Source organism: Impatiens glandulifera, chromosome 2 (assembly GCF_907164915.1).
Source record: "Impatiens glandulifera chromosome 2, dImpGla2.1, whole genome shotgun sequence".
Classification (NCBI taxonomy): Eukaryota; Viridiplantae; Streptophyta; class Magnoliopsida; order Ericales; family Balsaminaceae; genus Impatiens; species Impatiens glandulifera.
In genome coordinates this window covers 1,881,531-1,939,207 of record NC_061863.1, presented here as the reverse complement: position 1 = coordinate 1,939,207, position 57,677 = coordinate 1,881,531, and the positions used below count along the sequence as shown (strand labels likewise).

General features: G+C 34.7%; 4 protein-coding genes across 5 annotated transcripts; 1 reads left to right on the top strand and 3 right to left on the bottom strand.

The window, feature by feature from the left end:
* Positions 1-4,037: 4,037 nt before the first annotated feature.
* LOC124928024 lies at positions 4,038-4,981 on the bottom strand. The gene is made up of 4 exons (XM_047468548.1): positions 4,889-4,981; positions 4,751-4,805; positions 4,504-4,645; positions 4,038-4,431 (listed from the first exon to the last, which is right to left on the bottom strand). Exons 1-4 carry the CDS (start codon positions 4,953-4,955, stop codon positions 4,354-4,356), a joined length of 342 nt encoding a protein of 113 aa, XP_047324504.1. The 5' UTR covers positions 4,956-4,981; the 3' UTR covers positions 4,038-4,353.
* A 19,781-nt stretch (positions 4,982-24,762) lies between these two features.
* LOC124927017 (two-on-two hemoglobin-3) lies at positions 24,763-25,902 on the bottom strand. Its single transcript, XM_047467352.1, has 4 exons — positions 25,698-25,902; positions 25,439-25,569; positions 25,083-25,227; positions 24,763-24,992 (listed from the first exon to the last, which is right to left on the bottom strand). Exons 1-4 carry the CDS (start codon positions 25,832-25,834, stop codon positions 24,890-24,892), a joined length of 516 nt encoding a protein of 171 aa, XP_047323308.1. The 5' UTR covers positions 25,835-25,902; the 3' UTR covers positions 24,763-24,889.
* A 4,784-nt stretch (positions 25,903-30,686) lies between these two features.
* Positions 30,687-52,475, top strand: LOC124923866 (protein TIC236, chloroplastic). The gene is made up of 24 exons (XM_047463845.1): positions 30,687-31,034; positions 31,279-33,492; positions 35,491-35,689; positions 35,771-35,830; positions 37,234-37,338; positions 38,519-38,659; positions 39,292-39,354; positions 39,996-40,226; positions 40,318-40,401; positions 40,673-40,830; positions 41,003-41,531; positions 43,431-43,598; positions 43,701-43,760; positions 44,118-44,240; positions 44,653-44,928; positions 45,385-45,450; positions 46,660-46,791; positions 47,082-47,906; positions 48,009-48,289; positions 48,941-49,197; positions 50,235-50,473; positions 50,545-50,736; positions 50,805-51,077; positions 52,173-52,475. Exons 2-24 carry the CDS (start codon positions 31,541-31,543, stop codon positions 52,317-52,319), a joined length of 6,561 nt encoding a protein of 2,186 aa, XP_047319801.1. The 5' UTR covers positions 30,687-31,034; positions 31,279-31,540; the 3' UTR covers positions 52,320-52,475.
* A 1,778-nt stretch (positions 52,476-54,253) lies between these two features.
* LOC124926709 (photosynthetic NDH subunit of subcomplex B 3, chloroplastic) lies at positions 54,254-57,378 on the bottom strand. Of its 2 annotated transcripts, none has more exons than XM_047466990.1 (6): positions 57,111-57,378; positions 56,930-57,037; positions 56,803-56,856; positions 55,610-55,672; positions 55,129-55,191; positions 54,254-54,429 (listed from the first exon to the last, which is right to left on the bottom strand). In XM_047466990.1, the coding sequence occupies exons 1-6, from the start codon at positions 57,312-57,314 to the stop codon at positions 54,394-54,396; spliced, it is 528 nt and encodes a 175-aa protein (XP_047322946.1). In that variant the 5' UTR covers positions 57,315-57,378; the 3' UTR covers positions 54,254-54,393. The 2 variants fall into 2 exon arrangements, with proteins under 2 accessions (XP_047322946.1, XP_047322945.1); XM_047466989.1 differs by having other exon boundaries at positions 56,930-57,043; positions 57,111-57,376.
* Positions 57,379-57,677: the final 299 nt, after the last annotated feature.

The window sequence follows — 57,677 nt, the reverse complement described above, 5'->3', positions numbered from 1 at the left end:
TTTATTATTATTTTCTAATTTGTAATTATATTTTATGTTTTATTAAATAAATATAATAAATTTTAACAAAAGTAAAATAATTTAATTGGTTAAATATTTTATTAACAAGATTTAGGAATAAAATATTTTAGGTTTTATTTTTCTTATTTTTGGGTGCCAAACATCATTATATAAAGGCCAACAAAATAGGTTTTGTTTGACAATACTCTTACAATTTAGTAAATAATTATTTTAAGATTAAATTAATTAATTATTTAGATTAAATTAAGTTAAAAAAAATTAAACAAAAAAGTCTAGCACAATTACAAATTATGAAAGAAAATAAAAAATATATATAAATTAACTCAGACAAATTATGAATGCAAAGAAAAAGGTAATAATTATTTTATTTCTCCATTTTTCATGAATAGCTAGTTTTACTTCCCCAGTATTTATTAGACTAATTTTTTGTTTTTAAACTTTTAAAAATGAGTTAAATTATATTCCGCCCTTTAATTATTTTGTTAACTGCCATGAATAGGTTTCTGACTGAACCTAAGGTCACATGTTTTATGTTTTATAAGTGGGTTTTATATGTATTTGATTTAAATTTGAAAATATCAAATTCAAGTCAGTTTTTGTATTATATTGCATATTATATATTATATTATATATATATCACGCTTTCTTTTCTAAAACTTAATTATATATATTTTTAAAATATCATACTTACTTTTTAAAACCTAATCTTCTGAATCTTTACTTAATTTATTTTTACACGTATAAAGTATAAGTCTCTTTTCGATCTTCAACTTCTAACCTTATTATTTTGATTAAAAGAGAAAATGTAAATTAAAATAATTGTGATTGCGAATTAGAATTATTTTGAGATATGGTTTGATATTATTCGAACCAAGGTTCGAAAAATTCGAATCGAGTTCGAACTTTACTTTGAATTGGAAACAAATTTGATTAGCGTTCATATTTTCGAACTCGATTCAAATTTTTTCACACCCATAGCCACAATATGTCTGATATGAGTTTTCTTTCTTAAGTTGTTAATTAAGAATATGTAAAATTGTATATAGATGACTAAAATCTTAAAAAAAAATTAAGTAACTAACAAAAACATTGAAGTCCACGAGACCTATTACATTTTAGTGGAGAGTTAAAATTAATATATTTTTAATTCCCTAATTTTTCAAACAATAAACTAATTATATACTTATAATTTTTAGTATTTCTAACACACTTTTTAAATTTATTTAAAAACAAATTTGAATCAAAATAAGAAATCTATCAATAAATTTATGAATATATATGTTAGTTAAGGTAACTCAAATAGAAATAAATTTTATTTTATTTTTGTTTAGATTCCTAAAATTTTAAAGAATAAAGTGACAATAAGATATATATTTAAAATATAATAAGTTTAAGATTTATGCCATTATAGTAATAAAGATAAAATATGGAACTTTTTCTTTAGAATGATTATTTGTTAGATTATCATAATATATATATAATATTTCATAGGGATTGGATTCCTAATTTGTATTTAAAAGATCTCTTGATTTATTTTTTTATTTTGATTCAACCTTCAATCTAGAATGGGTATTATCATCATCATGGGTTTGCAAAAATCTCCAAGTCTAAGCCACCGGCTTGATCGACAAAATAAGCACCACGGAGACGCCGCCGTCGCCGGCGGCGGCGGCTGGCTGAAGTTCTTGAAGAAGAAGATCAAGAGAGGGAGGATGTGGATCAGAACCACCGGCTGTTCGCCGGATTCTCAAGACTTTGAGACGCCGACGACAGCGGCGGCGGCGGCGCAGCATTTGTTTGCCTACGATTATGATTCTTATTTACAGAATTTTGATGAAGGGTCGGGATTGGCGGAGCCGGATAATCTTCGCCGGTCGTTTTCGGCTAGGTTCGCCGGACCTGTACGGGATCTTTAGTCGGCATAATTAAGGTTATATATATAAATCAAGTGATTTTGTTTTCTTCTCCTTCTTCTTTAGTAGAATATTTTGATTCTAAACCTATGTTTGATTTCCCAAAAAATTGAGACTTTTGGAAAACCTGCCTATATTTTTATTATTATTTGTAGATATCTTATATTTATAAAAAAAAAAAAATATGTACGCGTTTTTTCGATCTTTCTCCTAATTAGAAAACACCTCGTCTTTAAGGGCGGATTGTGCGATCCAAAAGTTACCTTCCACACGTGCTCCCGCTGTTGGGAGACGAGAGATTTTTATGACAGGTACGACCTGTACACTGTATTTTTTAGAGAAAACGTTTTTCGTGTGTTAAGGCGAGCTATATTAAAGAACTCATTGACTTACCTTTGCATCCTGTAAAAAATTGGAAAGGATGAGTAACCGAAAATAGAGTTATTTAGCATAGCCTCTTGAATTGGCCCGTACATGTTTTAAATAGATACACTTGAGTATGTATCGATTTAATTGACTTTAGAGTCGTTATTTTAATTTATTTCCCAAATAAACTAAAGAAAATAAAATCAGAAATTCATTTTAAGAGTTCGGTGTTTGGTTACGTATTAAGAAAGAGCCTACGACGCTATGTCAGTTAATTATTGAAGGATTGTTACGTTTTCGTTATAAGTTTATAACTCTTTTGTTTGTGTGAGAAATATTAGTCTATTTTTCAAGGGGCTAATCCTATTCATGAGGTGATTAATGAGAATAAAACATTAAAAATTATAGAGCATAATTCTCAAGGAAAGAAAGAATCATGATTCCTGAGGGAGGACCAACGAGTGCAAATGACAAGGATAAAGATTTGAATTGAAGATCGGAAGTTTTATTCTCTTTGAACCAAGGAGAGAAGAGAATGAATCACCCCAATGTGTTTCCCTCTTTTAAAATTTTTAGAGTTAAGGAAACTCCGAGTAGAACACGTTAAATTGAGTCATTTTTAAAAATAATTCTCAAAATTCCCAAAACATCATACGATGATAAAAAATATTATTAGAGGCTCAAATTAATCGAGTTTGGAATTTTCGAAATTATAAAACTCCCAATATGACACTACGAAGATAGACATTTTTCAAAACGAGTCCCAAAAATTCTGAAAATTTTTGTGAGCATTAAAAACCTTTTTAAGAAGCTGCATTTTTAATTTCATGATTTTTAGACTCATGAAATTAAGTTATAGCTTCTCAAAATTTAAGACTTTGTCAAACGCGCATTAAAAGTTCCATGAAAAATTATGTTTAAAGAAAATAATATTTGTAAATTTTGGGGAATATTTGAGAGTGGTTTGATGCTTGAATCCTCGTTATCAAAATAATTCACTTTTATTTTTATGTAGAAAAAAAAAGACTTTCAAACAAATTATAACCAAAGATCAAATAAGGCCTTTTTTTTCACTTATTATATAAATTTAAGAGAACCCATCACTTTAAAGTATATATATGTATATATTTTATCATTTAATATATATGTTCATATTTTTTCACTTAGTATATAAGCTATTATGTTTTGCTACATGAGCATGATGAGAGATGCAATGCTCTACTTTATATCACAAATCCTACCCCTTTCAATCATTTTATTTCACAACAAATTTGGCTGGGTTTGTCTTTGAATAGTCAAAATTCTTAATTTACAGTTATTTAAAACCTGTTCTTGCTGAATTTAACACCAATGAATTTATTGGACATTGTCTCTGTTTATGCATAAGAGCTTATTTTTAACGACGTTTGAAACCGTTAATGCATCGTTTTATATAATTTTAACAATAAGAAACTCCAAATTGTGAGATTTAAATGAAAATATCCAAAATGTGGCATACATGCTTCTTAAGATAAATTAGTGTTTTTCAGATCTTATACACAACATTTACCAAACTACTGGATATTTTACTTTTATAAAAGTAGATCAAATAATCCAAACTGTATAAGAAATCTTTCTCAGAAAGGAATGGTAATTTCCCAGTAAGACAAAGATACACCATTGGCATAATGTACTACTTACTGAGTTACAACCCATTATTTGTTCAGCAAAAGAAAGCAGATTCTTCATCAGAATAACCCAGGAAATGAACTTGATTCAAGAGAAAAATGTACCCAATTCATAAATGCTTAGATGAACAAAAGTTACAATACAATGATTCAATATAACTCAGGTTTGTAAGTAGACTAATTTACATTTTTGAAGTCACTCAAAATCACTCTTTTATAGGCTGAAATCGTGCTGCTATCCTAAGATATTCCTGTCTCTATACAATATGATCAAAGTTACATTGCTTGTTATGTTTTGGGCAAATGGCTATCTTTTTCAAACAAGGAATTATGTCAGATTGATGGAGGGTGGTAATATGACACTAGCTTATCAGATGATAGATAGCTCATCGACAAGTATATGTCGCCGCTGCACATAAAGCCTTCCAAACCGGCACCAAAATTCCCACTGGGGGTCGTAGGTCCTAGATAATGTGAATGGAAAACATGAGAATTAAAGAAGAAGGTTCGTTAGAAATAACATATCATCAGTTTACCTTAAAAACCAGAATAAGCTCTTCCTCCCTACCATGCATAAGCAGAGACAATGTCCAATAACATGTCATTGGTGTTAAACATTCAGCAAGAACAGGTTTTAGAATCTTGTGCATGGGAATGAATCGACGGATAGTTCTTCCCCTACCCAGAGAATTAGATCACAAGTTTTTTAAAGAATCTCGAAACTGTAAATGAACAAAAGTATTCATTTTTAGTATTAGTTGAATATGATATGATATGATATACCTGGTGTAATGGGTTTCATGTTGGATTCCAAAAGCTGGCATTATCACAACAGATTCTATAGGCATTGATTGACAAAATGAATCAAACAAGTAAAGCTACTGGTTTTGTTCTTCTTACTTACTTACCGCATATGTTTACCTTTAACAACCTTAGGACGAACCCATTTAAGAATGAAAATAGCAGTAAATAGGAAGACCCAGTACATAGGTTGAGGAATCAATCTCTCATTTACCTGTGAAATCAGAATGAATACAAAATCTAGTAAAGGGAAGTAAAAATCCAGAAAGTGATTAAAGCATTTACCAGTGTAGGAAGGTGGAAGGCAAAAGAAGATGCTGCAGCGAGAAATACTGCAGCATTGAAGAATCTTCCATTACTACTCTTACAAACTTCGACGCGGTGGATGTCTATGGCATCAGAGTATGGATCGTCTACTACATACCGGAATCGCGCATCCATTTTCAAGGGGATTATTGATCTCGACCCATCTCTCGATCTATCTACGAACAACTTTATTTAGCCTTTTTGATAATTTGGAATCGATTTTTCTTCTATGGATTGAGGGAAAGATGGGGACTTTGTCGGGATCAAATCCAGAGGCGATGGGAGACGGAAGTGGGAAGACGGAGGCGGAAAGGGTTTTTAGTTCTTTCCCAGGCCACCGATGGATGATGTTCAGCTTCATTGTCTTATTTCATATGCAAGATGATAATCATTCTTAGAATCGGAGATGATGATCAAGTGACAGATAGATAGAAAGGGAAATTTGATAATATGACCCTAAAAACCTAACTATTTTGTTTTTTAACCTCAATAAATTTGGTTTTGTTTTTTAACCTTTTTTTATAATTTTTTCCAATTATACCCCTGATAACCTTTTCATTTTTTAATTTTTTTTTTTTTTTTCTTTCTTTTTCTTTCTTTCTTTTCTTTTCTTTTCCCTCTCTCCTCTCATTCACTCCCCGTAGGTCCCCCACCACCCCCCATCCCCCACATGTCCCCCATTTCCCAAACATTCCCTTCTTCCCCCAATCACCTTTCTTCTTCCTTTCCACCGCGACCCCACCACCCTCCCTTCCCCCAACTGCCAGCCACCGTAGTCAACTGCCGCCACGCCAACGACACAGCTTCGCGACGCCTGAGACCCAACTAAGACCCCGCGACGACGAGACCATCTAAATGGGTACGTTCATTTCTATCAATCTCATTTCATTCAAGTTATGGTTGAATGTCTGTCAATGTTATGGTTGAAATGCTGGGAAATGCTGGGAAATGATACGTAAACGAAATGCTGTCAAAGTCGGTCCACGCCCCGCCCTACCCTCACGCCCCACGCCCTACTCCCACGCCCCACGCCCTACCCTCACGCCCCACGCCCAACTCCCAACCCCCACGCCCACGCCCCAACCCCCACGCCCAAGCCCCACGCCCCACGCCCAACCCCCACGCCCCACGCCCACTCCCCACGCCCCACGCCAAAGACCCACGCCCCACGCCCAACCCCCACGCCCCACGCCCACACCCCACGCCAAAGACCCACGCCCCACGCCCAACCCCCACGCCCCACGCCCAACCCCCACGCCCCACGCCCAACCCCCACGCCCCACGCCCACTCCTCACGCCCCACGCCAAAGACCCACGCCCCACGCCCAACCCCCACGCCCCACGCCCACACCCCACGCCAAAGACCCACGCCCAACCCCCACGCCCCACGCCCAACCCCCACGCCCCACGCCCACTCCCCACGCCCCACGCCCACTCCCCACGCCCCACGCCAAATACCCACGCCCCACGCCCATCCCCCACGCCCCACACCCACTCCCCACGCCCCACCCCCACGCCCAAGTCTCACGCCCCACCCCCACGCCCACACCCCACGCCCAAGTCTCACACCCCTCGCCTAAGACCCACGCCCCACGCCCCAGGCCCCACGCTCAACCCCCACGCCCCACGCCCAAGCCCAACGATCCATTTATGGTAGGTTTTCTTTTGTACACTAACATTTAAATTTCTATCAATTGCAGATTCCAATTTATATGTTAGCTGTTTTGTCCTATATGATGGTGAGTGGCTGAAAGATGATGAAGGTGTTAGTTCTTTTGAAGCAAATTCTTTAGTAGGTGTGCATCTATCCCGAAATACTACATATGAAGAATTAACTGAAATCGTCTATGATGCTATTCGCGTGGACAAAGTGAGATATGATTTAGTGTTGAAAGTGAAGTATAATTGTCTTTTTAAAAGAGCTCCTCCTGCTGTTATCCGATGTGATAAAGATGTGATGTTCTATGTGCAACATATTTCGACTTCACACCAAGAGCAAAACACTCCTCTTTGTGTATCTTTACTAGAGAAGTCACAACCTTCACACCCAACGGATGAAATCCAAAGAGAGGAGGTTTCTGAATTTGAGCATGAAGATCCACTCCCCCAAAATGACATACACGATGCAGTAAATGAAGAACAACAAGTCCCATTTCTTCATCCGAGTGAATTGGTTGCTAGTACCCCCCCTTTTGAACCCAGGCCAGCCACTTCCCCTATGAGGAAAACATCCATTAATGTTGAGGAACCAATCCCGGTTGAAACACATGCTCAATTAACCCTTGAAAACGGATTGGAAGTGGGTACGTTTTATGAGAACAAAAAAGAACTTCAATTGAGGGTGCATAGATATGCGATGGCTAATCATTTTGAATTCAAAATCGAAAAGTCAACAAAAGTTCTTTGGTTTGTGAAATGTGTGAATGAGAATTGCAAGTGGAGGTTGCGTGCCGTGAAAGGGAAATTTCAAGAGATGTTTGAGATTCGAAAATTACTAAATGTACACACATGCTCAATTTTGACGAGGCAAGAGAATGTGAGGCAAGCACCATCATGGGTAATTGCGGAGTGCATCAAACGTAAGTATATGGACCATCACCATGACCACATGCCTAAGAAAATAATGGAAGACATGCAGACAAATTATGGGTTTAAGCTGAAATATAATAAGGCTTGGAAGTCTAGGGAACAAGCATTAATGGCAGTGCGAGGAACAGTGGAGGAATCATATGGAAAATTGCCATCATATTTGTTCATGTTGGCGAAGAGTAACCCAGGTACCATAACTGACATTCAGACGGATGAGCATGGTCAATTCAGATATATGTTCATGTCTCTAGGTTGCTCAATCAGAGGTTTCAAGTATTGTCGTCCAGTATTGTCCGTCGATGCCAGTTTTCTTAAACACAAGATTGGAGGTCAATTATTGATTGCGATTGCATTGGATGCGAATGAACAACTATTTCCCCTTGCTTTTGGCGTTGTTGATTCGGAGAATAATAACTCTTGGACATATTTTATGCAACAATTAAAAGTGGCAATTGGATTAGTCCCGGATCTCGTCTTCGTATCTGATAGACACCCAAGTATTGCCAATGCTTTGTCCACTGTTTTTCCAGAAGCACATCACGCGGCATGCACATACCACATCAAAATGAATATTATGGCCAAATTCAAAACCGATAACTGCCATGATGAGTTTGATATGGCTTCACGCGCATATACAGTTCCAAAGTTTCAACTCCATTTTGACAAGATCAAGACCAAGGACCCTCGTATTGCTGTCTATCTGGAAGAGATAGGATTGGAGAGATGGAGTCGTGCATTTTTTCCTGGTTTTCGATACAATCAAATGACAAGCAATTACGCTGAGAGCTTTAATAGTCAGTGCAGAAATGCTAGGAAATATCCCATATCAACATTGGCTGAGTATTTACGAATCACACTACAAGAATGGTTTCATGATAGAAGAGAAAAAGCTTCTAACCACACAGAACATTTATCTCAATATTATGAAAAGTACTTACGTGAACAAGCCGAGAAGGCCAGATTCTACACTGTTAATCCGCTTAACAGATTCGAGTTTCATGTGAATGACGGTGAACATGATTTTCAAGTTGATCTCCAAACTCGAACTTGTACTTGTAGGGTATTTGATCTATCTGGTCTTCCTTGTAAACATGCCCTTGCTGCTGCCCGTTCTCGGAAAAGTATTCCTTATGAGTACTGCTCAAGGTTAGAGAATTATTGCATTGTTTAATTCTAAGATTGAATTTATATAACTTAAATGTTTTTTTTCAGGTTTTTCACAACTGAAGCGTGGTGTATGGCATATGTAGATACATGTTATCCAGTTTGCGATGAAGGTTCTTGGGATATTCCAGAAAATATCAAGGAACGAGTTTGTCTAAAACCCCCCATCAAGGTTAAGAAGGGTAGGCCAACAACAAAGCGTAGGCCATCACAAGGTGAGCCTCGTAAGCCACAGAGACGGTGCAACTCATGTGGCGGTCGAGGCCATAACAGGGCAACATGCAAAGCAGTGATGCCTGCACCATCTACTTCAAGACAACAAGTGGCACAACCTTCACAACCTTCACAACCGTCACAATTGGCACAACCTTCACAATCTTCATCTTTGCCACATTCTCTAGACAATATTTCTTTTGGTTAAATTGTATCTTTTTGTTAAATTGTAAATTTTTGCACCAACTGAATTAGTGACTATTCCATATGATGTTTTATATATATATGTAGGTGGTAGTTTTGTCCAGGTGGTATATGTGCAGGTGACTTTTTTTCTATTGTAACATATCTGATGTGCAGGTGCCCAAAGGCAATAAGTGGGGCTTGGGCGTGGGGTGTGAGCCTTTGGGCGTAGGGCGTGGGCCTTTGGGCGTAGGGCGTGGGCCTTTGGGCGTGGGGCGTGGGCCTTTGGGCGTGGGGCGTGGGCCATTGGGCGTGGGGCGTGGGCCTTTGGGCGTGGGGGTGTGGGCGTGGGGCGTAGGGCGTGGGTCTATGGCGTGGGGCGTAGGGGCTTGGGCGTGGGGGGGCTGTGGGCGTGGGGGTAGGGCGTGGGGCGTGGGGCTTAGGCGTGGGGGTAAGGCGTTGGGCGTGGGGGTTGGGCGTGGGGTTGGGCGTGGGGCGTGGGGGTTGGGTCTTTGGCGTGGGGTGTGAGACTTGGGCGTGGGGTGTGGGGGTTGGGCGTGGGGTTGGGCGTGGGGCGTGGGGAGTGGGCGTGGGGCGTGGGGAGTGGGCGTGGGGCGTGGGCTTGGGCGTGGGCGTGGGGCGTGGGGAGTGGGTCTTTGGCGTGGGGCGTGGGGAGTGGGCGTGGGGCGTGGGGAGTGGGCGTGGGAGCTTTACATATTATTACTTGAATTAATTTAAGGTTTTGTTATACATATTACTGGAAAATCTCATTCATTTGAATCTAACAAAGACAACCATAATTAACTAATAATCTTAGAATGAAATTTGAAGCAAACAAAATAACTATTTATATTGAATTTAGATCAAGGGTCTACAATTTGATGGAATAACCTTACTGCCCATTTGTTTCTCCAAAAATTCATATTTTCAGTGACCACATTTGATATATCCAATGAGGCAGTAAGGTATTCCAAATGCATAATAGTAAAAACCCCACAGTCCCCACTTTTGGTTGTCTTTGGGACTATTGGGTGTGGTATTATGGAATATGGCATCGCATCCAATTTGATCTGTGGAAACCTTTGTTTATCGCTCGTGCTGAACCCCTGTTCAAGCAAGTACGGCACCATTACACACATTGGTTCCAAGAATGTGTCATATTCATCCTTTGGGAACATATTCTGTTCGCAGTCATATACATATATGCACCAATCTTGTAGATGAATCTTGCACAGGACCCAGTGCTTCTGCTTTATGTTCAAGGGTACATATATCATATCAACAATATTCCAAGGATTACTTCCTTCACCAATTACGTATTCCATGAGATCGTCGAATTTGTAGCCTGCAGGATTCGGGGTGAACACTTCATAGCGATTATTCATCTTCTGAGATAAATTGGAGTCAGCAATTGAGAAATTTCTTGGATATGTCTTAGGGAACTCCTCAACCCTTCGTTTCAGTAGATGACAGATTTCATCTATCTCCTGCGGAAAAAATTATAGATTAAGCAAAATTATTAGGTGTAGAGGTTGGGCGTGGGGGTTGGGCGTGGGGCGTGGAGGTTGGGCGTGGGGCGTGGAGGTTGGGCGTGGGGCGTGGAGGTTGGGCGTGGGGCGTGGAGGTTGGGCGTGGGGGTTGGGCGTGGAGGTTAGGCGTTGGGCGTGGGGGTTGGGCGTGGGGCGTGGAGGTTGGGCGTGGGGCGTGGAGGTTGGGCGTGGGGGTTGGGCGTTGGGCGTGGGGCGTGGAGGTTGGGCGTGGGGGTTGGGCGTGGGGGTTGGGCGTGGGGCGTGGAGGTTGGGCGTGGGGGTTGGGCGTTGGGCGTGGGGTGAGAGGCTTGGGCGTGGGGGTTGGGCGTTGGGCGTGGGGGTAGGGCGTGGGGGTTGGGGGTAGGGCGTGGGGTTTAAAAAATAGAGAACAGAAATACTTACCGTATTGTGTAACCATTGTTGAGGCTTGAGCAATCTGTTGAATAAAGAACGATCTGCAGAGCAAGTCGTCAACTCCTTGAAATCCTTTGCATCACTCTTTAACCATTTCTTCAACTCCTTCATCTTTTCCTCGTCAATTCGTAACAAAGGATTAACCTTAACCGGATCATTTAGTTTAAACCCTTTCCCACCAGGGTCGGTGTATTCCCCCAATTGTTTCGACTTCTTCTTTCTCCGAAAACTTTTACCAACAAATTGTGAGGGAGTCAATTGTTTCACCTCATTCTCCTTCTCCTTCTGCTTATTCTTCTCCTTCTTCTTCTTCTCCTCCTCAGTCTCCACAATCACCTCCTTCACAATCTCTTTTTCCACCTCCTCTTTCTTCTCCTTTGGAACATGGGGCAAATCTTCTTCCTGCACAATCAAAAAATTAGATTAATATACATAGTGGAATTGGAATGTATGGCGTGGTGCAATACCTTGTCATTCTTCTCAGCTTCCTTCTCAACCTCCTTCTCCTTCTCCACCTCCGCCTCCTTTTCCTTGTCTTTGTTCTCCTCCACCTCCTTATTCATCTCTACCTCCTTATTCTCCCCCTCCTCCTTGTTCTCCTCCACCTCCTTATTCCCCTCTACCTCCACCTCCTCCTCCTTATTCTCCTCTACCTCCTTATTCTCCCCCTCCTCCTTGTTCTCCTCCACCTCCTTATTCTCCTTGTTCTCCTTATTCTCATGCACATCATCATTCTTCTCCTCTGAGCCATCAAAAACCAATTTGCGAGAGGTTTTTGGCGTGGGGGGCGAATCATCATTCTGCACAATGAAAAATAAGATTAATATATATACATTGTGGAACGTGGGGATTCGCACGTTCTATACCATACCTTGTCATCCTCCTCAGTCTTCTCGTCATTCTCGTCATTCTCCTTAGTCTCCTCGTCCTCCTCCTCAGTCTCCTCGTCCTCCTCCTCAGTCTCCTCGTCCTTCTCCAAAGTCTCCTCCTCCTCAGTCTCCTCGTCCTCGTACTCGTCCTCCTCCTCCTCATCGTTCTGCAAAATCAAAAATGAAATGAGATTAATATACATTTTGAGGTCTTGGGTGTGGGCGTGGGCGTGGGGCGTGGGGGTAGGGCGTGGGGGTAGGGCGTGGGGGTTGGGGGTTGGGCGTTGGGCGTGAGGCTTGGGCGTGGGGTTGGGGTTGGGCGTGGGGCGTGGGGTTGGGCGTTGGGCGTGGGCGTGGGCGTGGGGTTGGGCGTTGGGCGTGGGGTTGGGCGTGGGGGCTTGGGTGTTGGGCGTGGGGTTGGGCGTGGGGCGTGGGGTTGGGCGTGGGGTTGGGCGTTGGGCGTGGGCGTGGGGTTGGGCGTTGGGCGTGGGGTTGGGCGTGGGGGCTTGGGTGTTGGGCGTGGGGTTGGGCGTGGGGCGTGGGGTTGGGCGTGGGGGTTAGGCGTTGGGCGTGGGGGTTGGGCGTGGGCGTGGGGGTTAGGCGTGGGGGTTGGGCGTTGGGAGTGGGGGTTGGGCGTAGGGCGTAGGGATTAGGCGTGGGGCGTGGGTAGTGGGCGTGGGGCGTGGGTAGTGGGCGTGGGGAGTGGGTAGTGGGCGTGGGGCATGAGACTTAGGCGTGTGGGTTTAGGGTGTGTACCTTTTTCGATTTCCTCTTCTCAGCCTTCCTCTTCTTGGCCAACTTCTCAGCATTCCTCTTCTTGGCCAACTCATCATCAATCTTCTTCTTTGACAAAATCGCCAGCCTCTCTCGCCTCTCCTTCCTCTCATTCCTCTTTCTTGTAATCTCATCATCATCCTCAGTCTTCTTCATCTTATCGTCATTCTTCTTCCTCTTAGAGTTCATCAACTCATCATTCTTCCTCTTCGTCCTATTCTCATTATCAACATCATCATTCTTCCTCTTCGTTCTATTCTCAACAAGTGTAAGATTATTATTCTTTCTCTTTGTCGTCCTCTTCTGAGTATCAATTGCAGCTGTACCTGCCTCTTCTTTTTCTTCTCCTCCACCATTCTTTTGTTCATTTCTTTGCCCCAATAATGTGATTATAAGTTGTTGATTGTCCTTCATGAGCTTGATTTCACTTTTAATGTCATTGACATCCTTTTTAATCTCATTCACAACATTTGTCAGCACATCAAGTTTGGCAGTTAAGTCTTGAGACACTCGATTTGGTGCACAAGATGTAGACACATTTGGAATAGGAGTCGTCGCAGAAGGGATTGAATGAGAGGAGCTTTCTTGGCTAGTTTCACCACTAACTTCAGGGACCTTGGGACTAATATGTCTACTCTTCTTGGTCGGCGGTTTGGGAGTCCTTTCAAGTTTTTCTTCTTCTTCAAAAACCTCAATCTTTCTCTTCCTCGTATCACATTCAAAGAATTCATCATAAATGTTGTTTGTCATATCTTCAAAGTCGTCCCCAGAGTACATCCGCTTCTCCTCCGCAGACTCATGAATTCTTCTTCGAACAGTGCACTCCTGGATGGCTGTAGATACCTCAGGTCCGGTATAACTCCTAAAAGATTTATAGAGCACTATCCTTGGGCTTGTAAGATCATCTTCCGGTGTCTTTTCAGCAAAATTGGGGACGAATGTATCGATAAGCTCATAGGTCCACACTTGGAATGCTAGTGCGAACCCATGTATAGTATAAGCGACATCACATACGCCTTTCTTGTTCCAGTTTTTCTTCTTCGAGAGATATAATCCACGGAGGTATTTGATATCTTTGTCAATACCCTGCAGGGTAGCTCTGAAGGACACCTTTCCCCATGGAAATTGGAGGAACATCTCCATGTCTTCCACCATGTGAAAGATTCTTAAACTTATCTTCCTCCTGTTATCAGATGCGAACAGATACTGGTAAATGAGAAATATGAGCCCCATCTTCCATGAATCCTCCTTATCAGAGCATCCGACGAAAAGGTCTTCAAGCTCTTTCAGTTTAACATCCTTTTTACCCTTAAAATATTTGAGGACAAGGGGTGGACATTCTTCAACCTCCTCCACCAACGGAAATCTGCCAAAGTTGAGGCCTGTCACCAATGCATAATCCTTCATGCCCCAGCAGACCTCCTTACCTTTGACCATGAACCTTATCTCCTTCGAATTTGAACTGACTTTTCTGATAAGCATCTGATGGAGTATGGTTCCTGAAAATAATAATGTCGGGGCTTGGAATATAGACTTGAATTGGGTCTGCAAAGCCCTATCCAAAAGATCATGGTGAGTAAACCTCTCCTTTATCTTTGCCAAGCTAGGACCGGTGGATTTCCATGAAACACGGCCATTAAAATCATTGACAATGGTTTCCTTTGGTGCCATCTGCAAAAACAGTCATTAAAATCATAAACACAATGTTTGGTTGATCAAAAACAATAAAATCATATTAATAATTGAAGCCCCACGCCCCACACCTAACCCCCACGCCCCACGCCCACTACCCACGCCCAACGCCTAATCCCTACGCCCAACTCCCAACCCCCACGCCCAACGCCCACGCCCCACGCCCACTACCCACGCCCAACGCCTAATCCCTACGCCCAACTCCCAACCCCCACGCCCAACGCCCACGCCCCACGCCCACTACCCACGCCCAACGCCTAATCCCTACGCCCAACTCCCAACCCCCACGCCCAACTCCCAACCCCCACGCCCAACGCCCACGCCCCACGCCCACTACCCACGCCCAACGCCTAATCCCTACGCCCAACTCCCAACCCCCACGCCCAACGCCCACGCCCCACGCCCACTACCCACGCCCAACGCCCAAGCCCCCACGCCTAACCCCCACGCCTACCCCCCACGCCCAACGCCCACGCCCAACGCCCACGCCCAACGCCCACTCCCCACGCCCAACGCCCAAGCCCCCACGCCCAACGCCCAAGCCCCAACGCCCACTTCCCACGCCCAACGCCCAAGACCCCACGCCCACTCCCCACGCCCCACGCCTAAGCCCTACGCCCCACGCCCAAGACCCACGCCCAAACCCACTCCCCACGCCCAACTTCCACGCCTAACGCCCAAGCCCCACGCCTAATCCCTACGCCCCACGCCCAACCCCCACGCCCCACGCCCACTTCCCACGCCAAACCCTAAACCTAAACTAAAACCCTAAAACCCTGATGTTCACCACCCTAAAACCCTATACCAGCTAAGCAAAACATTCACAAACATTCATATTCATAATAAGCAAAACATGCAAAGCAAATCGTCCGAATACCTAAACTATAAACCTAACTATTACAAGAAAGCATATACGAATACCTAAACTATAAACCTAACTATTACAAACCGAACGAAGCAATAAACCTAAACTATAAACCTAAACTAACCTCAAATCGTCCGTTGGCTAGAAGTTCGGCTTGGCGATCGACGAATGGTTGGGCTTCTTGGCGAAGCTTGGCGTCGGCGGAGCTTGGCGTCGGCGGAGAAACGGAAACGGAAGAAGGCTGGGGAGGGAGGTGACGGAGAAGAAGAACGGAAGGGAAGATGAAGAAGAAATCGGGGGAGAAGGGAGTGCAACGGTCGGGGGGTCAGGGAAGGAAAGGGAGAAAGAGGAAAGCGGGGGAAAAGAAGAAAAGAAAAGAAAAGAAAAGAAAGAAAGAAAGAAAAAGAAAAAGAAAAAAAAAAAAAAAAAAAAAAAATGAAAAGGTTATGCAGGGGTATAATTGGAAAAAATTATAAAAAAAGGTTAAAAAACAAAACCAAAATTAAAGAGGTTAAAAAACAAAATAGTTCACTTTTTAGGGTCATATTATCAAATTTCCCGATAGAAAGAAGTAAAGGGTATTAATATATAATAATAATAATTTAAAATATATAATATTTTGATAAATAAATGGAGTAATATGATGGGAAGAAGGGATGTGAAATAATGTTTAATTATATTTAGAATATATTTTTTTTTTTATTATTGATAACTGTTTTTCAAAAGAAATAGAATTCAAAGAAATATATTTTTTTTAAAATTAAAAGATTTAATTTACACAAAAAGATGAAAGTGGGAGTGGGAGGTATAAAGTCACATTTTCAAAATAGTTATTGGAGACTTATCTCTTATATACTTATTGATCTTAAAGAAGACTGGTTTTTGGATGAGCAGATGGTCGTGTAGTCTGATTAGTGGACGGACACCTCATGCGTTTAAGTCTGGTGAGGCTATGCGTTGTATTGTAAATGTTATTGGTGGTAGATAGAGGACTCTAGAAATGGGTCAGTTCTCGACTAGACTCCGTTTCCACAATCAAAGGAGGGAGATGTCTCTAATTGGCACACAACTTAGTCAACAATATCGACCTATAGTAGTGCAATTGTAATCTTGTACTACCAAAGCTCAAACATTTGTAGTAGTGGTAGGATTCGATACAGACTATCTGGGTAGACTAGACGAAGGAGGATCATGTTAGGCATAAATCTTTTGAATTTCAAATGTTAGAGGCGCGCCCTAAAGTTGTAGCTATCTCAGAAATAAAGAACGGACAAAGAGGAGCGATATAAGGTGGACTTAATTCAATTAAAGTTATGTCGGACACTTCAAACGTCGGCTTGGAACCGAGGGTGTCTTGAGCCCAAACTTAATGTGGGTGTGTTTTGGTATGGCTTTAATTCTGGAGTAGATATGTTGCTCTATAGAATATATTTAAAAAAACATTAGATCATGCGATGAAGGAAAACAACATTTATCATGTGAATCAATAAATGTATTAGATCGTCAGTGGATGAAAGAATCTGACGACTCGTTAATGGTTGACCGATTAATATTAAGAATCAACAGATTATTGCACCCGAACACATCATAAGACCCCACGTATATAGGGAGGGGAGGGTATATGGATTCGATTGTTTGGAATGTCAACGATTACGTGGAATCATGATCTTCTTAGTCGGTCCAGTAATGATTTTGGGGTATTTATTGAGCTCAATGAGAACACCCAATTATTGTAGGAGACCGATTGAGTTAGAATGAGGGTGCATCACTTTAATATACATATTCGTTACCCGAAATCCATCTATATTGATAACGAAACACATATGTATAAGATGATGGTATGGCTTGAACATCCTATTTTCATGTCTCCTTCACCGGGAATAAACACATCAAATCCACATATGTTGGAGTCATCGACTTTGTTTAGGCAAACGAGAGTGTCTGTGATAACCCGATTTGGTAGTGATCGAATCAGTATGGCTAGCCTTGCGGATGTTGAAGAGATTAAATGAGCCAACAAGTTTTCGTGAGGATGAGATCGAGTATTTGTCTTCACAATCCTCATATTACAATGTCGCCCCAAATATAAAAAAAAGAGTGTTGTTAGAATTATCCTAATTTAATGTGTGAAAAACTAAAACTGAATGCAGCGAAAGCATACCTTAATTTGATGAATCATGAATCTTCTCTTTCTTAGACTTTGCATGGATGAAATGATTCTTTAATCTTCTATTTCCTTAGACTTTCCTAATATGGAATGGTTTTCCATCTGATGAGTAAGTCAATAGATTTCTCTCTCTGTTGATTGGGACGCAAAGGAGAATTTGTCGTACTTCAAATGGGGACCATTACCGTTACATATAACTAACATTAAGTTAGTTATTATAGTTAGGTTATTTCTAATTCAGCCCCTTCATAAAATTAGAAATGTCACTTAAGTATCCTCACTTTATATTCATGACAAATACACCCATAAGCTATAAACTTAATCACATTAGATCACATTATTTTGGCTTATATTAAATATTACAATTGCACAATTATTTATTATACTAGTGATCCTAAAAATTCCAACAATCTCCTACTGGGTCACGTATGTACAAAAATAAATGTATCAACCATAATGCGCCTGAAGTTTTATGTCATCTCAATCATATGTTGTATAAACAATTTTATCAATATAGGACCAAAGAGCTCGCTGTTGTATTTAAGCACAACTAGACCCAACAATGATCACATAAATCAATACAATTAATTGACAAATCATATCATGAATGCGAGGAATGAAAATTCCATACAAAGTGATCTTTTCATGTCAATTTTCAACTGATCCTATTTAATTTTAGTGAGATCATACTTTAAACATAATTATACAAAGTGTAAGAAACTAAAAAATACTTAATTTCTGATCAGAATAAAAACTTTATAAATATCTATAAAATAATTAAACTGGAAGATGTCAAAATTACAAACTCCCACTGAAGTTAGAGATCGTTGATCTCTACGACACTCATACGAGCAATATCCTCATGAAAGACAGTAGATGATAAACCTATTGCCAAGAGGTTCATAACCATTGAGTTTGTACATATATATTTTATAAAAATCTATCCACTTTGTATCATTTTTTTCATAAAATAAACTTGATGTCAAAATCACTTAATTTGATGCCTAGTAACATGTCATAAATTTCGCTGCAATAGTGGATGACGCCATAAGTGTTTGTTTGGCACTTCTTCAAGAAATGACAAAACCAGCTACCAAAAAATATAACCCGAAGTGGATTTTATACTGTTTTGGCATCACGTAAGATCAAACTCAGAATACTCAATGATCTCAAAACTTCTCGACTTTCTATATGTGAGCATTTAATTCTGAGTTCTTTTCAAATATCTCGTAAGTATTGGCTACTTAATGTCAAGTAAAATTTGTGACAAACAAAATGTCACCCATATATAAAACCATAAATAGACGTTTACTCTCACTTAACTTGTGATACACAAATAATCAATTAAGTTCACCTCAAAACCAAAAGAGAGAATTGTTATTTTGTGAAATTTATGGTATCACTAATGAGACGCTTCTTTAATTCTATAGATGAATTTCTTTAATTTGCAAACCATATTAATTTGGTCTTTCGATACAAAGTTTTCTCATTGCAACAAATTAATTTGGTCTTTCGACACATGTCTCTATTGAAAAACCATTAACATCTATTTTGGTGAAGCTCCATATCAAAATATGCAACGAGTACCATAAATTGTCCTTAAAGAGTAATTCAATGAAACTGAATTGTCATAAAGACACTTGATTTTGAGGTTGTTGAGTTTGTACTTAATGAATTTGATCAATATTGTCTTGTTACTCTTGATTTTTAAACATTATCATCAATATTAATAAATTCCTTATTAATGTCAAAAACACTTGAGATATAAATCAAATCTCCCACAATATGAATTATTGATCTAAATCATTTTTAAAGACAAAATCATTTTCCCCCTCAAACTCTATATCCTCAAAAAAATATTACAGTCTCGTCTAAAAAAAAATTATCTTTAACTTGACATAATAAAAATTATAGCCCTTAATCACTTAGAATAATCAATAAAATAGTTGCTCACATTTATAAATTTAAGTAACAACTAAATTCAAATAATGATTTATCTCATCTTAAAATACTTAATGCAACATTAATATCAAGTCTTTGGACAATAATATTAATTGCTAATAGTATTTTTGATGTAATGATCAAACATTAATAATAAGACATGTCAAATAATCAATCTCGTACACTTTCTATCCAAGACCCTCTTCATCGAACGTCTACCAACGTTGTCAACTGAAAAAACTAAATGATCTACCACAGAATTATATACAAGAGTAAAAGCGTGTCTCAAAGTCAAGAAAGCGTTATTCTGATTAGATTTAATCAATGATTGAAAATATTATTATTTGAAAGGTTATGGGATCAATATTGTGTGAAAAAATACATTATTAAGTCACTATTATGAACTCTTAGTTATGACATATATATTGTTTTAGTGAGACTACAATTTGAAAGATGGATTAGTGGATTGTAAAAGATCTATATAATTGGCGGTTGTGTGGTTGGAAGTCTTTTGATTCTATAGGGGCGTCTTGTAGATTCTTGTGTTTTTATGGAGAAAAACTGAATTATGGTAAGTTGTTGTCGTATGTGTTATAAGGAGGTGGAATTGGTGACTCACTTACTTCTGCATTATCAAGGGTGACAAATATATGGAGTCTTTTGTGGAGTGTGATTGTGACTGTGATTCATTAGGTGATGCCCGAGTTTTGGATAGTTATTGTGTTGTTTGAATTGAGGCGACTAATATGATAAGAATACATATTGAGTTACCATTCCGATTATTTTATAGTAGAATATTTAGTTTGAGAAAAATCATCAAATTTTCAATGACCGTAGTCGTTCGATGCGTATCATTCATAGTGACATTATTATTACGTTTTATGATATTCGTTCTAGAAGTAGTTGGAATAGGTTAGAGAATTATTCGTTCTTTTTAATAATCAAATAGATAATGTGTTTGTATTTTTTTTTTCTTATTATAATTTAATTGTCAAGATTTCTCGTTTTGTTGAACTTATTTATATAATGAATGAAAAGGTAAATAAAATAAAATTGGATTAAGTTGAGATTATTTAAATAATTTAAAAATAATATACTATATCTTATTTTTGATGATATTCTTCCAACAAAAAAAACCATGAATAGTTAAATCCAATGTGAACCAAACTTCTAATTAAGATCCCAAATCACTGGTCAAAGTGTTGGTGAATCCTAGGAGATTACAACAAACTTAGAGATTACAACCAAAATTAGAGAAGGACAATTAAACTATGGAATCAAACTAAAATGAGTGGTTTTAAACACTCTAGCTTAAACTATACTCTAGCTTAAACTATTTATTTATTTATTTATATATATATATATATATATATATATATATATATATATATATATATATATATATATAATCTAATTAAAATTAAACCTATCACAAATAGAATAATTAAAGTGAAGATTAATCACCTTCCAAATTTAAACTACTTTAACATCTTTCAGATATGTAATAAAAATATTAGAATAGGTGACAATTTTTTTTTTTGTAAATTTAATATCATTTTTAGATTAATCAATTGTTTAAAGAATATTTTAAAGAAAAAGTTTTGAACAAATTAGTAAACATTTGATCCACAAATAATGGGATAAGAGGGACAATACATATGAGGATTGTGGTGCCTTAACACGAACAAATAAATTTATTATTATTTTTTAATTTGTAATTATATATAATAAGTTTGTATTATTTTTAACAAAATTTAAATAATTTAGTTGGTTAAATATTTTGTTAACAAAATTTAAGAATCAAATATTTTAGGTCCTTTTTTTCTTCTTATTTTGAATGTCAAACGTCATTATATAAAGACCAAAATGTCATATGTTTGATTTTATTTGAAAGATCTTTGAGTTTAAACATGAGATCACCTCTATATCTCACCTCTATTGGGTGTAATACTAGTTCTATTTTAATTAAAAAAAACAATTAAATAATTTTAATATAAAATTATTTAAATTAAATACAAATTAAGTTAACAAAATTTAAAAAAAAAAAGACTAGGATAATTACAAATAAAAAATAAAACTTAACTCCACAAATTATGAATGAAAAAAAAAGTAATAATATAGTAAGAAAAAAAAAGTTATTATTATTTCTTCATCTTCCATGAATAGCTAGTTTTACTTACCAAATAATCATTAGACTAATTTTTTTTTTTTGTAACTTTTTAAAACGAGTTAAAAGGAGTGTGTAATTGAACCTACTAAGCTCACGAGTTTTATAGGTTGTTTCTATATATATTTGATTTAAGTTTAAAATTATTGAATTCGAGTCAAATTCAAATATATTTGATAATATTTTGAGTCGAACTCGAAATCAAAATATTTTGTTTAATTATTCAAACTTATATTACGTGTTTATATATATATATATCACACTTTTTCTCTAAACCTAATTATATATATATTTAAATATCATACTTACTTTTTAAAACCTAATTAATATTTGGAATAGTTGCTTAATTTATTTGTGGGCGGTCTCCCATGAATCATGATAACTTCATTTCTCAGGAGAATATAATATTCAAATAATCTTTAATTTTTAACCTTATTTTTTCCAATCTTTGAATTAGAATAAATGCAATAGTGAGTTAGAATTAATTTGAGCTATGATTTGATATTATTCGAATAAGGTTCAAACAATTTGAATCGAGCTCTCGAGTTTGAACTTTACTTCCAATTAGAATAGAATTTGATTACGGTTAATTATATTTTTAATTTTTTTATTCGATATTTTATACCGTAGCCACAATATATGATTTTTTTTTTCTTAGGTTGTCATTAAGAATATGTAAAATTGTACATAGATGATTAAAAACTTAAGTAACTAACAAAAACATTAAAGTCCACGAGCTTATTGAATCTTAGTGGGGGCAAAACAAAGTTTTTGATTAAGTTTAAAGATAAAATAGTTAAAATAATATTTTATCATTCTCCTAATTTTCAAACAATAAACTAATTATATACTTATAATTTTAAATTTTATCTAACACTTTTTTAGTTTAATTACAAATAAATTCAAATCAAAATAAGAAATCTCAATAAATTTATGAATATATGTGTAACTCAAATAAAAATAAAAATTATTTTATTTTTACTAGATTCCTAATATTTTAAAGAAAAAAAAGTGACAATATATATATTTAAAATATAATAAGTTTAGGATTTATGCCAATATAGTAATAAAGATAAACTATGAACTTTTTCTTTAGAATGATTTATTTGTTAGATTATCATAATATACATAGAATATTTCATAGAGATTGGATTCCTAATTCGTATTTAAATGATCTGTAGAATTATTTTTATTTTGATTCAACCTTCAATCTAGAATGGGTATTATCATCATCATGGGTTTGCAAAGATCTCGAAGTCTAAGCCACCGGCTTGATCGACAAAATAAGCACCACGGCAACAACGACGGAGACGCCGCCGTCGCCGGCGGCGGCTGGCTGAAGTTCTTGAAGAAGAAGATCAAGAGAGGGAGGATGTGGATCAGAACCATCGGCTGTTCGCCGGATTCTCAATACTTTGAGACGCCGACGACAGCGGCGGCGGCGGCGGCGCAGCATTTGTTTGCCTACGATTATGATTCTTATTTACAGAATTTTGATGAAGGGTCTGGATTGGTGGAGCCGGATAATCTTCGCCGGTCTTTTTCGGCTAGGTTCGCCGGACCGGTACGGGATCTTTAGTCGGCATAATTAAGGTTATATATATAAATCAAGTGATTTTGTTTTCTTCTTCTTCTTCTTTAGTAGAATATTTTGATTCTAATCCTATGTTTGATTTCCCAAAAAATTGAGACTTTTAGAAAACCTGCCTATATTTTTATTATTATTTGTAGATATATTATATTTATAAAAAAATAATAATATGTACGCGTTTTTTGGATCGTTTACGTCTTTCTCCTAATTAGAAAACACCTCGTCTTTAAGGGCGGATTGTGCGATCCAGAAGTTACCTTCCACACGTGCTCCCGCTGTTGGGAGACGAGAGATTTTTATGGCAAGTACGACCCGTACACTGTATTTTTTAGAGAAAACGTTTTTCGTGTGTTAAGGCGAGCTATGTTAAAGAACTCATTGACTTACCTTCCTCTACATCCCGTAAAAAATTAGAAAGGATGAGTAACCGAAAATAGAGTTATTTAGCATAGGCCTCTTGAATTGACCCGTACATGTTTTAAATCGATACACTTGAGTATGTATCGATTTAATTGACTTTAGAATCGTCATTTTAATTTACTTCCTAAATAAACTAAAGAAAATAAAATCAGAGATTCATTTTAAGAGTTCAGTGTTTGGTTATATATTAAGAAAAAGCCTACGACGCTATGTTCTATACGCATGTCTTTACAAATAGTCTCTACTCCTGAGTAATTAGTCAATTAATTATTGAAGGATCGTTATGTTTTCGTTATGAGATTATAACTCTTTTGCTTGTGTGAGAAATATTAGTCTATTTTTCAAAGCCGATACACCGATACACCGATACACCGATACACCGATACACCGATACACCGATACACCGATACACCGATACACCGATACACCGATACACCGATACACCGATACACCGATACACCGATACACCGATACACCGATACACCGATACACCGATACACCGATACACCGATACACCGATACACCGATACACCGATACACCGATACACCGATACACCGATACACCGATACACCGATACACCGATACACCGATACACCGATACACCGATACACCGATACACCGATACACCGATACACCGATACACCGATACACCGATACACCGATACACCGATACACCGATACACCGATACACCGATACACCGATACACCGATACACCGATACACCGATACACCGATACACCGATACACCGATACACCGATACACCGATACACCGATACACCGATACACCGATACACCGATACACCGATACACCGATACACCGATACACCGATACACCGATACACCGATACACCGATACACCGATACACCGATACACCGATACACCGATACACCGATACACCGATACACCGATACACCGATACACCGATACACCGATACACCGATACACCGATACACCGATACACCGATACACCGATACACCGATACACCGATTTTTACTTGAACTACCCAAATAACCAATAAGCTAGGTATTAAATGAATGATCTCAATGACTATACAAACAAAATGACTATACAAACAAACTGAAAACAAACTGACAGAAGAAACAAGATTAACTAACTGATAATATGACAATAATAGTGCTGATAATCAACAGATTGTTCAATGTTAAATAAACTTAGTAACTAATTTAGATTCATTCAATCATGAATTTGCAATTTTGCAATGAAAGTTCACAGTTAGTTAGTAGATGTTTTGCTAGTTGCATGCTTACATGGTGGAGGAACTCCTTGGTTTGGATTTTTCATCTCATTTCCAGCCACAAGAAAGAATGCAGTATGCCTGTGGGAAACAACCAAATCAGTAATAATGATGGATTATTTGAAAATAAACCAAAATCATTCAAGATATCTAACAATTTCAAACAAGTACCTGAAGAAGTTCATCATTTTGGTTTTGGAATCCGAATCTATATCTGCAGTGCTGTCTAATGCTTGTTGCATGTGTTGAAGCCACCTCTCTGCAGCTTCATGAGTTACTGGAAAAGGACGGTGACGACCGATGAGAGCAGGATGACCTGCATCAGAAACAGAAAGAAACAACAATATCATCTTCAATTCAACTCTTTCATGTCATGTCATGTCATGTCATGGAGATTTTGGAGAAGTAGTATCTGTTTATAGAAACATATTAATGAAATCTAGGTCATATTCTCGAACCTAATCATCTTTTGGAACAACAGATCTACGATTACAGCAAAAATGATCTTAGTTTTCATTAACTAATACCTTTTCTCTCGGAATACAGAGGCGGTCCTCCCATTCTCTGGATGAAGAACTCATACTGATTTTGAATCGCGTCTTCTTTACTCGAATTCGCAAAAATAGATCGGAACCACTCTTGTTCGTCATCATAAACCCTAATTCGCAAGCCGATACAATAATAACAACTTCATTAACCAATTCAGAGTGTGTATAGTCATTATATGAAATGAATTAATGTTTACAGTCAATAAGCTTGGAGAAATCGCATTATTCGAAAGGAAACCTGTTGTAGAAATGAGTTGAGAGATTGATGAAAGTTTGCTTGCCGAGCTTCTCGAATAGATTGATCTCGTCAATGGCGAACGCATCTGTCTGGTCAACTCCGCTCCATTCCGACGCCTTCTGCTGAAGAGATTGCATCGTTACGTTCTGTCTTCTCTCCTATTCGAACTCTCTAGATTCCTTCCTTTAACATTTGCAGATAGCAATGGAGATTTGAGACGCCATATAGATATATTGGGACTCGTGGTATTCGCGTGGAGGCAACGCTTCTCACGAATGTAGGCGGCGCCAATAGTTTTGTACTCAATAGAATAATAGTTTTTTATTTATTTATAAAGAAATGAGTATTTTATTTATTTAAAAATGATTATTTTTTTATGTTTATTTATTTGAGTGAATAATTTTCTTTTGGTCCAATTTGAGCTACATACAATGGTATGAGTTTGTTTTTTATTATAACAAATTAGTACATTCGATGAAAATAGACCACTAACAATTGTAACTTCAAGGTAATTTTGTTTTTTAAATTGATATGTTATCATAATTATAATAATTAGGTTAAAATTGGCTTAAATAATGTACAAACTTGTTTTAAATTCTGTTAAATTAAATTTTAAAATATAATAAAATAAATATTAAAAAATTATACATATATTAGTATTAACTTTTATTAATAAGAAAATAAAATTTAAATGAATATTAATTTTATAAATTATTAATATTAATATTAAAATTTAAATATTATATCAATAATATAATATATTATAAATTTATTTTAATTAATATAATTAATTAAAAAAAATTTAAATAGAATAGTTTCAGTTTTCTATAATTATAATTTAAATGTCATTTAATTTAATTTTTTAAATTACATTATAATATTTTTATTTTATTAAATTGAAAAAAATATTAACTTAAATTAATTAATATATTTATTTAGAATGTTTATTTAGAATTAATTTATATATATATAAATAGAATAATTTTTTTCATAAATATTTAATTTATATGAGTTATATTTACAAATTAATTAATATTTGTTATTCAAATATATTAACCGTATTTTTTAATATAATTATTTATTTATTTGAATTATTTAAAATTTAATATGGTATGTTATAATTGAATTTATATTGTGTTTTAATTTTTATTTGAGATAATTAATAAAAATATTTAAAATGAAATAATTTTATAATTTAATTTATATTAAAATAAAATAAAATAAATATTATAAATTTATATATTAAAATGAAATTTTATTAATATAAAATAAAACATTTAAGTAGAGTGTTATATGGATAAAATTATTAATTAGATGTGTGATGAGATATATGAATTTTGGGATAAAAGTTTTATCTTAATATGACTTAAATCAAATACAAGTCATTAGAACCGAAAGTAATGCCAAGTTTGAGTAAAAAGCGCATGTTATTTCATTGCCATTATATATTGACAGTTAACAATATTCTTTTTTTTGTTATTTTATTGTTATAATAAAGTTATTTAAATATTGACCACAATTTAAAAAAAAAATTAATAAAATATTCAAATAGACTAAAAAAATATATTTTGAACTTTATTTTTTTTTAGGCATTCTAAAAGATTAAAATTCAGTTCGGTGATAAAAAAAAAAAAGAGGAGGTTCATGTTCAAACTTTTGATAAAAAAACAAAAAATATTTTTCTTAAAATTTAATATAAATATTATGTTATTTAAATAACTAATTTTAATATTAAACTAATATAATAATTAAACCTGTACATTTTACAAACAATAATCTATTAATAAGTTTAAATAATAAAATAAGTAAATAATATATATATTTTTTAAAAATATTCATATATATTAAAAAAAAATCGTTTAAACATAACAATAAATCATGACATGAAAATAATAATAATAAAAAAAGGTACTCAATAATTATCGAGTTCGAAAATTATCGAGAAGAACGATTAACTCTCCAACAAATTCTATTAGCTTTCCCGAACTAATATTAGAAAACTTTATAATAATAGTATTATAAATGATATGCATCGGACGACTACGATCATTTAAAGTTCGACGCTTTCTCTCTAACCAAATAATCCATCAAAAAATATTTGAAATGATAATCCAAATATGTATATCTATCATATTAGCCGCATCAATCCAAATTTCTCAGCAATTACTCAAAGACTCGGGCATCACCCAATTAATACTAGAAAATACTCAAATACTATTAATGGTGGAATACTAGTCACATTCGACAATACAAAAGTAAGTGAGTTGTTGATTCAACCTCTTTGTGACACATACGACAACGACTAACCATAATACAATATTTTTTCATTCACATATCATCTTTTAGAACTTCATCATTAATAACGCTCCATCAAAAGAATGATATCTTAGATGGAATATTTGACTCCCAATAATTTTCTCAACAAAAAAATATATGGAATAATCTTAGGGAACTATTTATAACAATGCCTCACATATAAACTATCCATTATTGTCAACACATAACTTCTTGTCCTGAACTATGACATTTCTGCATATAACAAAAGTTTTCCCAACAAAAATTATATGGAATAATCTTAGCAAACAACTTGTAACAATGTTCAAATATAAACTATCCATATATTGTCAACACATAATTTTTTGTCCTTAACTATGACATTTCTGCATATAACAAAAGTTTCCCAATAAAAATTATATGGATAATCTTAGCGAGCAACTTGTAACAATGCCTCACATGAAAACTATATATATTTGTTCAACGCATAACGACTTGTTTAAACGGTGACACTTGTTTGCGTTCTACCAAAAGTAAACTATATTATGTGACAAAGTCTCCATAATGTTTAATATATTTTTATATCCAATTCGGCTAGCAAATTAACCCACTAGACCAGTGATCAAACATGTCCTTAACTATTACATTTTTACATATAGCAATGGAAGCAAGCTTATGATACGTCTTAACTAAACTTTTGACACTACACTAAAAAATTTAATCAAAGAACCATCCCTTACAATGAATCTAGACTGATCATAAAAACTTTTCCACATAAAATAATTTTTCCTTTAAAATGTTACACCCCGTTAGATAATTAGACATTTTAGTGAACCAACCAGATCAATCATTTTTATACTTAAATTTGATTATCGATGCACAAAGACTATTCAGCTCAATTGTAAATTTACTACACCATTTTAATAAAAGAGCATTATTAAAATAAACTAGCAAAGTTTTCGTACATTTGTACGGTTAAAAATAAAATAACAATTTTATCCTCACCTACTTACAGACTCATTTTCGTTAATTAAGCAATATATTCTTTATTAGTCAACTATCTATTCGTTATCGAGCTTTATCAACTCACTTTGGTCAATCAACAATCTTATTTTCACCCACTTACAAACTCACTTTCGTTAGCCAACATATTATATATTACTCAACCATATTCTCTTTACCGAGCTTTATCAATTCATTTCGGACAAACAACAATATTATTTTCACCCACTTACCAACTAACTTCCGTCAACTAACTAACATATTCCTTAATCCCCCTTTATAATTATTACAAATTTGCACCGGGTAAAATTCGAATTTTCGATCTTTGTTATTTATATTGAACACTTAACCATTTCACCATTGAAGATTGTTGATTTCTTTTTATAAATTTATGTATGAATATATAATTGATACGACTACCAATTATATATATATATATAATGTGCTTATATTCGGAAATCCGGACACTTTGAAAATTAAACATCATTATATATATAGATTAGTTAGTTAAAAAGTTGAACTTATTGTTAAAGCATCCCGCATTCATCAAATTTGGTGTTGAATTTAAAATATAAAATTTTATTAGTCTAGTTGGTTAAAGAGTTGTACTTGTTTTTGTTAAGTTGCGAGTTCAAAATATACATATAACATTTTTAATTGTATTCTTAACCGTTTATATGTGGGTGAATTCACAATCCGACCCAAGTATCCATTATTTTAACATATATATTCAAATTAACCACAACTTTCGACCCGACAATCCAAACAATTTAAAAATTAAACATCATATTATATATATATATATATATATAATATGTATATATATAAGATCTTATATATATATATATATATATATATATATATATATATATATATATATGATCTCGAATATCTAAACCTCATTAATCTTTAAAATATTTAATCTTATCTCAACTAACTAGATGACAAAATGATGAGTAAAAGATTCTCATAAAAATTTACACATTATTATCTACATTTTCACTGCTACACTCTTAGATAGAATGAATAACGACATCATATGTGAGCATATAAATGACAACACTCTTAATGAGGATTAACCGACTCCTTTTCAGATTTTTTTTTTATCTAGACAGTTTACATTTAATTTTAGTGATAATCGGGTCCCAAGAGATATTGGATCGTAATTTATCACCTAATGATGTATCAAAATAAGTTGACTAAAGAATTCTAATTATGAATCCAACACATTTGTCAACCTCATCATTCTTTTATTCGAAATAAAATTTAAAAAAAGATGTTTGACTTTTTAAAATTAACTCGAAGACCGAAGCATTCACTAAATAAACATAAAATATCTCAAAGTTGTTTACCAGTTACCTAAACTATGTAGTGTCATCAACAAAATAAAATGTATGTCACTATATAATAATTAATTTAATTTAAATAAAACAAAAATATTTAGGTATACATAATTTTTCAAATTTGCATTATTTTATCACTATTATTGATCTTCTATCTGGATTTTTTATTTTATATATATAATATATATTTTTTATTTTATAAAATATATAATAATTTTTTAGTTAATAAATTAAAAAGTAATGCTATTTATAATAAGAAAAAAAAATGATTTATTGAAAAAAATCTAAATTATTCTAAGCTTAGGACATCAATTATCGAAATTACGGAAAACCCGGTTGGATTTGCCACTTAGGCTTAGGGCATTCAAACCTGAATTCTCTCTCTCTCACACATTTTGGATATTACTTCGAATTTCTCACAATTTCCAGGCTAAAGGATCAAGCTGAAACCCTAATTAAGAACAATAATCATCTCAATTCACATATTCTTTCTGAATCCGCTTGCGCGCCACTAGAATTCGAGTTCGGGTGATGGTTTCTGTCCGTTCGCAAGTTGTTGAGTGATTTGCAGTCGAAGAAATCGCGTAATTTGGATATATTGAGAAAAAAAGTTGATACAGCTTCCTCCCAGCTCGGTCTCTAGCTACGTTAAGTACTCCGTCTCCGGCGAAGCAACGTTATAACCTATTCCGGCTAGGAAATTCGAATTTCAAAGCAGGTATTATCTGTCTCATTCTCCTTAATAAACAGTTCCGTTGTCTCCTATTTTCCCCTCAATTCGTGTCAGTGCATGCACTGAAAAGTATATATAGATGTGCTGCATGTGTTGCAGTCTGAGATATAAAAATGCATACTATTTGAATCGTGTATGCTATATATACACGATTCAAATATGCTTACATCTCCTAGAATTTGATCCTCTTTTCCTTTGTTATATTTTCTAATCGTTTTCCTTTTGGTAGAGCCTGTTTGAGGGAAGGTTCTGAGATTACCGGTCTGCATATAACATAAAGGAGCGTAATAAAAGGGTCTATACTGTTCTCTGCACATAGCAATATCCAGAGTGCTCTTAATGATTGTCATCAGTACTGAAGGAATGCAGCTACACTAATAAGTCTCTCTCTCAGCCCTAATTTATAAGATGAACACTTGTGGGGACTGAGAGCAATGTTCTTGGTCCCCAGGAAATGAGTGGGACTCTGAGTCATTTTATAAGCAGGGACAATGAGCTGCAGCAACCTCCATACTGTATTTCTGGGATTTCCGCCTCATCACTTTCAGGACAGAAGAAGGAATAGAAATTTAGTCAATGTGGACAAGCTGGAAAGAAAGAGAAGAAGGGATTTTCGACATTGTGCTTGTGCTAGAAATAATCACTGGCTTACCAATGGGATCAGATTCTCACAATTTTCTGAGCAGAATATAGAGCCATTGTGGAAGAATATAAGATTTAGAAGCGGTGCCATTCTGAACTGCGTTAAAGGAAGTTTTTCTGGCAGTAAAGCTCTTGTTAGATCGTTGAATCCATTGTTGGAAGAAGGGTTGTTTCTAATCAGATGCTCTGTTTTCTTTGCTGTAATATCTGGAGTTTGTCTCTTAGTATGGTATGGGAAAGCAAAAGCCAAGAGTTTTATTGAAACCAAGCTCTTACCATCTGTTTGTTCAGTAATAAGTGAACAGATTCAGCGTGAGGTTGATTTTGGCAAGGTTAAACGGGTTTCTCTTCTAAGCATAACTTTAGAGTCTTGTTCAATTGGTCCTCATGTTGAGGAATTCTCATGCGGTGAAGTCCCGACTGTAAAGCTCCGCATTCTTCCCTTTGCTAGTCTGAAGAGGGGGAAAATTGTGCTTGATGCAGTTCTCTATAATCCCAGTTTGTTGGTTGCACAACAAAGGAATTACACCTGGCTAGGAATCCCATTTATTGAAGGTTCTCTGCAGAGACATGTCTCAACAGAAGAAGGTATTGACCATCGCACAAAAATAAGGAGGATTGCCAGAGAAGAAGTAGCTACTGGTTATGATCAAGAGAGGGACAATGCAGCTATTGAAGCTGCAAAGGCGGGTTACACGATTCCTGAGACATATCCTACTACATCCGAGCTTAATCTTTTAAAAGAAAATGTTAATCGTTTTACAGGCCTTCCAGCTGTAGAATCATTTTTTTGTATGAATGAACAAATGCATTGGCGAGATCATCACTCTATGGATGCAGGTGTTGAATATGATTTGAAGCATGCAGATTTAGAGAAATCCTTTGGTGTAAAGGCTCCTGGTGGTTCAGTGTTCAAATTCTGGTCAAAGCTTGTACCGGTATCTGTAAGGAAAAAGTTCAAGAGGGGAGCTAATGGAAAAGATTTGTCTGTAGCTGGTATCACATCCAAAAGAAGATTATTGGAACGAAGTGCATCTAAAGCAAGTTTATATTTCTCGGCAAAATCCAAACAAGGATCTGATGATTTCAAAATGTCTAGCATGGAGACAACAATTGAAAATGAGGGTAAAAAGTTTCATACAGAGCATATGACAGCTCATATTGAAGGGGAGAAGAGTGCTGAAAGTGTTGACAATATTGGTAGAGGAAACAAAAGAGATATCTCAGTATATGGAGATTCTGTTAACACCACCAATCTTTTACTACACCCCTTCATTGATTCTATAAATAAACTAAATGCAGTTAGAAGTTTCAACGAAAGATACCCAGCTGTAATAGAAGTAATGGAAGCTGGAAGACCCGTTGATATTGGTCTAGGTGATAAAGAATCTGCAGATGATAGTAGAAATGTGGATGGTAAGGATAATACCCAAAGTTTGGGAGATCAGGCGGCGAAGTCTGCTGTTGACATGTCACGGAGTCAAGAAGATACATCGATCACAAATCCTGAGTCTATCTCAAATCATAATTCTATCACCATTGGGCCATTTAGCATTAACCTTGGATTTGCTTATCTTTCTAAAAACTTGAGGGAGGTATGGTCTTATTATCTGGCTGATCCTATTATGAGACTGAAGTCAGAGATGGCTCCAAAAGTTGAAGATATTGTTGCAGAACTTACTGAAGGGGTAGATCAGGAGCAGGCTTTAGGCATTGATAAGATGCTTCCTGTTACTCTCGATTCTGTTTATTTCAAAGACGGGACACTTATGCTTCTTGCATATGGTGACAAAGAAGCCAGGTATAAGGTCTTTGACCTTCCTTTTCCTCCCTCTCTCTCTCTCTCTCTCTCTCTTTCTCTCTTTCTATATATATTATATTTATTTCATCTGCTTAAATATCTAAAAACATATTCCATAGGGCATAGACTACTGTTCTTTAGATGCAAATCTCTTTGAAAGGAAATTGTTCCTTGCCTGAAAGAACCCTAATCATTTAGCATAAAAAATATTTAGAAAACAATTTAAAGTTATGATAGGACACATGAAACAGTTGTAAGATAAAGCTAAGATTACTGGTATTAAAGCAGCTATAGATGAGTATCCAAACAAATTTTGTCTTCAAGCTAATTTATAGATTGAGGGGCTAGATAATGGTTTCTTAAATTTGATTCACAAGTTCCTTGGTCTTAGAAGAATTATAATTATAATTCATGCCAGCAGAAAGTGGCTGAATGTCCATTAATGACTTGTGCAAAGGTAGCTGGTATACCTTAGTCAAGTTGCAACAAATATATATATGTATGTATAACTCTCTCTCTCTTTCTATATATATGTATGTATATCTCTTTTGTAACTTTTGAACACATAATGCTCTTTTTTTAATAAAGGTTTACCTTTTAAAATAATAATATATATAAAGAGGAAAGAATTAAATGTTTTCTTTTTTGCCATTTTTCATTTGTGAATTGTTAATGAACCCACTTTATTCGCCGATTCTATGTGATCCAAAATTTTTATCAAGCATGAGTACTCTTCTAGGGTATCCATTTTTTTTTTTGATTTCCTGGTTAGTCCTTGAGTCTAGAAATAAAAAAGAACTAGAATAAAAATCCACTAAAGAAATAAACGAAAAATAAATAATAAAAACATAATATTTCCGGATATATATAGATAGATATCTCACTCGCAGGCTTGTTGAAGTCGTTCAACACATTGTTGGTTTTGTAATGAAAAGTATAGGGTTTTGTGACCTCTCCAATTATCTCTCCATTAGGTAGGATTTTATTGTCCTAAGCACTTATTTGTTGACGAGAAACTGATCCAATTCGGAGTGAAATTTATGAAAACTGACCTGCTACTTGTTATTCTGTAACATCCTGTCTAATTCACCAATTCATGGGAAGATGCTGAACTTTTATATTTGAAAAAAATTTCACGAGGAATCTCTGAAGTTGAAGTAGATGGCGATTGATTAAGTATATATATATAATTTTCCCGATACCTCCCAAGGAAAATCCTGAATCGGATCCCAAATTGACGGGTTAGTGTGAGCTTATCCATGCGGTTATGCACTCTTCGAATAGGAATCCATTTTCTGAAAGATCCTGGCTTTCGTGCTTTGGTGGGTCTCCGAGATCCTTTCGATGACCTATGTTGTGTTGAAGGGATATCTACCTGATCTGATATGATTTATATATATTATATTGCCAAGGTATAAACCCATGTTAAAATAAAAGAATAGCCCAACGGCACTTGCAAAAACTATGCACCAAACAACAAAAGTGGTGCTGAAACCCAAAAACAACTAACAAAAAAAGTTGTACAGAATAATACTGCTAAACCAAAATGCGCCACAAATCAAAAGAACCAATTTTTTTCCCAATGATAGTTTTCAACAACTCAATTGCAATACAAACCAAGCACTACACCAAAATCATCATCTTCAGGAGGACTTTCATCCCAAACCCACTAAAAGAAGGCAGCCACAAAAAGTCTCCACCCTCCCCACTAGGTGACAACCCAACACCCACAACCCTTGGCCAAAGTGAAATTCAGCCGCCTAAATACACTGCAGAAGTAACATTTGTTAATCACATCCAAATATGCTAGACCAAGTCTTTTGGTTCTATATCTTTGTGTAGCACTTGCATTTGTTTGATTATATTCATTGTTTAGAAATATCAATGTCTATAACTTGCAATGATCATGTCCCAAAATAAATGTTTGGGTGTCAATGTTTGTTTGTATTGTCATGTAGTGAAAGTTATTATCCTTTGACTTGACATGAACTTTGTTAGGGTGATGGAACATGTGGATGGACATGTGAAATTTCAAAAGCACTATGGTCGCATACATGTACAGCTAAGTGGATTTTGCAGTATGTGGAGATCATCCGAGCCATCTGAAGATGGTGGTTGGCTTTCTGCTGATGTTTTTGTTGATATCTTTGAGCAGAAATGGCATGCCAATTTAAAAGTCATGAATTTGTTTGCCCCGGTAAGATAGATTGCTGAGTTGCTTAGGATCTACTGCTTACAACACGAGTTAAATGGGTTTGTTCATGCATCCTGTTTGCAGCTTTTTGAAAGGATCTTGGAAATTCCAATTATGTGGTCGAAGGGAAGAGCTAGCGGTGAGGTGTTTTTCTAACTTTACTAGTTACTTGTTTTCTTCACATCCTTCTCTATTTACTAAAATCAAATATTATTTTGATACTTTTTTTTGTTGGTCCCTATTGTGGCATCCTTTTGCAATTTATCCTAGTTTTGGTACCCATGACAAATTTTCAAATCAATGTGATTATTAGGAGATAAGAGGAAATTTCATGCAGCTCTCTCATATTGCTCTCATATATGAAATTCCAGTTCTTTTTTTCTGGTTGTTTGATAAGTTAAGTTAATGTGCTACTAGTTTATTATGGTGAAGCTTATATTACTTGACTACTTATGATATTTGTTTAGAAAAAAAACTATGATTCAAGCACTATCAGGAGACTCTTGACAATTTCGCAAGACATTGGACATGGATGCTATTTTCAGTGGACTTTCAATGTTATGTTAAGTTCTGTATGCGAGATGTGAGCTGTTCTCATGGACATTATAAATCTTGGTATCTGAAAAAGACTAAAATACTGCAAAGATGTATTTGTGTTTTTGGAACATTCAGCTGGTACTTTTTGGTTTGACAATTTCTTGGCAGGAATGTGATACTTGTTAGGGTTTGATGTCTAAAAGAAGATTAGTGTATAGCTAGTACATGGGCCTAGCCTTGTAAGCTAAATCAGAAAATCAAGAAGGGTTAGTTGTAGAGTTAGTATAATTAGGGTACTAATGAGTTAGAATGGTGATATTGATCAAAATACAAGTGTAAACTAGAATTAGCTCAAGTGAAAAGAGGCTTGCCTAAGAGATCAAAGGTTCAGGTTCGATTCCCAGTTTCACACTAAGAACACCTTGAATGGAAGTTGGTGGTCATGGCTGTGGGGTGCGTGTTAGCTTCCTCTAGGAATAAAACCCTATTTTTCAAAAAAAGAAAAAAAGAAAAGAATTCTCTGTGCATCAGATTGTTATCGTGAGTATATAGGTCATTTGCAGCTTGTATCGAGCTGAAACCTAATCTTGTTCCTTCTATCTACAAATTTAATTTTAAAAGCCTGGCTATATTCTATTGTGTTTGTTAGAATACTTCATCTCTCTGAAGCACTTGAAGTAGTCATCATTATGCTCGACTTGATTTATTTTAATTTGGGAACATTTGTACAAATGGTAAGGTAACTTATCACTAAGTAGTAGTTTCCGTAATGAACTAAAGATAAGAGCTTCTTTGGTTCTCGGTTTCTAGCATAGCTTTAAAAGAGCACTGTGATATCATCATTTAAATTTCAGGCAAGGTACACGATTTTCATTTGAATCTTGCATTTTACATTGTTAAAGCAGGTTTATTGGTATTTTTATTTTCCCTTACAAGTTGAACCTCCCTTACATCTACTCTTAAAAATGATTCAGGCGATATTCTTGATGTCATATGCATCTATTTTACAGGTCCACATCTGCATGACAGGTGCAGAAACTTTTCCCAATCTTCATGGACAGCTTGATGTGACAGGGTTGGACTTTCAAATTTATGACGCTCCATCCAGCTTTTCTGTATGTTCTTATCTCAATACTTTTCGTTCTATCATGCGGTTATTCACTTGAAATGTGTCGTATGCCAAGGCTTTACATTTTTTCGTAAGACAAAAGTTGTGTATGGTTTTGATATGGAAGAAAGGTCAACAATTTCTAAGGAAGGTGACCCAGGATCCAATTACTCCTTGCACTTCTAATTTGATGAAATCACCCTTACAGAGTTGTAATGCAGGATTGGATCACCCTTTGAACTTCTAGGTAGATGAAATAATTTATGAACTTTTAGGATTCTATTGATGTTAATATTGTTATACAAACACAGGGAAGAGTTTTATTTGTCATCACATTTTTACTATAAATTGAACAATTTGGAAAGAAAAAAAATTTCTTTTTGGTATCCCGTAGCTAAAAGTTGTAAGGCGGTGGATACCATAAATTTTAATAAATTATTATTTAAAATTATATTAATTTGTTGATCTCCAATGTTTATATTTTAAACTTCAAATAGTTAGGTGCTTATGACAATAAGCAGTGGATTAAGTTAAACAGCGGATAAACCCTGATAACAAATGTCATGATGGGTTACGGGTAACATCACAAATTTAGTTTGGATGGAATTCATTACCATCTTGATGTAAGTATTTAATTAATATAGTCCTAAAGAATTATAGAGCAATTTGATCCAGTTTTGAAGTTCAACAGGGAATTAAAACCATCTTACAAGTTTTCATAGGCAATTTAAATTCTATTAGAAGTTTGTGGGGGTAATCGAATCTTTCATTATAGGCTTCAAGGGTGATTTGACCTTTTCAAGGATAATTAGATTAACTTTGTGTTATGTTCCATGTTAAATTCAACTAACTTAAATGTCTAATTGAGATAGAAATATATGTTATGAGAATTCATGTTAAAATTAATATGTTACTTTTCCTTGTCTGAATGAAGGAATTCTTCTTCATCTCTTCCTCCCTTATCTTCTCTTTTGTTTAGTATTTCTGTTCTGATCACATGTTGGAATATGCAGTCTTATGCTCTTTTGGGAATTTAGATGGTTAACTGGAAACAATCTGTTCATGTGTTCCTTCAAGATTCACATAATTTATGTATTTTATTGAGATTCTTAATAAAATTATTTCAGGGAAGTTATTTTCCATCTTCATGACGAAACGAGTTATTTGCCTGATTTCCATCATTGTAGAATATGTCAGCAAGTTTATGCTTCCGTGGTCAGCGCATATTCTTGCACAATACCAGTGGCTGGTTTGGGTCTGTTCCTTTAGAAGCTTCTGGGGATTTTGGCATTCATCCAGAGGAAGGGGAATTTCATCTTATGTGTCAGGTTGAGCATTGGAAATCTCTTTGCATTTGAAGCAGCTTTTTGATGTTTGAGCAGGAAATTCATCCTATAACTTTTCATGTGGCTCGAGTAAAAAGAGTATCACTTGAATCTGTGGTGAACAGTCTGGGTGGTTGAAAATAAAACAATTAGAGTTGTAGTATGTGTAATGTCCTTCTCTGCTAAATAACTATAGTATGTGACAGTTTCCTTGGCCTGGTGTTTGTTATTGAAATATCTCTTTGAGACAGGATTTTCTGTTTAGATTAGTAGAGCTTATCACCATATTTCAATTGAAGAAAGAAATATAGGGGCTCTGGGATTTACTTAATGATCATAATCTATTTCTCAGAAGCATGTAAACAAAGAAACATGTGACATGCAGAAAATGTTAACTCTGGTGTTGTATTAAAGATGGAATCACACACAAATCTTGAAAGAAAAATAACTTGTAGATGGGCCTTGGAAATCATACAGATTGCCAGAAATATTTGAATTGTAAATCTTTTCTTTGGAGGGGAAATTTCATAAAACACATTTAATATATATATATATTGTTTTTTTCCCGTTCATCTCTTTATCATGTATGTTCATGCATATAATATCTAATTTTACACTGTCTTATATTTATGCAGGTTCCTCATGTTGAAGTGAATTCCTTGATGAGGACTTTTAAGATGAAGCCATTGGTTTTCCCTGTATGTATATTACTACACGCACCATTTACTGCATTTCACTTCTATTCTGTGCATCAAATTTAGTCTGCTATTATATCCCTGGTATACTATTAGTGGATATACTTAGATCTTTGATGCATGTTATTTTTTATGAAGAAAATAACCAAATAACATAGCTTTACATTGTTTTTTTATGACTTTGTCCATAGTGATCCTTATCATTCCAATTGATCTTAACTATTCTGACAGATCCTTAGGTGAATACTTTTTTTTTTTGCAAAACCTCTTTAGGCTTCATTATTCAAATTTGTGATTCACAAGATAAGATCCTTAGGATTTTCATGCATTCTTGCTCCTTTGCCAGCCTTTTGCCCATAACTGATCCAGGCAACTTCAGTTCTTTATGGGTTGACGAGGAAAAGCTCCATCTACGTTCTAAACAGAATTAAGACAAGGTGACGCAATAAACGGACTACAATTCCACTTTGTTACCGTCCTTATAGTTTTCTGTTTCCAATGTATTGCACCCATGGAATTAAATGTTAGTCGTTTACATTCTTATTGAATGAAGTTCATTATTCTTTGTATTTATTGTTGGCTGCATCATATCTATAGTAAATGTATTTCTCCCTGCTTTGTTTATTTTCCACCATTTGATTCAGGTTGCTGGTTCTATAACTGCCGTCTTCAACTGTCAAGGGCCCCTGGATGCTCCTGTTTTTGTGGGCAGTGGTCTAGTGTCAAGGAAGATAAATAGTGCGGTGTCTGAGCTTCCCGTGTCAGCTGCATTTCAGGCACTAATGAAAAACAAAGAAGCTGGTGCAGTGGCAGCATTTGATCGTGTACCATTTTCGTATGTTTCAGCAAATTTTACTTTCAACAGTGACAACTGTGTAAGTTTCCTTAACATTCTCTGTCTTTTATATACGAGTATTTGTTGCTTTCTAGTCACAGTGATTCTTAAGGGTTCTTGCCCTTTATTAGGTTGCCGATTTGTATGGTATTAGAGCCAGTCTTGTGGATGGAGGAGAAATTCGAGGTGCAGGAAATGCATGGATTTGCCCAGAGGTAGTTTATTGCATACAGTAACCGGTTATGTTTCATTGTATCTCATTCTTTTGGTTTTATCATACTTCCACCTTGCAAACAGGACTCTGGTCTAGGGGGTGGAGTGAGAGAATATCTATATGTTGCTATTTATTCTTCATCATGTCTCCTTATTTCATTTTACTTTGTTTTTTTTTCGTACTTCTACCTTGGAAAATAAACAAATAATTCATCAAATTATTCTGACAATATCATTTTCAGTCGCAATATTTAATGTTGCTCACTGTTTCAGGGAGAAATGGATGACACAGCATTTGACGTGAACTTCTCAGGAAACTTGTGTTTTGATAATATTGTACGACGATATTTACCAGGGTCTTTACCTACAGTTCCATTCAGGCTGGGAGAATTAAATGGAGAAACAAAAGTCTCAGGATCCCTTCTAAAACCGTAAGTTTCATGGTTTTATTTTTCTTATTTTAGTTTCTAATTATTTTGTTTCTTTGCATTCAGCAGTGTATCTGATTAGCCTTATCTGTGGAGTTCATGTCTTATTCTGTAAATCATTCATCACTTGGCTTAATTAACTAATGTTTTTACCATCACTGGGCTCTGATTGCAGGAGATTTGATATTAAATGGACAGCACCAAAAGCTGAAGGGTCATTTGCTGATGCCCGAGGGGACATAATTATTTCACCCGATCATATAACTGTTGTTTCTTCATCAATTGCTTTTGACTTATCGACAAAAGTTATGACATCCTACCCTGATGATTACTGGTTGAACAAGGAAGAACATGATATGAAGTCTTCCATACCATTAACTGTTGAAGGAGTTGAACTTGATTTACGAATGCGTGGTTTTGAATTTTTTAGTTTGGGTTCTAGTTACCCTTTTGATTCTCTAAGGCCTATCCATTTGAAAGGGACAGGAAGGATCAAATTCCAAGGCAATGTTGTGAAGCCTTCTGTCTCTCTTTATGACCAGTCCTATAAATTTGGGGAAAACGCGGAGGATCAGGAAATAAAAACCAATGGATCTGTAAATGTTCTTGTTGGTGAGGTTTCTATTGTGGGTCTTAAATTGAATCAGTTGATGTTGGCACCTCAGTTAGTTGGAGTATTGAGCATCTCACGCGAACGTATCAAGGTAGGTTTGTCTGGAGAATTGTCCGTAAATTGTTCATTTGTCAATGCAGACTTGATCTAGAAACCAATGGTTTCATCCTTCAAGATGTGCCTAAGTTGTCTTGTTAACCTATACTATCTAATAAAAATTAAATGAATTTCTGAGTCCCCAAATCCTCAACTTTGATAGCTCTACTTCCCGTGGCTCCATCCTCCTCCCACTTTCTCTCCTCTTTCATGCACATAAAACTGTAATCTGTTATGCTAGCAATTAAACAAGTAACCTACCTGAATTGTTTTGAGAATAGCAGAATATGAGATGAGGAAGAATAGAACTGCAATTGTAGAGATATCCTACAACTGGAATGAGAATGGAGTTAGAGCAGTTAAGGTGAGGATAGTTTGAATTGAGAGAGATGAGATATATTGAGATAATGGCATAACCACCCTCCCTCCCCTGTCCTCCTTTTATACTTTTTCTCAACCGCCTTATTAGTTAATAGCTCCATTTATTTATTCATTTATTTCCTTGCTGGCCCTACTGAATTAGCCACCAGCTTATTCTAGGGTAGTTAACCCTAAACTATTATTCTCTTGTAACATAATCCTCTAACACCCACCCACAACTCACACACACACACTCAATAGCATGTAATTGCTAAAGCAGAAAAAATATAAATTATATAATTAATAAAAGTAAATTTTACATGCTAGCTGAAAATGGCTATTTATACCCTTGGAGGATGTCTAACACTTCTAATCCTTTCTCACTATTAACCATGCTTCTCCATCTTGAGGAGGAGATGTCTAATGTATGCCTCTTGTAGGAACTTATGTTGTTTTCTTGGAATACAATGTCAGACTTGCAAGTTATAATAAACTTATTACTTTCAAAGGAAGATCTATAGTTGTCATGTTTCTGTGGTGCTTACCTTGCTGTTGACTATCTGTTACTTTTACCAGAAAATATTTATCTGTTACATGTTTTTGATGTGATGCTCTTTTCACAGCTAAACAACCCAACTTTCTTGTGTACTGGAAAAAAGGATTTGTTGAGAAGTGAACACTTCGGCATTTTCTTCGTCTAAATTTTATTCATTCCATGTAAGATATTTGAAATAGTTAAATGGGTATCTTTGAAATAAGTTCTGTTTTAGATTTGTGCGAATCCGGTCAGATGAGAATTAATACAAACACGACCCATACAAGGAGAAAATTATATATAAAACCATCTATTCTGTTACCATGCTTAGGTTGGAATTTACATCTTCACATTTTTACTTTTGTTACAGCTATTGCTTTTGATTGATATGTAGAGTTTCATGTTGAATAGTGAGCTGTAGCAAATTATTGTAGATGGTACTAATATATGAAAGAGTATGATGTCAAACTACGTTGTAGAGATTCTTTTAAAAAGCCTGTTAATCAAATATTTTCTGGGAGTTTAATTTTAGACTTTTGGGTATCCTGATTGAGGCTGGATAACTCGAATTTGGTTCAATTTCTTTCCATCTACCAAATCTAAGAACAACGCAGAAAAACTTTGGAAGAGGGCCCTTAACTTTTGATTATGATGGTGTATAATAATGATATGACAGATTAAATGGCCCAGAGACTTTTATCCATGATTCCTCCTTAATTTCTCATTTATAATACATAAAGAAATTCTAAAGATATCTGGGATGGATTCCATTTATTAATGGACCACAATATTCACTGTTCTTCGAGACATTTGGTTGCTGAAATAGGACAGCAAAGTGGCTAGCTTTTTATGCTACTTGTATAGATGATTGTAATTCTATCTCACATTCATCTCTGTGCTGAAAATTAAGTTTTCATTGGGACAGTAAGCTTTCTTTGGCCTTTTCCCTTCAACTCAATTAAGTTAATCTGGTTTTGTCTCCTTGTTTCTTCATTGCAGTTGGATGCCTCTGGAAGGCCAGATGAAAGTCTGGCTGTGGAGGTTGTGGGACCATTTCAACATAATATTGAAGATAATTTAAAAGACAAGACATTGTCTTTCTCTCTTCAGAAGGGGCAGCTGAAAGCTAATGCTTGTTACAGATCATTACATTCTGCTAATCTGGAGGTTTAACCTTGATATTTTTGTTGCATAACCTAAATGATATCTTTGTGACTTTTTGTTAATTCTTTCCTTGCTATTGCTTACAATTTTATTATATACAATTAGATACGCCACTTGCCGCTTGATGAACTGGAGCTTGCTTCACTTCGTGGAACCATGCAAAGGGTAGCTGTTTCATAACCTTCTTTATTTATTAGAAGTTCAATTATTTGTTCGGCATGTATCCCAACTTCTGAGGCAACTAAACAATATTGTGACAAAAACTCAGAAATCTTGAGAAGTTACATCTGCCTCAATTTCCTTGCATGTCATATAACTTGTTCCTCTATTAACATAAAGCTTATTGATTGGTGAAATGACGGAGATTTCAACTTGGGGAACTGTATTTTCAATTTCCTGAATAGTTATTAAAACACCAGCTACTTTTATGCAGCCCGACTTTAATTCTATATTTTTCTTCATTTGTCCGTAGCTGATTGTAACATGAAAGAAGTTATTGTTCATTTTTTTTCTTACTTTCAGGCAGAATTTCAATTGAACTTTCAGAAAAGAAGGGGTCATGGAGTGTTGTCTGTGCTGAAGCCAAAATTCAGAGGTGTATTGGGAGAAGCTTTAGATTTAGTTGCCAAATGGAGTGGAGACGTTGTGAGTACCTAAACATACGTCTTTTTCCTCCCTTACTTTATGTCTGACTTGCGCTTCATCATTGATTGATCTACCTTCTACCTGTCTCCTTTTTAAAAGTCTGCTTTCTCTGATGGTAATTCACTTGAGACAGTTATGAACACTATGCCATATAGAAAACAAACAAATGCCACAATGAAACTGTTATAGTTCAAAACTCTAGGGCTTAAACGACCAAGAGAAATCATGAGGAGAAGTATAAAACCTTTCCTAATTTCATTCAATAATCAAAACTATAACATAAGCCTCCTATATATAATATGGCTATTGTATATAGGAGGCTTATGTTATAGTTTTGTACTACCTTATGCCTATTGTTTATAATATGGCTATTGTTTGTTACTACCTTATGCCTCTTTTTTCTCTTTATTAGATAACAGTTGAGAAAGCTATATTGGAGCAATCCAATAGTCAGTATGAGCTTCAAGGTGAATATGTATTACCTGGCACCCGAGATCGTAACCCAGCCATCAAAGAGAAAGGTAGCCTGTTTGAAAGAGCAATGGCAGGGCATTTAGGTAATATGATAGCTTCAGTGGGAAGATGGAGAATGAGACTCATAGTTCCTCGAGCAGAGATAGCTGAGATGCTTCCACTTGCAAGGCTTCTCTCTCGGAATAATGACCCTGCGGTCCAGTCTAGATCAAAGGTTGTTCTCAATTCAACATCATGAAATCTGGATAATTATTATGGGTGTTACTATGTAATTGTTTGATCTTGTGTTCATATCATAGCAGATCCATTGATAATCCTGACATGCAAATTTGTGTTAGTTTTATGCTAAAATCTTAATTTTCATATATTCAAGCATCCTCATTTTCAACATTTTTTAGGCGAGGAGAATGACGGTTATGTTTTATTTGATCACACACAACTTACTCATTCCTCACATCTTCTACTGCTTGAGACCGTGACAAAGCTGGTTTTTAAGGTTTCTGTATTTACTTATAATTCTAATTTTGTGGATATGTACCTTTTGGTCAAAAACATATGAACACATAAAAGCAATTTTCTTAAACTTGCGCATTCACAATACCCCTGCACTACTTATTTGTTAATGATCTGTCTTCTTGCTATTTCAGTAACTTTTTTTTGTTGCGAGCAGGCTCACTTTATACAAAATCTACAAAATGCGGGTGTATATGCCGAGAGCCTTCACACCTTGCTTGAGGTATTCCTTTTATATGTCCCTTCTTTAGATTAAGATACTTATTTTTGCTAAGTAGGATTACATGCAGATGATGCATTACATGTTAATATTTTTTGTCCTGTAGAAACTAGTCAACACGAACCGTTGCACTGAGCACATTGTTATATATAAGATCGTGATAGTAAAATTATTAAAGACCACTTTATATATTTACTTGCTTCTTGAATGTCTCCCAAGTGTTTTACATTTTTTTTTTCTTGTCCAACATCTTTCTGTTTGGTGTTTCATTCAAAATATTTGTTGTAACTTCTTCAATGTTGTCTTGGTGTCTCTTCTTAAATATATATTTTTTTTATTGAAAAGTTCTTAAATCAAGTCTTTGAGTCAATGCCCTTTTTAGAACATTTTAGAATTTTTTTTACAAGGTTATATTTAAAAAGATATAATTAAAATAATAAAAACTATATATTTTCTCAAATAAAAATACTAATATAGTTGAACAACTCTAAAGACTTAATAATTTATTATGTAAATGGTTTTAAATTGATTGTAATTAAGATAAAAAAATTAGAATTAAATTTTAAACTTAAGATATAATATAAATAAAATTTCGTTTAAGAAACATAAATAAAATTAAAAATTTGGAATTTAGTGAAGGGTATTTTTTTTTTCAATTTATTAGGTTTGACTAAGGATATTTTAGGTAGTTAAAAAATGGTAGGCTACATAAGGTACTTTTATATATAGGTATAGGTTAAATATTATGCGGTAAATAGATTAATTGGATGTAAAATATGTTGTCAGTTTGATTAAATAAATGTAAGTTCAATAGTTTTATTGTTAATAATTTAAAATTAAAAGTGTAGTAACCTATAAATTTTAGGATTTGTGACAGAATATTAGTTTCTTTAATATTTTTGTTAATGATTTTAGTTATTTTCTGCCTTATGCTTCTTCTATTTTATCACCTGTGATACTACAATCATGATTATTTTTGGCTACTTAATGCTTATAATAGTCCTTATAGTGATGCTTTGCTTATTAGTACTAATGACATATTTGTTCCATTTATATGATGATCCATATCGGTTAAACTGCATAGAAATTACACCTTGTCTCTATAGAACTTCATTTAACTTTTTCAGGGTGACTCTTAACTTTTGAGATGTAGAAAACATATCCTGTCCCATCTTTCATGCTTTTGACACACCAAATTACTATTGACTTCAGGAAATCCGAGAGCATTGCACAGCCTTGAACGATGTTATTCTTGAGGACTTGAGTCTTCCAGGGTTATCAGAACTTAAGGGACGCTGGAATGGGAATTTTGATGCTAGTGGTGGAGGCAATGGAGACACTATGGTAATAGGCTAAGGAAAAATATTTTCATTATTGATATAGTTTGGTTTGATGCAGCCAATTTTCAAAATGCATGTTTTTTGATACAATACTCATTTTGGATCAAACTTTCTAACTCTAATAATGAACTATTAGGTTCAGATTTTGCTGAGCTTCCCTCTATAGTTGCTTTTTCATGCGACACTTTTATACTTTGAATCTTTTGTTTTTTCTTTTCTATAAAACTGTCCTTAATATGTTGAACGTGGGAATAAATTTATAATGATTTCACCCCATGTTGATTGCATTTTCAGGCAGAGTTTGACTTCCATGGTGACGAATGGGAATGGGGAACTTATAAAACTCAACGCCTTTTAGCCAGTGGTGCATATAGCAATAATGATGGTTTACGTCTAGACAAGATGTTTATACAAAAAGATAATGCTACTGTTCACGCAGATGGGACCCTGTCTGGGCCAAAAAGAAATCTTCATTTTGCTGTGCTTAATTTTCCTATCAATCTAGTCCCTACACTTGTTCAGGTTGTCGAATCTTCAGCACTTGAAATGGTCCATTCATTGAGGGAACTATTAAATCCAATACGAGGTATACTTCATATGGAAGGGGATCTAAGGGGGAGTCTTATTAGACCTGAATGTGATGTACAAGTCAGGCTTTTGGATGGTTCTATTGGGGGAATCGATCTTGGGAGAGCTGAAGTTGTTGCTTCCTTAACTTCCACCAGCCGTTTCTTGTTCAATGCAAAATTTGAACCTGCAATCCAGAATGGCCATGTACATGTTCAAGGCAGTGTTCCTGTAAGCTTGGTTCAAACTAACGTTTTAGAGGAAGAAAAGATAGAACGAGAAAACAATGAGGCAGCCTGGATCACTGGTTGGTCTAAGGACAAGAGCCTAGAATCTGAAAATGAAGTAACTGATAAGAAAACTTTGAGAGATAGAAATGAAGAAGGATGGGATACTCAAATGGCTGAAACTCTCAAAGGTTTGAACTGGAATATATTGGATGTAGGAGAGGTTAGGGTTGATGCTGATATAAAAGATGGTGGTATGATGCTATTAACTGCTTTGTCCCCATATGCCAACTGGCTTCAAGGCAATGCTGATGTCATGCTTCAGGTTGCTTTGTTTCTCGTGTTTCCTGTGATAAAAATATTGGGATATCTTATTCATTTTATTAGTTTCAGTTCTAACATTAATGATTTTTCATCTAAAAAACAGGTCAGAGGTACTGTTGATCAACCAGTGATTGATGGATCTGCATATTTCCACAGAGCCATTGTATCTTCACCTGTACTACGTAAACCACTTACAAACTTAGGTGGGACTATTCATGTTAATTCCAACCGATTATGTATTGCTTCATTGGAAAGCAGAGTAAGCAGGAAGGGAAAGCTTTCAGTGAAAGGAGACCTGCCTCTGAGGACAAGTGAGGCTTCTCTAGGTGATAAAGTAGACTTAAAATGTGAAGCCCTGGAAGTACGGGCAAAGAACATTCTTGGGTATGTTTCCATCTGAAGACAGACTCTTAAGTTTTAGGTCATATTTGATATGTTGGGCCTTGTTCAAATCATCAATCAAAATACCAAATTACCCTTTATTTTTTGTAACATTTTAAATATTAAGGATAATTTAGTCTTTTAACCCAAATAATCCACTTTTTTCTTTTTAGAAAAAGGTCATCTTATTTCTCAAAAAAAGAAAAAGGTCATCTTGTATTAAAAGGATTTAAAAATAGTTATGAACTCCAGATGCAAACATTTTTAATTGAATGAAAAATATGGAAGGCAGCAACATAGATAAGCTTGCTAGATCCCAACTTTTTCATCAAACAAGGTTTTTTTTTCATCAAATAAGCTTTTAGAATCTTGATTTAGTGCTTTGTTATTAGGTGCCTACACTGCTCATTTATGTTATCCCAGTCATATAAAACTACTGTTTTATTAATGTGATCATCATTCTAAGTTTCACCTTTCCTATTATTATTGGATAATTACTCTCATAATTCATGGACAGTTCAGTGTTTAAAATGCATGGTGGAACACTAGTGTGTCATCGTCTTATGTTGTTTTCACTTTAGGATCCTACTTTCTACCAGTGAAATCTATATCAGGTATACTATTCAACTGACATGCCATATTTTTTAATGACAGCGGTCAAGTTGACACTCAGTTGCAAATAACGGGCTCAATTCTGCAACCAAATATTACTGGGAATATCAAATTGAGCCATGGAGAAGCATATATACCTCATGATAAGGGAAGTGGAACTGTCCCTTTAAATAAAATGCCATCAAATCAACCAAGACTTTCAAGTGGTGGTTACAACCGTCTGGTTGGTTCAAAGTATGTTTCAAGGTTTTTTAGTTTCAAGCCCGCTGCTTCAGAAAACCGTCCTGACCGGTCATCAGGTAAATTAATTATCCTAAAATACGTTAAATTGGCGATTGTTGTGTCTTTCCAAATTGTTTCTTGGCGCCTTTTCTATTAGTTTAAATTTATTTGCGTATATTTTTACACTGAAGAAAATAACTGTCAGCAAACTGCTGAAGTAGCTAGTGGAAATAATATGGGCCTGGTTTTCATGTCAAGTTGAACCAATTTGAGAACTGAATTGTGGCTTGTTTTAAGATTTTGTGTTTCGTTGATTTATTATATATTGTCTACCTGTTATGTTATCCATACAAATAATGAATATTAAGTGTTGCTACATTTTAATTAAATTTACCTGTACAAAATAACTCCTTAGGGGTTATTTCCATTGACTTTAGAAAGCTACTGTAATGGGTTTGCGTCAATAAAAGCTAAGGTCTCTCTTTATGTTTGATCTCTGTTTAACTATAGCAAGCAAGCCAGAATACCATTCCGATAGGAAGATGGAAGCCCAGTAGCAAATCAAGCGCCAATCTGTAATTAATTTCGTAAAAGAAAGAAGACTGGGCTGGGTGTTAAAAAAGTGCTTTCTCTTATCTTTCCATTTAACTAGAGAGATAAAATGTACCTCGGGTAAAACCTTCGATCAGTTAGTTGGAATCTTAGCCTCGGATACCCCTAGTTCTTTTATAAAGGAGGTAGACAAGCTAGAAGGTCACAGTATTGAAGTTTGAGCAATATTCATGTGTGAGCTATCCATGAGGGTTTGGTTTGTATATTTGAGGTTTCCATATCTTTATCAATTAAGTTTATCTTGATATAAGTATTTATAGAATTTAGAGATAGAGTTTATAAGATTTATAACCCACCCAAGGTCTCAACAAAAAAAAAAAAGAAATCCTTAAGTACTAGTGCTCCTCTATGAAATTGTAATTTACTTTTTCTAATATACTTACTAACAGAACTACATGATTTCTTGTACCAATGCATCTCAAGGAAAGACAATACCTGACTAAGTAATTAGTGATTGAAATTACATTTCAAAGTTGGTAGTAATAGTTTAATTATTTTGTAGGAAAACAGAAAGAGGTTGAGAAGGAAAATGTGCAAGTCGACACAAAGCCACATTCAGATATCCGCCTGAACGATTTAAGACTGGTATTGGGGCCAGAGTTGAGGATCGTTTATCCTTTGATTCTCAACTTTGCTGTTAGTGGAGAGCTAGAGTTAAATGGGATAGCTCATCCCAAGATGATAAAACCAAAAGGCATTCTAGCATTTGAGAACGGTGATATAAATCTTGTTGCTACTCAGGTAAGTTAATTTTCTGGTTTAGCTTACATAATTTCCTAAGCTTCTTTGTCACATTTATTTACTTAATTCAGGTAAGACTGAGAAGGGAACACCTAAACGTTGCTAGATTTGAACCTGATTATGGGTTAGATCCAATGCTTGACTTAGCACTTGTGGGATCAGAGTGGCAATTCAGGATTCAAAGCCGAGCTAGTAACTGGCAAGATAAGTTAGTTGTCACTTCAACACGCTCGGTTGAGCAGGATGTCCTGTCTCCTACAGAGGTAATGTTATGATCAGTTGTCGTCATTATGGGATTATTTGAAAACATATTTGCTGTAATAACTGTCAGGCTGCAAGAGTGTTTGAAAGCCAATTATCAGAGTCCATTTTAGAAGGTGATGGGCAGCTTGCGTTTAAGAAGCTAGCTACAGCAACGCTAGAGACTTTGATGCCACGGATAGAAGGGAAAGGGGAATTTGGTCAAGCTCGATGGAGGCTAGTTTATGCTCCTCAAATTCCCAGCTTGCTTTCTGTAGATCCAACAGCTGATCCACTCAAGTCTTTAGCTAACAATATCTCGTTTGGTACAGAAGTGGAAGTCCAACTTGGTAGACGGTTGCAGGTTTGTCAATTCTCTTTTTTTCTCTATAAATCCCAATAAGTTAATGTTTTACATCAAACCATCAATACTTTTTTTGAAAAAAAACTTAGGCCTTGTTTGATCTTTATAGATTATTTGGAAAAAAATCTTGCTTGATGTTAAAATGTTTTGATAAAATAATCAAAATACTCTTAGTATTTTGGTAAATGATTGGATTGGGATGATGTATTGTTTGGAAACAATCTCAAATAAATAACCCACATCAAACGTTTAGATTTTTCTTTTCCAAAAAAAATCCCAAGTTCAAACAAACTCTTAGCCAAGGTTTGATTTATTTTTTAAATACAACCATAATCAAACATTACTACAACAATCATATCACTTAATTCATTAATCAAAATATTCTATATTTATAAAAAAAAATATATCTTTTTAACATTATATATTAATATTCTCCAAGTCATTTTATCAAAAAAAAAAATCACTTTCTCAAAATTCATTTAAATAATTTCTTAAAGAACAAGCTCTTAATTAAGAAAATATACCACAAAAGTGCCTCCCCCACCACTCTTGCCTCTTGGTAGTTTCTTTTTAATGAAAAGTTTATTTTTCAAAACAAAAGAAAGAAAAAGGCATATAAAATGAGATATAAAAACTAAAATTGAAAGGTTAAATAACTATATTGATCTCCAACAAGAGCTTTTTTTTTTTATATATATATTTTTTTAGGGGATTTTTACTCAAAATTCAATATTTTTCCTCTTTTCATTTCATATCTCATCACTGCTTTTAATCACAAAAATACCATTTATTTAATATATTCTATCTCATCTATTTAGAGTGTAAAATGATCATGAAATTTAAAAGATGAAAAATCTAAAGCAATTAATATTTCCATCATCCATCAAAATATAAAAAACCTTATTTCCATCATCATATAAGATGAAACGTGACCCTAGGCCTACATCAGTTAGGGAGACTTTTGTAAATAGCAATCAAATCAACTGTTGATATCTGATAAAGTGATAAAATAGCTAGCATTATGAAATGACATTTTATATAAGATTTGTTGTATTATGAATGATTGAATGAATGATTGAATGATTGTATTTACAGGCATCTGTTGTGAGGCAGATGAAGGATTCAGAGATGGCGATGCAATGGACATTAATTTACCAACTTACAAGCAGACTGCGATTACTGCTACAATCAGCACCTTCCAAACGCCTCATTTTTGAATACTCAACCACCTCACGAGATTGACATGAAACCCCCCTCCCCCTTCCACCCATGTTTTTCTCCTAGAAATTTAGGAAAAAGGATGTACAAATCCCATCATTCTTTGAATCTTTGCTCAAAGTCACTTGAGCCTGTTAATATAAACTTATATATATATATTTTCTTTTATATTGCTTATTATTCTCATCACTTTGGGGACGTTTGATAGCTTAATGCCTTATTCGTAAAGGACGTAAATTAACAGAGCTGTCCGTGTGCTATTCGAATTTAGGCCGGTAAAAGGTTTATTCGTTAGTCTTCACGAGCTTGAAAATTTAAACGAACAAAACTAGAGCTTTTATATTTTATATATTTGGTTTGTCAGCTCTAGAACATGTTCATTTAGAGGCTTTTTAACTCGTCCTAGAACATTTTAGAATCTTAGATGTTGATTTAAAATTTCGTTTAATATTTATTAATATATTGTAAGAGTAGATTTGAATAAAAGGCTTCCTTAATAAATTGGCTCAGTTTTATGTAAGCTACTAAAAGTGTAAATAGACATTTTAAAAAATTGAAGTTTTTGTTTTAAGAGAATTAATTTTAATCCAATTCTTTATCCGTTTAGGGTTTTGGGAGACCGATATTATAAAATCTTATATCTAACCCTATACTATACTAATCTTAGTTCTTTTTGTCATCTTACTCTAGTACTTTTTGGGCTTCATTAGCTTAATGGATGGTGTTACTGTATTTAAAAAAATAAAATTTGTTTTGATGTTAATAATATTATTTGTTTTTGAATAAATGTATTATTTTATCTTAGTGAATCACGTTAAAATTATATATATATTTATTTTTTTCGTTATATTTTGCAACTAGTTTCTAATATATTAATATTTATTAATTAAAAAAAATTAAGCATTTTTTTAATTTGTAAAACGAGCTTTCTAAACCAGCGCGTTCGAGTAAGTACTCGTGAGCTCAACTCAATTGATTTAAAATATTGTACTTTTTTTTCAATTTTATGTAATTTTTTAAAATAAAAAATTTCTGCTTTTTTGGTATCAAATAGAAGAAAAATTTATTAAATGATAAGATTATGTTGTTGAATTTGAAAATACATCAGTTTTATCTTAAACATGTTTTTCTAAATTTGAAAATACATCAGTTTTATCTTAAACATGTTTTTCTATTATCATAATCTTTTGGTTGTTACAATAGAAATCCTATACTTTTTTTTTTCAAATATCAAACATTCTTAAAAAATAATGTCTTACTGAATGATTTTTTATGTTAAATGTTTTGTTTTTATAGAAATTGTTTTAAGTGGTATTACATTTTATTGTATACAAAGTTGAATAACTTTTTTTTATTAATCTAACAAGGTTATAATATTTATTTATTTTATTAAAATTTATAATTTTAATGAATATATAATTACACCAATCAACTCTTTCTTTTATTTTTTTAGTAAGACAAATAATTTAAGATCAAATCTTCCTTTTATTAATATATATATATATATAATTACAAAATGAGTGACTGCCTCATTCAATTTGGTGAAATATTTTCCTATTAAATTATGATAACATTCCATACAATTTTTGTTCTTGAGCTTAAGAAATTCAGACTTCAATACTTTAACCGCGATTGAAGACTAATAAATTTCTAATAATTACTTTTTTTTAGATTTATATTATTGTTCTTATTTTTTTCAGCATTCAATTCTAATGAAATTTTCCCATTTTAATTAACATTGTCATCTTTTCACTCCAACATTCAATGCCAATAGAATTTGTTACTTTATTAGTCAGAACACTGTTATCTTGTCATTGAATAAATTTCAACACTCAAGAGTTTATTTATCACACTTAAAAAAATATAAAATCAATCTTTTTCACCATGAGTTTGAGAAGGGGATGCTATTATATATATATTATGATATTATATATTTTACAAGTATACTATCATAACAAAACACAAAATAACAGCAATTCATCATCTAATCTGTTGAATGTATTATGGAAACGAAGACCACAATGTAATGTACAATGGGTAATATCTCCATAAATGGTGCCTTGATTGTGTTCAACATATTGATAAAATATTTTCACCATCATTTCTTCCATTGGGGCAATCTTTGAACAACAACCTGATCAAAATACAAATTAACATCAATCAAATACAACAAGTATCTTAAATAACCAACAAATTGAAGAGACTTGCCTAAGAGACTAAAAGTATCGAGTTCAATTCACACTAAAAACATCTTAGGTTGGAGTAAGAGTTTTAAACTTTGTAAAAAGAAGTTACACTAAATATAGAAACCTACAATTTCTTCCCAGTGATCATCTCTCGTTTTATTCGAGTATGTTTGGTGGCACTTTAAACAACTTATTTTTGTAATAATTTTATCATTAGGCTCAATTATATCAAATCACAACTTTTTCAAAAAAAAAACAAAATTTCTCAAACTTCCTTAAATGCTCAATTATATCAAATCACAACTTTTTCAAAAAAAAAAAAAAAAAAAAAATTTCTCAAACTTCCTTAAATGCTCAATATATGAAAATTTATGATATTTCTTTCCTTGCGATAGTCTACTCACAAACCCTTTGAATTTAATGGTTTGTAATCCGTTGTCTTTAATGTTACGAACTTGTAGTTGTTTCATTCTGTTTTTTCTTTAAAATCAAGTCTAGAGTTTGTCTAGCTTGATACAAATAACTCATGTCGGTTTTTTCTCTTTTGGGGTTTTTTTTTAATAAAATGACGCTAAAACGTTTTAAAAAAAATTAGGACAATTCTAATGAGTATAAGCTTTAACTTTTCGGATAAAAGAAAAAGTTACCTTGCCGGAGTTCTCTTTATTTCCAACAATAGTTTGGCATGCTAGCCTCCATGATTCCGGCTTCTATAAAAGCACATGAAATCTTGAACATGTTAACCAATCTCAAAACAGACATAATCAATGTTTTTATCATTAGAAAAAACAACTAGAGTTGTGATTTAATATTGATATACACAAATTTTCCTACTTAATTTTTTTCTTTCGAAAATAGTTTAAGTGTGAAGACTCTCGAATCCATGGCCTTGCAGATATAAATAAACCAAATTCTTCCAAATTTATTTGTATTTTTGATTTTAACTTTAATGTTTTGACTTGTAGTTGAACTGGTGATGCCTCAACCACAATCAATGTGATATTGGAGTTTACTGCGGTTTTTGGGAAATTTTCCTTTCAATAAACTTTGGTTTCCAATTGGAATCAATATTTTCAAATGGAATAATTTGATCATGAAACAAAAGAGCGGAGTTAATAAGAAACATGCCTTCTTGAGATAACGAAGCTCAGTATTTGTTCTTTCGTTTAGGAGATCCTTTCCATCTAAAATCTGCACTGCAAGGAAGAGGAAATCATAAAATTAGGACAAGCATAAACAGACAAGTTAGTTTGGGACATTTGGATATACATTTTGGAGCTCGGTCAGGGTTTACAGAAAAAATCGTGGATAACCCATATCTAACTCTAAAAAGTGTTTTCAAATTATATACCGATTGCTTAATAGTGTGAAGCTAACTGGATTTACTTTGGGGTTTAGGGTTTAGGGGCCGTTTTGTAATGGTGGTCGGTTGAATGTTGCGAGGGAGGGCCAGAATCACATATGAGAATAAGTGTCACACAGACAACTTCTTGATTCATATAGCAGAGTCAAGACAAGGAGTAGTGATGGAATGACATCGTTGTGTGACTAGGTTGAGAAATAGTGGTATACAACTTTGAAAAATCTAACAGAACATGCTGAATTAAGTTGGGGTCATGACGGTGGGATCTTGCTAGCCTTCTCAATCCGGGTAGCCTAGGTATAGTAGCTTAGGTTTTTGTGTACCGGTTTGATAAGATTAAGGAAATTAATTTGTTTGTAATTATTAGTGTGTTTGAACTATCTTACCACGTACATCAACTAATCTCAGCGAGGCTAGCACATCATCCCCATCACCATGACCCCAACTTTAAATCATGTGTTTTCCTTTTGAAAATGGTTTGTCATGAAGACTCGAACCCATGAGTTCTTGAGCCATGTCAGTGACACTAAGCTAAATGAGTCTTCAAGCTAGGTGTTCTCAATGAGAATCAAACTTGAAACTTTAGCATAATAAGCATGTTAATCAAAGTCTCTTGTCATATCATCTAAGCTACTCGTCACGAGTTTGTCTAAGGTGTTACTATCCTATATTTTGATTTCCTAAAGGTGATTCATTGAGAATCAAACTTAATACCTTAAATCCAAGCATCTTATCATCTATGAGTTCTAAATTAACTGTCGTTGTTTTCTCTAAGGGTTTTTTGTTCAATCAATATTTATTCTATGAAGTAAGTACTCCACTTAGGACGTCTTAAGTGGGATTTGATCCTGAAAACTTGACCTCTTAAATAAGACTATTTCTATTTGATTTACTAAGGTTTTACTAGCCAATATTCCTTCACATGATCACTTGAGAAAGAAATTCCAAAAAACCATACCTCAACAATGCATGTTCCACAGCTTCCACCACCTCCACAGTTCATAACTTTTCCCTAAAAACATAGTTTCAATTTGATGAAAACGGCAACCATTTTAAAGTGAATTTTTGAAATACTGTCAACTTACATAAGCCCCATAGAGTTCAATTTTGTTATCCGCCATTATATTCCTCAAAAGCTTCTCTCCACTCAGAGCTTTAACCTTCTCAATTGAGTATTTCCCATCTGCCCCTGCCTTCTCCTACCACAAAACAACATTTCCATATAAATTAACTCTAAATTTAAATGAAGAATCAAAGATAACTTACCCCAATAAACTCAAGATCAATTTCAGGCTTCTCCGGCATTTGGGTAGTGCTGGATTCGGCCGGAGTTTTAGACACGGAGGAGATTGAAATATGTCTTCTCTTAGTAAAGAGAATGGAGGGTTGTTGTCGGCGGTTGGATTTGAAGGTGTCGGATTCGAGTTCACGTCGTGTAAATGAGAAACGACCCAAGTTAACGGCAGCCATTCTTTTGATCTTGTTTTTCAATTTCAACTTCTCCGATTCTATTTTTCATGAAACCTTTTTCCGGCCGGGATGAGCCCATGAATGGCTATCAGTGAACCCAAACGATAGGTTGAGGTTTGTGCACATGTGGCGGAAGATTATTGGACTACTTGTCCTGTTTTTTTTCACTTTTTTAGATGATAATATAATTTTTATTTAAAAAATATTATTAAATTGAATTTGAAAAGTAAATGTAATAAATTTGTTAATATATATAATTAAAAAATATTTTAAAACATTAATTCAACTAAATTATTATTTTAAACATTTTTTATTGCATAAATGTCACCATTAATGACATAGATTAAATATTAGAGAAATTTT

What these genes read in the sequence shown, in the direction of transcription:
- LOC124927017 (XM_047467352.1), bottom strand. Translation starts at nt 25,834, where the DNA reads ATGCAATCTCTTCAGCAGAAGGCGTCGGAATGGAGCGGAGTTGACCAG. An exon ending in TCAACTCATTTCTACAACAG is followed by an intron (nt 25,570 to 25,697) that starts GTTTCCTTTCGA and finishes CTTGCGAATTAG; the next exon opens with GGTTTATGATGACGAACAAG. An exon ending in TCTGTATTCCGAGAGAAAAG is followed by an intron (nt 25,228 to 25,438) that starts GTATTAGTTAAT and finishes TTTCTGATGCAG; the next exon opens with GTCATCCTGCTCTCATCGGT.
- LOC124926709 (XM_047466989.1), bottom strand. Translation starts at nt 57,314, where the DNA reads ATGGCTGCCGTTAACTTGGGTCGTTTCTCATTTACACGACGTGAACTC. An exon ending in TTGATCTTGAGTTTATTGGG is followed by an intron (nt 57,044 to 57,110) that starts GTAAGTTATCTT and finishes GTTTTGTGGTAG; the next exon opens with GAGAAGGCAGGGGCAGATGG. An exon ending in AGCTTCGTTATCTCAAGAAG is followed by an intron (nt 55,192 to 55,609) that starts GCATGTTTCTTA and finishes GTGCTTTTATAG; the next exon opens with AAGCCGGAATCATGGAGGCT.
- LOC124928024 (XM_047468548.1), bottom strand. Translation starts at nt 4,955, where the DNA reads ATGTACTGGGTCTTCCTATTTACTGCTATTTTCATTCTTAAATGGGTT. An exon ending in TCGTCCTAAGGTTGTTAAAG is followed by an intron (nt 4,806 to 4,888) that starts GTAAACATATGC and finishes CAATGCCTATAG; the next exon opens with AATCTGTTGTGATAATGCCA. An exon ending in AGCTTATTCTGGTTTTTAAG is followed by an intron (nt 4,432 to 4,503) that starts GTAAACTGATGA and finishes CACATTATCTAG; the next exon opens with GACCTACGACCCCCAGTGGG.
- LOC124923866 (XM_047463845.1), top strand. Translation starts at nt 31,541, where the DNA reads ATGAGCTGCAGCAACCTCCATACTGTATTTCTGGGATTTCCGCCTCAT. An exon ending in ATGCATGGATTTGCCCAGAG is followed by an intron (nt 40,402 to 40,672) that starts GTAGTTTATTGC and finishes TCACTGTTTCAG; the next exon opens with GGAGAAATGGATGACACAGC. An exon ending in TCAGGATCCCTTCTAAAACC is followed by an intron (nt 40,831 to 41,002) that starts GTAAGTTTCATG and finishes CTCTGATTGCAG; the next exon opens with GAGATTTGATATTAAATGGA.